Source organism: Leuciscus leuciscus (assembly GCF_965113295.1).
Source record: "Leuciscus leuciscus genome assembly, chromosome: 22".
NCBI lineage: Eukaryota > Metazoa > Chordata > Actinopteri > Cypriniformes > Leuciscidae > Leuciscus > Leuciscus leuciscus.
This window is the reverse complement of record NC_138746.1, coordinates 10,629,403-10,701,491: the sequence shown is the minus strand read 5'-3', so window position 1 is coordinate 10,701,491 and position 72,089 is coordinate 10,629,403. Positions and strand designations below refer to the sequence as shown.

General features: G+C 37.5%; 1 protein-coding gene and 1 long non-coding RNA gene across 2 annotated transcripts; one reads left to right on the top strand and one right to left on the bottom strand.

Moving 5' to 3' along the window:
• Positions 1-23,872: 23,872 nt before the first annotated feature.
• Positions 23,873-59,213, bottom strand: LOC309486798. Its single transcript, XR_014201688.1, has 3 exons — positions 59,186-59,213; positions 31,057-31,133; positions 23,873-24,327 (listed from the first exon to the last, which is right to left on the bottom strand). It is a non-coding gene; the product is annotated as an uncharacterized lncRNA (long non-coding RNA).
• Positions 59,214-60,056: 843 nt separating this feature from the next.
• On the top strand, positions 60,057-63,317 carry six2a (SIX homeobox 2a). Its single transcript, XM_082153532.1, has 2 exons — positions 60,057-60,916; positions 62,331-63,317. The coding sequence occupies exons 1-2, from the start codon at positions 60,357-60,359 to the stop codon at positions 62,638-62,640; spliced, it is 870 nt and encodes a 289-aa protein (XP_082009658.1). The 5' UTR covers positions 60,057-60,356; the 3' UTR covers positions 62,641-63,317.
• Positions 63,318-72,089: the final 8,772 nt, after the last annotated feature.

Below are 72,089 nucleotides of genomic sequence, written 5' to 3'. Positions count from 1 at the left end.
AGCAGAGACTATGATTTGGACTTTTGGTTACTAGTCAAAGGGTATTTAACATTTTGGAGATGTTATCTGACAGAAGATCCGCTCCGAATCTGCTTGGGTGTAAGCCATCAGCACGGAAAAGCCTAGGACGCTCCCAAAACAGATTCCAATTATTTACAAAGAGCAGTTTCTGCTCATTGCACCATGACATTAACCATTCATTTAGCGCAAATAATCTGCTGAACTTTTCATGCCCTAGTCGGTACGTGGGAAGCGGTCCTGACACAATGATCGTTGTTTCAGGCGATGTGCTGCGTACCGTATCGATTAGATTCCTGAAGTCTTTCTTCAGAATCTCCGTCTGGCGCAGCCTGATGTCGTTCACTCCCGCGTGCAGGACCACAGTTCCGACGCGCTCGTCACCGTTCAGGATCTCGGGAACGCGAGCAGCGATTTCAGAAACACGAGCACCAGGAAAGCAGTGACTTTGCACCTTACTTTTACCTAACGTAGCGTGTACATGCCGAACGATGGAATCGCCGATGATCACAGCATCGCGTTCTGTTTCGCGTAGAGGGGAGAAGCGGTTTTGTGTCGATAACTCGAAAACCGGGAGGGTCGGAGAAAGTCTTGGTCTAAACCTGACTCGCGTCTTCCGCTGCGGAACCACCCAGGCTTCGTGGTGGCGTGTTGGAGCCGGAGTGAACGAGACCATGGCTGATTTCGACCGATGCTGAGGAACGCACGGAGTAGACGCGGTCGGAGTCAGCGGGTTAGTAATGTTAAACACTGATTTGTGTGCATCGGCGCGTGATGTTTCAAGAGCCAAACACCGGTCTCTCAGCTCGGCCTGTCTCAATAAAAGGTTGTGGATCTGTTTCTCAACAGCTTCCAGCTCAGACTGCAGTGCGTGAAGCTCAAATGTGTCCTCACCTGCACCAAGCGGTAGACTACTTACATCTGATATATTCGCCATTTTAACAGATGGACAGTGAGTTAGCAACGAAGCTACCAGTGATGCTATCAATATTAATACTAATTTATATTATAAGTTTGTTTGTAAGTGAGTGTGGAGAAGACGCGTTCAGCCGTGATCCATGGACGTAACCTTTAAGAGTATGCAGCGTTGGATCACTAATAGGCTTGAGACGCGTCTGCTCAACAGTCCGCGTTGTAACTATGAGGTTTTTTAGGTTTTTTAGTGGTAGGGGTGTAGAGTAGACGCACGATAGGCGAAAAAAAATGTTTGTTTATAAGTGAGTGTGGAGAAGACGCGTTCAGCCGTGATCCACGGACGTAACCTTTAAGAGTATGCAGCGTTGGATCACTAATAGGCTTGAGCAGTCTGCTCAACAGTCCGCGTTGTAACAATGAGGTTTGAGCAGTAACATTAGTGCTTCTCAGTGAGGAAAAGTAGAAAATGTTCGTTGTAAGCGAGTTTAAAGAGAAAAATCAAGAATTATAAATCAAATCGATAGAGCTCCAAAAACAACAACGCATTCAGACGCAACGCATGATAATAACAGGACAAGACATTACTCACCGTGTTTGTTGAGTGTTTCTTACTCACCTGAGCTTTTCTGAACTCAAAGGCGCGAGCGCGCGAGAGAAAATAAATAAATAAAAATAGCTGAGCGCACACGGGTGGCGTGTTTACAGGCTAGCGAATTACTAGCGTGTTGTGCTAGTACTAACTACTGGATGGCATTCATAATACAGCGTTTTAAATCATTTTCGCGGATCCATGTGAACGGGGATCGTTTTGACAACGTTGTCGTGTGTATGCGAAAAACGCACAAGAAAAACATTTATGTTTTTAGTATATCGTTGTCGTGTAAACTTACCCAGCCATGAAATATGCACCCCCCTCCCCCTTAAAAAAAAGAGCATTCCATAAAAAACAGTGACACCCCCAGGTTGAGACATCATGGGACCCTTTCAACAGCGTGGTAGTAAGTAGGCTACTCTCATATTTTATCTGTTTTTATTGTGAAGCGTTGTGTAGACTGTATTTATCAAACCTGACGAGTCAATTCTGTTATCAAACTTTTTGCAAGAAAAAGGATCAAATAGTTATCAGTAAATCAAAACTAACATGTGGGCCAAACTCCAACTGGTTAAAAACTTATTGTAGGCTAAATCTGCAACCCTGTTACCCATTCTGCTGTGTTTTTCTAAATGTTATTAGAATATTTTAGACACACAAACAGACAAAAAAATCATTAATATGTTTTATTCAGCTTTCATGGTAATTTAATGTTTATTGTGAGAAACAATTAGATCACACACTGTTTTAATCTAGACATGTTGCTATATTTTTGTAACAGGGTTGTAAATATATCCTAAAATAAACTAAAATGGCTTATTTAGCTTGACCTCCAGAGGTGGACAAACACCATCTCAGTATCAGTGTTGGCTGTACCCCAAACCAAAAAACAAATAAAAACATAAAACACAGAAGATGAATTTTTACTTAATGAAATAGTGTATCACAAAGACCATTTAGTATTTTGTGTAAAAAAGAAAATTCTTTATGAGATATTTCAAACATGCTGTCATATATAAGTATGCCTGGAATGACATTGCATTGTGCGCTCAGTGTTTCTCAGACATTTAATGTAAATGTCTGATACACTGTTGTGTGGCTTTGTGCTGTTTACTGAGTGGTTTTATTAGAGTATTTTAGTCTAAAACACTGTTATTTAACATGTAGGCTATGCTATGTATGCTGTGTACCATGAGTTGGAGTAGAGTTTGTAGTGATCCTGGTTTAGGCTCTGGGCAGAGGAACGGAAGGGCAGAAATGAAGTGGTTTAACTGAACGTGTAACCTTGAGAGTTCGGGTAGAATTACAGGTGTACTTCCTTTCCCAGGCTCAAAAGAGGGAGTGTAAATCTTTGCGACTGAGGAGAGATGCAGCCAGGCCTGCTATTGTCATACACACATTCACACACAATGAGTCAGGCAGGTGAGCGAGTGGGTCTTGAGATTTGGCGCGAGTGAGGGAGAAAGAATGAGAAGTGAAACCAGAGGCGCCTTGCTGAGGACCTCACCTGGGGATGGAGCGGCGTTCAGGCTTATTCAGGTGTGAGGAGGGGTGTGTTGCCTCACCTTCACACACACACAGATACATGATACTTCCTCTGGTCCCACATCCCCACATGGCTCATTTCGCATGAACACCATCTTGCCAAAACATCAATGCACAGATTAGCTCTACTCAGACGCATGTATTTATAGTTAAAGATTTAATTTGGCACAGGTTTAAAGGGGAGAGTTCGCCCAAAAATTAAAATGCAGCCACGTCATTCCAAATGTGTGCGACTTTACTTATTCTGTGGAACACAAAAGATATTTTGAATAAAATGTCTCAGTGTACAGTTTTTTGATCCATGCAATGAAAGTCCATAAAGTAACGTAAGTCATGCAGGTTTGAAATCAATTATGGTAATTTTAATTTTTCAGAGGCAGTTTAGTATAACTTTTCTATAAAAATTTAACTTATACTGACAATATACTGTAACTAAGTTATTTTTTAAAGCTGAATTTACTTGAGCCTTTAATATTTATGTAATTGACTCTCAATGTCAGTAATTATGTTTTATTTAATTGTTATCTTTATTACATTTTAATTGAGAGACACAATGAGATCACAAACTCTTGCATATAATCAGGCAATCTTGATTTTATGTTTTTTTTTGTTTGTTTTTTTGCATAAAAAAAGCACATGATGATGCATTATACACATGCTCCACTAAGCTAAACCCTTTGTGATCATCTTCTGGCTGCTGTTTGCCGTCTTTATGTGGATTGATTTCAGAAGAAACGTGATTATCCTCATCACTTTAGCGTCCACAGCCTCTGCGAGGCAGTTTCCCTTTTCTCAGCGCTGCAACCCTACACCAATATAGCTAGAGTTTATTTCACCCGTTTATTTTTACTAGCAAATCTCTTCCTTCTCTATTCCTCCCACTCGTTAGACTTCCATTGTTGGAGAGGAAGAACGGAGAGGATGAGATTTTGCTAAACATGTGCGCTGTTGGAATAGTATTCTGGCTTCCCTTTCCCTCAAACTCTCAAACTTTTCTTTCTCGTCAAACATGTTGAACAAAACAATTCTTTTTTTTTAATATCATGTAAAGTAAATTGAGTGAAATGTAGTGTTTAAGTCACTATCTTCTTAGTTCACTTCGTACAGCTGGCCTATGTCTTTGAATTAACACTCAATCATAGCTGTTTTCAGTATGTTTCATTGTGTGGTAATGTCAATAACATCTGACTAATATTTTTCCCTGAAAAGTGTGCTTCAGCAGGCCCAGATGTGCGATCTGTGGATGTTTATCACATTTTATGTTGAATTGGGTAGAATGGATTTAAATACATTTTTCACATTTTAGTTCAAAAGTTTGTGGTCAGTAAGATTTTTTTTTCATGATTATTATTATTAATGTAATTTAATTGATCAAAATTGATAGTAAATACATGTATAATGTTACAAAGAGGTTATATTTTAAATAAATCCTGTTAATTAAAGAATCCATATCCAGACAGCAACATAGTGTCGACCCAGATCCGGCCCACATCTGGTACACGTGGACTGCACACTGCCCGGATGTGGGGCGGATCTGGGCCGACAGTCCCAACACTAAGTTGATGTCTGGGTAGTTGCATCATATTAAGCAGCACGACTGTTTTTCCAAATTTATATAATGTTTTTTGATCACCAAATCATCATATTAAAATGATTTCTGAAGGATCATGTGATATTGAAGACTGGAGTAATGATGCTGAAAATTCTGATTTGCCATCATGTGAATGAAAAAAAAAATTAAAATAGAAAACAGTTCTTTAAATTTTTTATAAATATCTACTATTTCTATTACTAGTTTTTTTATGTATTTTGTAACAAACAAAAGCAGCTTTGGTGAGCATAAGATACTTCTTTTAAAAACATTTGTAACATTTTAATTCCGCAGAATTCAGCAAATTTTCCCCTAGGAATGCAACCTATTACCGTGCAGTTTCTAGTGTGATGAACTGCTTGAGCTACAGAAATGCTTTTACTACATGCTTTACAATGCTATTCTGCACATTTTCCACCTGTATGAAGATGTTTGGGTTGGCCAGGAGATGATGTGTTAGATTTTTTGTTGGTTTGAATCTTACATTTGATATTTCTAGGCAGTGTAGATGATATTTAGCAACAAAAGAAAAAATACATGTGCTTCCAGTGGCTGTACAAATAGAACAATTTATTGGAGATGATTGTGTCAGTTCTTTGCTTTGTCACCAGTAGAGGGAGATGAAGAAATCAGTCTCTAGGGAGTTCAACAACACACTGTATGTGCTAAAGTGAGACGTGTTATTCAAAGGTCACTTGTTCTTCATTGAACTAGAGGCCTTTGAGAAAATAAGTTGCCGGAGGTCAGCGCTAACATGTGTTTGGGAACTAGATGTCCTGTTGGGCACCTGAAAGACTCCCTGAGCGGCATGAGAGAGGTGTGATGCTTCCTGCATCAGAGTTTGTTCAGACTTGACTCTTCTGGCAGCTTTTCTCATCGGCTTGGATGAACTCTTGCTGACATTAGTCTGAGTGTAACGTCTACCATGACTGCATCCGTATTCACACACACACAAGACCAGTGACCTACTGAATGCAGGTGAGAGGAGAGCCTGAAGGTGGATCGTTTTGAGTAAAGATGAACAAAAGGCAAACAATTTTTAAGAAGACAGACCCAGCAAAGCCTGCAAGACCTGTTCGACCTAACTGTCACCGATTAGAAACAAGGAAACGAGACAGAGTGTTTCCTTTTTGTCAAGCCAAATCATTTAAAGAGCGCATGTACGTCTGGAAACACATATTTGTACAATGAAGGTACTGTATATGAGTGTGTACATGCTCTTCTCAGGTTTCCCAGTCAAATTATTCAAACCCGGTGTCAGTTTCATAACAAGAGACAATGTCTACACGAGATGAATAATAATGTCTTTGTTTGGCTTGTATCGGAGTTTTCAAAAATGTTTGGCACAAATGATTGGCATATTAAATATATTCGTTGAACAATGGCAACATAAAGTTTCGAGAGTAGAAAAAACACGATAGGCTTATCTAATTACCTTGCCATATGTCTACAAAAGTTTCACTCGGGATTAGAAGCACTTGAGGATCTCAGAGTTTAAAGAGGCTAAGAGAGCTTTTAGGCTCCCGTATTAAGGGTGCTGACAGGCCGGAGCTCTGTCGTGTGTTGGAGTGATGGCGAGACATTAATGACTACCTGTTCAGGTGAGAACAGCACCTACTGTGAAACCAGTCTGAAGACTCTCACTGACAGCTTCTCATGGGAGGGTGGGCAGAGGCTGATATGCCAGAACTTCCTCTGAAAGACAAGGTAAACAGCAGGGTGAGGATGACAGCACAGGAATGTGAAAAATGCACTTTAATGGATCCTCTAGTGTTCTGCAGGGCAGGTCAGTGAGGGAGAATAGAGATGTAAAAGTGATGGGCTGAGTCTTTGGAAGAAGTAGAAAAAGGGAGGATGGAGGGGCGTGATGAGAGACTGGCAGATTGTCAAACGCATCTACAGATGTAGGTGAGAAAGGAGGGACCCGCTAGATGTACCAGAGATGGGACTCTCTACACAGTTACTTATTGTTCAAAGGGAAACGGCTTTCAGTAGACCTTTCGCACACAGTCATGCTCGCTTTGCACTGCTGACAGATTTATCTTGGAGGACGTTAGCGAAAGGCTTAAGCTTTTGAACTCTGCTCTTGTGCCAGAAATATTACTCAGCTATGGCATTACATCATTAGGACTTTGTATTTTTAGGTGGTTGCAATGACTATGTTGGCAACTTATTTAGGAACATATTACAAAAAAATATGCTTGAATTTAGCATGAACTTGCTTATATTTTTACTTGTTATGTAAAGACTTAATGTGATTTAAATTTGGCTCTTGAATAACAGCCTTATTCTGTGATTAACTATAAACATTTCAGTCTGAATTTCTGTTTAATTCTGATAAACAGAAAGACTTGTTGAAATGTAGTTAAAGGTGATTCATTAATTCATAAACAAGTTTAATAAAACATTTAGCTGAAATCTTTGAATTCCCGGTTCTAATCCAAGCAGATCTGCTATTGTTAGAAATGTGATTTCAGTTGTTGACAATTGTGCTTAACCGCCACAGGATATCCCGTGTGAATGGGGTGTTAATGGGTTTCTTTATTGCTAACGTAATACCATTGGTCTTTTTGTGTTCAGTGACACTTTAAAGAGACAAAGTGAAACTATTATGTACTAATTCTTAAATTACATAGATTCCTAGGTGGCATAGAGCAAGACTTGCAAGACCATTTGATGGGTTTACAGAGTAATTGGTGTAACTGGTTTTGGTTTCTCTGACCTTTGACCTTTGACCAAAGAGGGCTAAGATGCACCTGCAACTGTGTGTCACGACCCATGTAACCTCAGTCACATAGGCTTCCCTTCCACATGAGAATACTGGTCAAGACAGCAGATGGATCCTAAAACAAAAATAGCTTTTAATGGTTTACTCTTTCCTCTGTCTATAAGGCCATAAAATCAAAATCATCTGTTTTAAAGGGATACTTCACTTAAAAAAAAATACTGTCATCATTATTATGTCTTATGTCATTCTAAATAAAGTGTTTTCTTCTAAAAGAAGACATTTGAAAGAATGTTCATGCTGCTCACTTTCAGTGAAAGTGAATTGTGATCAAACTCTGAAATTGTCAAAAACAGTATCATCGATGTAGTCCATACAATTCATTAATTATATTCCAAGTGCACTTAATCTATATAATAGCTATGTGTGAGGAACAGAATACGATTACGAAATTCTTTTCTTATTTGAAAATTGGTATTGTCACTATTCACTTTCATTATATGGAAAAAGTGCTGTAATTTTGACATTCTGCTAAAGATTTTATTTTAAAATGAAACAATTGTGAATAAATTATTTCAGATTTTTAATATAAATATAAAAATATATAAATTCAATTCCTCACCTTGTTGATCTTCTAAAGCTTTATTATGGTCCTGCTCTGGCTTATCCATTTAATGGAAGAGAATAGTGACTTTAATCAAGTTTTTTTTTTTTTAAAGAGGATAAAAACATGTCATATAATAATTGTATATTTCAAGTGTTCTGAAGGCAAACGGTAGGATTTGGCGAGAAACAAACTTAAAAAGTAATTTATAATTGAGCGCAAATCTTAATCTCGGCCGTTGCACTCCTGTACGTTCATGTGAGTGTGCAGCAATTCCTCCCTGTGTGCCCAGGAAAAGAACACAAACACATCATTTTAAGGTATCAATTATAATTAATTTTCATAAAACACGAGACGAAACATGAGGCCTATTGTATAAACCAGTTGTGTCAGACAGTCAGAATGACAGTTCTTGTGAGAACGAGTTAGGGCAAATAATGTAGGCCCCTAGATATACATAACTGAACATTTTCTGTTTCTGTCTTTATTTTAAAAAACAACGAATTTAATCATTTATATCTTGATTCATTTAGGTATTTATGATTAATTCTTTAGTACTGACGTGTTTTAGTGTTTGTGTGATGGATCAGGGGATGTGAAGAGAGAGTGTGAGGTATTGGTTGATATTTCCATGGTGTGTGAGTGTTTGTGTGGAGTGAGAGAGAGAGAAGCGAGATGTGGAAGTTGATGTTTCCCTCAGGGATGTGACATCCCTGCAGAGGAACAAAACCAATGCAGTATTAGTAACAGGATACACCGCTAGCGCAAACTGGAAACTTGTACCTCCTTATCTAGAGGGCAAGTGAGTCGCTTTGTATCGCTTTCCCATACATACCTGATCCACCCAATAAGGTCCTGTTTGTGTCTGTGAGCTCTCAATTTACAGAAAATTCCCCAACGATCAGCCAGCACACAAGGAAACAATATGACTTTTAGTCTTACACAGACAATAACAACTGTTTGTGTAATTGAAATCATTATCAATACCAGGCAGATCGCTACTTTAATAATGTTTGCACAAATAACACAATGAAATTTTATGTGACTGTACTAATGTGAATATTTTTTCTCATTTCTCAGTTTTTTAAACTAGTGTATCTTGACATAGCAGGTTTAACCTGACAGTCAGCTGTGTGTGGACATGATCGTGTCTATCTGCGTTTACCATGGCTGTTTCATTGCTTTCATTTCCTGACTTCTAATTTCTATAGTGTGAACAGTTGCAATTTCTTGATTTCTATTCTTTTATTTGTAATATAAATAATGCCCACAGAATAATGGGTCAGTGATGTGTAAGAATGTCCATGAACATGTGCCAGTTCTCTTTGTATTAGTATTTTTCACTTTATACCATTTTCAAAAAGTTACAATTTAATGTCATGTGGTGTAACCATCAAATAAAAAGTAACATTTTATCTACACCTTAAATATAAGAGATCATTAATATATTTCTTAACTCATAATATTGGTTACAAATTAATTTAACTTTCAAATTTCATTGTTTTTGGGGATTCGCATCACATGTTTTCAACCTGAACAATTTATCTGACTTCAAACTTCTAATTTATTTAGACTTCTAATTTATTTAGACTTCAAACTTAATATATCATTTCCCATATAGATTTTTTTCTGCTTGTTGCCTGCACCATTACTTTTTTGTTACTTTTTTGTTTCCAAATAAAAGCAGTGAAGCAGTTTTGTGAAAAAAAAAAAAAATATATATATATATATATATATACTAAATTATATATATTAGTGCTGTCAGATCGATTAATTGCATCTGTGTGTGTGTGTAAATATACTGTACATATACACACATATATATTTATATGTGCATACATGGGTGTGTGTACACACACATATAGATATAATAAATATACACATATATTATATAAACAAAAACTTTTATGATAGATGCAATTAATCACGATTAATCGTTTTGACAGCACTTGTTAACTCTACAATAAGTAAATTCACTTCACCAGCTAATTACTCTTCGACTAACCCTAACCCTAACCCTAACCCTAACCCTAACCCGATGCCATTGAAATATACAGAGCTACCACAAAAATGGAAGTTCAAACAAAAAAATTCTACAAATGGCAGCAGGCTTGTTTCTCTGGGGCATGAGGTCTATAGAAGGGGTGTATTCAAATTATTGGATGTTTGACTTGGATTTAAATAGATCAACAAAAAAAAACTAAAAAAAAAGAGCATCATATCATTGACCCTAATTCTGTGCTACACTGAAATTACATCAGCTCAAGGTCTTCAGCGTTAAGCTTAAGGTGCATGTTGCTATAGATTATGATAATAGCAACCAGACGTTAGCAGGGAAGTTCTGTGGTGAGACACAAATTAAGACACAATTGAGAGCTCTATTTGTTACCTCGCCTGAGGTTATACTGCTCAACATGACATCTTTGTTCACCCTTTCTCATCAGCTCTCACTGCCTTCGTGTGTTTCTGTTTCACACCGAGTTCCGAAGGGTCTTTGGTTGCGTGTTTTTTCACCCTTTTTCCTGAAAAAGTAAGGCGATCTGATCCGGCTTTCCCTTTTTTTTCTCCCAGAACAATTGCAGAAGGTCTGTGCAAGTGCAGACGGTGGAAAGAGACAATGAAAGAGTTCAGGGCTCGCAGCCTCATCTGTAAAATCTCCCTCCTCTGGAGGATGTCCATCTGCCTAGTATCTGGTTGCAGAATGGAGACACACATTTTGTCAATTTTGACAGGGAATTTCACTTAAAGTTAATAGTAAATGTGTGTTCGGTCAACTAGAGCCTTGTGGTCCAACCTACCCCTGAATTCAAGACATGCTTCCTCAGAACTCAAACCCTGGGGTGCTCTCTATTCATGACTTTGTCATGGTTCAATTTAATTTCATGTATCATTCACAACTCTTCAGTTTGTCCGCTCCTGAGGATTTCAAGCTTTCGTACTTGCTTCAGTGGGAAAGGGAGGGTTTGTTGTTTGTGAAGTGATTTTTTTTATTGATAAGCGCCATGCTAAAGTTCCTGTATGAAGTGACTTGTACAATATAGATGTGTTTATGTAAATAGAGATTAGAATATCCATATAGTGCAGATTTAGCACTGTACACACACACACACACACACACACACACACACACACACACACACACACACACACACACACACACACACATTATCTATTAGTGCTGTCAATCAATTAAAATAAATATATAATCACATTTTTTTTTATCTTTCTTTCTTTGGCTACTCTAAATTGAAATGGATTAATATGTGTGTATCAAACAAGTCGTTATACCAGTTTTTTTTTTTTTTCTTGTCATATTTTAAGTAAATAAATGTGTTGGCAACCAATTATAAAATCTTCATCATCTTAAATTACGTTTTTCTGTCAGTACAAATCTCAACTGTTACATATCTTGTTTGACCTTTTTTTTTTTTCTTTGAGGAATGTTCTCCGTTTGATGAATGTTCATTTGACCCAGAGTGTTCTTTAAATCTGAGCACATTTAAAGGGAGCGTGTCAAAAGGAGATTGATTTCTGTGCGTTTGACTCCAGTCTGCTGTGTTTATATCCAGTACACCCAATTCCCTACACAGTGGCCGTGCGAGGACTTGGATACTAGATTTGGATACTGCCTAAATGGCAGTACTCTGTAAGTGAATGAAACAGTGGTTAGCATCATGATAAAATATAAGACCCTTTTGGCCAGCTTGCAGGCAACATAGACAGACGGCCATGACTCATTGCTACTGGAGCCAACCTGTCTGCAAAAGTACTCAGAACCTGGACCCTGGGTCAGACACCCCCCCCCCCCCCCCGCCTTCTCCTCTGTCCCCCAGCTGCTGGCCCTTGACAGGACCATAGGCGGCCCCGTACATGGGGGTGTTATATGGGCTGTTTGATCGCCCCAGTTTCATTTTTGTGTGTGAAACGGAAAGTGGGTGAGATAAAGATGTAATTTTTAATCTCCATAATCTCCTGTTTTCCCCTCCTTCTCCTGTTATTATAATGAAGGTCTAAAGATTTTTTGAAACCCTTTCCCCTGGGCATTTCTTCAGTGCAGTAGAAGAAGGGTGTTAGGTCACAAACCACCATGTCCAATGCAGTCATGAGTAATGTTTCTATTTTAAACCACAGCTATAAACAACATGCATATTTTCTTACAGTGAAAACAAATAGACCAAGTTGCTGAGAAGCCATTAGCTATCAATAAACAGTGAGCGGCAAATGTTTTTTTTTTTTTTTTTTTTTTTACTTTTAGCTGGAAGTACTTTGCAAGCAATATTTGGTTTTTTTCTCTGGAAAGCCATTGGGAGATAACTGCTATCATTTCATCAATCAATCCTCAAACCAATAAGAACCTGTTCCGCATCTAACATGATATTTGTCTGTTTGATTTGTCTACCAAAGTAATTTAGTTGGAAAAAGCTATATCTAAAAAATCAAGGAAGTATTTCTCACTGCATTTCACCCACGGAATTAGTGCTCACAGAATATTAGCATAATTATTCTTTATTCTGGTTTAATTTGGATGGCATTGTTTGAAAATAATTGGAAAAGAGAGAAAATTCACATTACTTAAGATAGTTTATTACTAAGAGTAGTAAATCAGAAATGTTGTGTAGACCCAGGCTAGTTGTCAAACTTTTTACGACTTTTTTAAAATATTTATCAGGGTACATCAATTTCAGTAATTATATAACTGATTGACTCCTGTCTGAATTTGTCAGATTGTCAGTGTGATTTTTGTGTTCACTTATAACAAGTCTCTGATGATACTGGAATTTTAGTTCTGAGAAAACAATTCAGAAAAAATCTAGCTTAAGAAGGGTTTAAAATAGATGTTTGAATTCAATATACAAAACCATTGCTAGAGAAATATTTTTGCCTCAAAACCATATTGTTTCTGAGATACAGCCCTTTGGACAACTTTTGTGACAACTAGCCCCGGTCACCCCAAATGTGTATATCCCATAAGTGTGGAGGATATTTGCTTACAAAAATACGACCAGACTTTTCTTCATTTGCTTCTGCTGCTCTGAACCAGTCGGGGAAACTAGTCACAGCATTTCTAGTTTATTTAAAAAAGACATTTAATAACTGTTAATTATCACAATGAAGCTATATGCGAGAGTGGTAAAAATATGCATTAGAGTAGCATCAGCTGCATACTTTGTTAAATTAAGGATTGTCAAGGCGGTAGTGAAAAGAGTGCTAAAATCTTTTTTTTCTCCTTTATTTTTTACCCTGCATTCGAAATTCCAGGCTGGAAAATCTGAACATAATCCGAAAACATGAAAAGGAAATGAGTGTGAAAGTGAGACGGTGAATAAACAGGCTTGGTATATTTCCATAGGGTTCTACATTGCTTGCTGTGTGGAGCAACTGGGTCCAGGCCACATATGTCAGGAATAATTAAGGCTCCGTCTCTCAGTCCACTGCGTCTGTCTACCCTTCTGTAACAGAGCTGATAAAGCCATGCCTCTCATGGTGTCCCTGATCATGACCTTTGGCCCATACCTGACCTCTACCTCCACATGCTACTATCAGCTATTCAATATCTAGCCTACCCTATGACTTCTGTTGGTCTCTGACCTTAGCTGGCACATAACCCTGATAAGCATCACTATTATGACAGCTTGATGATATAGATACAGCAGTACTTAGTACAACATTTATGCATACTGATGGTAAGAAATGCATCGTCTCGGAATAACCTGACTCTATACCTTGAAATACTCAATTATATGGGTCACTATAATTTAAAACAGACATAATAATAATAATAATAATAATATATATATATATGTGTGTGTGTATGTATGTATGTATGTATGTATATATTATGTACGTTATAGGTGCATTTCCGGTTGTGAATAATTATAGAGAAAAAAAAATAATTCTCATGTTCACCAAGGCTGAATTTATTTCATTAAAATACAACAAAAAGTAGTAATATTGTGAAATATTACTATTTAAAATGTAATTTACCACTGTGATGACAAAGCTGAATTTTCAGCATCATTACTTCAGTCTTCAGTGTCACATGATCCTTCAGAAATTATACTAACATGCTGATATGCTACTTAATTATTAATATTGGTTCTTATTATTATGTTGCTGCCTAATAACTTTGTTGAAATCCTGCTACTTTTTTTACGATTCTTTGACGAAAGAATCCTACGATTTATTTGAAATAGATCTTTTTGTCACATTATAAATGTCTTTACTGTCACTTTTGAGCAATTTAATGCAAACAAAAGTATTCATTAAAACAATAAATTCACCCAAACCTTTATAATAGTTGTGTATCACTGTTAAAACAATAAGCAGCAAACATTTTTCAACATTGATAATAATAAGGAATGGTCCTTGAACAGAAAACAGTTTGTTACAATTGTAACAGTATTTCAAATTATTCATGTTTTACTGTTATTACTGTATTATTTATCAAATAAATGCAGTGGTGAACATGACTTGTTTCGAGAACATAAAAAAAATCTTAATTGTTCCAAATCTTTGACCCATAGTTTATATATAAGTATTTTTGAAATTAATATCAAATTCATAAATATCATTGTTTTGGGTATTCAAACCTCATGACAGTTTACAACCTGTCATAAAAAGGTCAAATATTCAGATTTTTTAAGAGATTTATGAACAGTCATTGACTTGACCTTTTCTTTTCAAGAATTTTAAATAGGGATTTTTTGTTCATTATAATACCCTAAATTGATTCATCAAGACATTAAAATGCACTTTCTGAAGATAATTCAAGACAAAAAACGAGTGTCATCAACCCGGTTGTCACAGTTGCAACAATACGAAACGTTATGTGGACCTGTTTTTCACTTACGCACTGATGTCAGAAGACTGACTTGGACATTAGATTCTAAAGGCTTGTAACAGCCTCAGCTCTGGCAAATATTTTGCTTATAAGAAACACGCTGAAACATCATGTAGATGATGGGATCTCGTCAACAGTACATTGCCGTGCCCGCTCATTCCATGCAACCCGTCAGCGAGGTTATTGCATCACTGAGTCCTGGAAGACCCATCAGCCTCCTGGCTCTGGGAATAGTGGGGGCTTCCCTCTCACTGGCAACAAGCAACCTGATCAGCAGGCATTATCACCTCATAATTACAGTCCTTTTGGACATATTAGCGTAGGCGCTGTGATCCAGTTTCTACGTGGAACCCAATTCCTCAACACATTCCCCACCTCTCTAGTTTTTTACAGATGCCTTCTCAACAAACAAGCCTTGTATAAAAATATCCCCCGGCAGTAATGGTTCTCCGATGCGGTTGGCCAGAGCGTCAGGCATGTGATGTGATGCGGCCAATGGGGAAGATGGGGTGAAGCGTGTTTGGTTACCTGAGTGGGGCATGATGATTTTGCATGGCCATGGTATTTATATCAGCAGTGAAAGTGTCATGGCGAGAAGGTCAGAGGCTTGAGTAAACACATGGGTCTGCCGTATCAGAGAGAAATCTGCTTGTTAAATGTGCAAGGCCTGTGTGAACACATTTACACAGAGCACATATGCTCCTAGCGCTTGTGGTTTTCTCATATCAAGAGGCCTGTCTGACTCGATGAGATCACTCAAAGAGAAATCGAGAGTTACATTTCCCCACTTCTTTATAGCACAATTTATGTCGATTGAAATTGAGTGGAACCAAAATCAAATGTACTGAGTCTGACTGAGGTGATAAAGTGCATATTTCCCCAGTGTAGTAATATGGTAGAGTTTCTTTCACACTTTCTCACACACATACACACTTGTCTAACAAGTCACACATGCAAATATCTGACCTGCAGAGCGAGGATAAAATAAAAGCCATGAGAAATAGCAGGTTATCATCGTGCTCTCTATGGGGTTCGCATTTACTTTCTGTGTGCTTCCCTTGCGTATCAGTTTCAAATGACAACACTGGTGTAATTGCACCATTCCAATGTGTGATAGATGAAACCCTTATGTCTTCCCCCGGTTATATGATGAGAAGAAAGAACAACCTGTGTTTATTTTCTCCAGGCAGCTTCTTGCTGTCTCAAATGGAAACTATTACCTAAAGCTGTGTTGGGCCAAACAAATATCTATTAAAGCGGAATAATAAAACAAACTTACGTAGGCTGTGAACAAAATATTTGAGCCTTAAACACTAGTTTTGAACTCTAGATTTATGCCATGTTGGACTCAAAAACAGACTTTTGCTTCCAAAGCTGAGAAAGCATGAATCTCTGCAGTGTGTGAACAATCGCCTCCTTTTAAAACTAATTGCCACAATCTATATCCAAAAGCAGGAGATTTATTAATGTTATTACCTATATTTTCAGGCATAAATTTTGAGTGGGTTTTCAAGCTTTAACGAGTTAACCGTTTCAAGTTTCCTCGCCCTCCTCTCATATCATTCCATAGATGGCTTTCATATTTGTCGAGTTAAACGCGTCAATCCTCATTCAAGCTCTTGGACTCAAAGCAACTGTGGGCCTCCAGGACACCTGTGTTGACCATATCAAATGTGCCTCTCAGTCTGTCTAATACACATACTGTACACATATGCACACTCACTTACTAAGACAAGCTTCTATGTATGTGACTGAACTACATATACATATATATATATATATATATATATATATATATATATATATATATATATATATATATATATATATATATATATATATATATATATATATATAGTTCAGTCACATTCACTTTTTCTTAGTCAGCTTTTATTTATTTATTTGAATTCTCCGCAATTTTTTATTTTTTTTTACCAGTTTGTCATAGTTTGCTTTTTAGTGGTTGTATTGAGTTGCAGGTCTCTTGCCAGATTAACCACAGGCATAGATCATTACATGAACTATAAACATATTTCAGCATTTGACAAAATAATTATTTTGATTTTAGGGTTTGTGAAACATTTAGCATGAAAACAGTCTTTTGTGTTGTCTTTCAAATAAATGGCACTTGGATTGATATTTTGTAAATGAACGCACAGACGTTTTTTCCTTGCAGGATAATCAAAATGCATATGGATTATCCTAAATCAATTGTAAGTGGGTCTCTGTTTCAGTTTGCAAAAATAAATTTTGGTTTTATTTTATTTGAGAACTTGAAAACAGACTAGTGCCTTCGTAGCTTAAAGGCAGAGTAGAATGCTATATCAGTTGACATGCACCCCACTGTGCATGTGAATTGTTCTGTTAGTGTTTTGGTAGGTACCCAAATTTTGTAACCAGTCAAGAGTTTGTTAATGACTCTTCCTTCACTCAGGCAAAATTTGATGGTGCTAGTCTGTATATTTAGCAATTATACTGTAACGGATCTTTATTTGTGGTGGTAAAATATACCATTTAACATGTGCTTTGTAAAGTGTGCTAGAATTCTAACTCCTGAAGGAAAAAGCTTTCAAATCCAGAGAAATGGTTTTTCTTAGAGGTGGACAAATAAAGCTGTCTCCAGCCCACAGTAAAAGCTCCTGTTAAAGAGTGCGACTAACTCATCTTAATGGAGTGTTATTTTTCTGTTCCGTCTCTCTTGGTAACATCATAACATTTTCCTTTTCCTCCCACAAATGTGAGCCCTGCCGTTGACATGATATTAGTCAAGGCTCGCTGTCAGAGTCTAGCTGTGCAAATTCAGACGCAGGTCTTCGGCACCTGTCAATCAACGCTGCAGCACTGTCCCGTCCCAGTCCAGCCACAACAGTACGTGCACACCATCTCTGCAGCTGCTTTGGCCTCTTCCCACCTCACCAACCCCACCCTTCGCAAATGCTCGCTTTTTATTAGCAAAATAAGCACATTCAGCCAGTTCGCTGATATCTCTGTTACCTCAGAACAGCTGAAGTCAGGTGATAAGTTCATGTTAATGTGAAGTTTGAAGTTCATCTGTGGGATACGAAAGCGCTAAAGCTATTTTTGTTTTTTCTTTCAGTGCTGAGTGAGTGGACACAGGAGTATAATCGCTCCATAAGGTGGTATATATATTATGCCGACCTGCGTATTCCACATTGTGTAGTTGCTCCCCCGTCGCTCACCTCTGGGTTGCAAATGTTCTTTTACTACTTAAATAGTTCCATCTCCTCCCAAAAAACATCCCATATGGTCCCCCCATTGTTTCGACTGCCCTACTCCCTGGTGTCATGCCTTGTCACTGTTATTATAGGCTTACACTCACAAGACGCTGTGATTTGTTGTACTCCTCTGGCTTTGAAGATCTAAAGAGTTGTGCAGCGTGAGATGAAGATGAAGTCGACAGCCGTGGCCTTTCCCTGAAGCTCGTACGGCCGCACACATAAACACACGACGGAGCATGACTATACACAAACTTTGACAACCCCGAGTCAAGAGGCGTGGGTCAAGTTACGATTTCCCCTTTGTGTCTTTAAAAATCCGCAGATGACAATTACGGCAGATTTGATTAACTGAGAGGGCGGCGCAGATAGTCCGGCTTTTTTACTAAGGGCCGGCAGCTCTGGTTTCACTAGCTGTCATTTATACGGCCAGAGAAAGGCAGGGGGAGTCCCTTTACTGCTGAGCTGGGGCCTGGGCCCAGACTTCAAACACTACTCTCCATAGCTCTTCACTTTTATAATGCGCAGGGAATGAGAGAACGCGCATACACAGCACTTGAAAAGCTACATTAGGGGAGTTTTGAGGGATAGTTTCTGAACTACTGAAGCACTCGTGCTTTGCTTGAACCATTCTAAGTGTCATTTCTTAAAACCTGTCCATGTGACAGCTTTCGTCTCTGTCGTAATCTAGTATAGTATAGATGTTTATTTTTATTTTATTTTTTTTCAAATAATTTTTTTTCTTTCTTTTTTTCGACAGTCACGAGTTCCGCAAACAAACAGCAGCTGCCTTTTACAGTTTCTCCTGAACCAAAACAACGAGCTTATGCTGCTTTCACGCATGTTGTCACCGTAATTACGAGATGTAAACTTGCGACGTTCTACCTGGAGATGTTCGCGTCCTCAAACTCGGATATCAACAGCCAAATAAATCTACAGCAGTCAGGTGGTACAACTAGAGTAATGTTATGTGCTTTGAGACATGAGGTAATTTAACGCTGTCTCTCATGACACTTTGCAGACTCTGCTCTGGCTGTGCACGTTCATGTTTTAGAGGAGGCGTGGGTTTGGAGACGCTCTGAAGGGACGGTGGGATCTTGTGCTTTCAAAGCCAGCTTACTATTGCTAGCCCCTCTGAAATGGCCAACTCTACCTTTAAGATCAAATGATTTCCGTACTTCCCTCTAATCAGCAAACAGCAAATCCAATATCTTCTTAAAGCCCCTTTTTTCCTCTCTCTAAACCAAAACCCCCTTTTGCCAGACCGTCTGTGACAAAGGCGGCCTGTAGTCGTTTGCGTTCGGTCACGAATGGTTTGGGCCCACTTGTTTTTACAAGCACCCCGTGTCAATGGTCTAGTTTATTGAGACAGGTCTCCCCTTGGCCTGTGAGGCGCTCAGCCGATGGACGGCACGGATGAGTTACCCTTGTGTATAAATAGCTTCCTTCATTAAATCAGTTGTTCTCTTAATTGAACTTAAATAAAGAATGACTTATGCCGGCCAGCTGGTTTTAATAGAGCAGACCGGCTTGTGGTGTATAAGAGGAGCATTATTTCAGTGCACCGGGCCAATTGCAGGGTGTACTGGGTGTTATCAACATAGAAGGTGAAAACAGGAGAGGCCACCAGCCAGCCTAATGCATTCTGAGGTTTCATTGGTTTATTTTCCTAACAATGAAATAAATGGTTTGGTAATTAAATATTCGCCACTGGCTTTAGACCTAATGGGAATCTGTGACAAGTGTTAATGTATGGTGAAGAGGCTGAAGGGTTTGACACGAAACACGCCGTCTTCGTTTCATACTCTCACACTTTTCTCTATCGTCTTCTAAACCTGCAAGCAATTTCGCCATGGAAGGCCAATCAAACTCCTCTGCCAGGGCACAGTTTGCATAAATCTGCTAACCTAATGCACCGAGCTCACTCAGCTGCACTGTGATACTTTTCTCCAGCCATCTTTTTTTTCTCTCAGTCTTTCTCCTCCCTGAGACAAGAATTCTTGAAGTGAGCCGTTGTTTGAAAGCGTTTTGTGGTCTCTGGCAGCAGCAGCTGATGGAAATTTGCTGAGTTGGAGCCCTGAAATGTTGCAGCTGTCTCAGAAGAGCTCGGCCACAGCTCTGAGTCTCGCTGCTTGGCCGCTGGTCAAACGAAGGGAAAGCATTGATTGACTTTCTCCCACCCTCTCTTGATTATTCTTTCTTGGTATCCCTTTTACGCCCAATCCCACTTTATCATATAACACTCTCTGTGTCTTTTTAACTTTCACGTTTTCAGACCCCCAGTCTAGTCCAGCTTGTAAACCAAGTAAAGCTATTACCTCATCCGTGGGTCAAAAAATGATGAAGATTCCTTCCGCCCCCTCATATGGTGGAAATCGAATAAGGTTGCATTACTTTACCCCATGTTAACAGGACCTCCTGAACCACAGAAGGAAATGGAGAGCCATTTCTTGACCATAACTCACTCCAGAGAGATTTAGAGTTTAGGGGGAGATGCTCCAAAATAGTGTGAACTCATTTGTATGTGTGCTGCGCTCCACTAAGAGGAAAGCAGCCACTTGTCGTCTGGAGAGATTGAGTAATGCAATCCTTCACAGCCCAGCAGCACCACTGCCACATACCTCACTAATAGCAGGTTGATTATCAACAAGACTGTCCTTTAACACATTCCCGACATCTGCTTTCTGTCTGAGCGTGGAGGGTGGATACACATCGACGTTGCAGAACACTCGCACACACCACTTTCATTGTAAGTGAAAAAACACCTTCTGGTTCAGAAATGATATATATACACATTTAATGCATGGTTGTAAAATTGTGCACACATTTACACTCAAACACTTTCATGTGCTTAAATTGAAGTATTTAGACTTTCAAACGCTGCTTCTGCTGTAAAAGACACTCATACACACTCTCTATTAGATCCATCTATAGTATACACACTCTCAGTGATATATTGTAGACATTGTTTGACACCATTTTGATTGAGAGAGTTTTAGATGTGCAGATAACGTGCCATATCCTCTCACTGATGAGCTCTGAGTTTTGTTAGTGGTACTTAATGGGTAGAATTTATAAACTTCCGAACTGTCCTGGAAGACCCTTTGGTTTAAGAGCAGTTATTGCAATTGGTGGGATTGACCAACTTTGGTATTTTTGTGTGTGTGTGTCTTTTTGTTAAACAAATGTTTGGTCCAATGTCTCGGTGTAGGACTGCATCCAGTGTAACATAAATTCACTCAGGCTAAAACATGTATATAATAATGAACACACACACTTTTTACTTTTTACCAAATGGCTCAAAAATGTAAAAAAAAAAAAAAGTCAGGTTTTACTGTTTTTGTAAGGACATTTGGTCCTCACAGTGTAGATTAAACAAGCACAGGCGCACACACACTCTCTCTCTCTCACACACACACACACACACACACACACACACACACACACACACACACACACACACACACACACACACACACACACACACACACACACACACACTAACTGTATATACAATCTGTGTATATATAAATATACATATTAATGCATATAATTTGCTTTTTAAATACTAACATTATCAGTCCCCTCTTTTGTTGCTTCAGACTCAACAAAATGGCAAAGCAATTTGGATTGTTTATCTATACACATCAACAATGATATCAGACTATTCTTCCACTTTACCCTGCAGAAGTTCTATGTAGACCCCCCTCTTACCCATCATAATTTTGTCTAATGCATTAAGTGAGCCAAAACTGCCATTGGTGTCCCATCTAACAAACAAAAACAAATAGTGCAAGATGCCCCTGGTCTTATGGTATTATTGACATTCATATTAACATGTATAACATTAGTGCAGCAAAGCATCTCTCAGTTTTGCTTTAATGATGGCTTAAAAGCCTTACTACTGATTTACTGGTTCCCCACAAACCCACATCCGTTTGATTGACACATGCCTCCCTGGTTGTTGGGACATGTTGCTGATTGAGGCATGGCATGCGATTTCCCACTGAACCCCATCCCTGATTTTCACTCATTACAAAGCCCTCTGAAAGTCCACCGTGTCTCCTCTCAGAACTGATTTCTCCAGCTTCTCGGTTTTCCTCTCGTATGGCTCCTGCGGCCGAGGCCAGTTGCTTGGGCAGGCAACAAATGGAATCAATTTATACCCCTGGAGCAAGGTGGTTTTGATGACATTTAAAATGTTCACAACGTAAACTCTGGATATAAACATTTCAGGTCAGGAAGAGTTTAGAAATGTCTTTCATAAACATACACAAGGAAGATTTTTGACTTGTTTTTGATAGATGGCCAGTCGTGTGTTCAAAATGTAATTCAATTTGTCATCCTATGTCCTGACAGAGAGAGAGGAAAGGTATGGAAGATGCAGGAATAAATCGGGACTTATTAGATCTGACCAGAAGTGTGTGTATTTGGGATATTAAAGCAGATCAAAGTCAAAGTGAGCATATACATATGCTCAAATAGAGGTTGGAAAATACAGATCTTATACATGAAGGGAATAGTATTGTTCAGTAAACACAGAAGAGTGATATAAGCAATGAATCTTTCAGTGAAAACATGAATGTTTATTTAGCAATGTAGCCTCCTGCGACTCTGACTATTTAGAAACATTACATTGATTTATTTAAATGTATTTAATTTGTTGTCCAAGTTTTCTCTGATACAATGTTTAAAGTGTTTAATTTTATTTCAGTATAATGAAAATGGAAATGAAATAACTTTTATGTTAGATCATTTGTATTATTAAATAAAATGTAAATGTTTACATCTAAACTAACTCTTAGCCTATATAATGCAAGCTACTCTGTAATAAGTGGATATCATAAAATCATAATGTCTTTCAGGTAAACCCAACGTTATGGGGAAAACAGCTTATAAATCACACTGTGGTGTTTTTTGAAAATGTAAAAATGCAGAAAGTTTTCTCTGATGGGTAGGTTTAAGGGATAGAATATACAGTTTATACAGTATACAAATCATAATGTCAGTGGAAAGTCCCCATAAATCATGAAAACACAACAAACTGCGTGCGTGCGTGCGTGCGTGCGTGCGCGTGTGTGTGTGTGCATTTGGTTTATATTACATTGTGGGAACCAAATGTCCCCACAAGGATAGTAAAACCTGAGATCAGCCAGCGGTCCCCATGAGGGAAATGGGTTAATAAACATACTAAATTATATATTTTTTGAAAATGTAAAAATGCAGAAAGTTTTGTGTGATGGGTAGGTTTAGGGGTAGGGTTAGTGTAAGGGGACAGAATATATAGTTTGTACAGTATAAAAACCATTAAGTCTATGGAGAGTCCCCACAAAGATAATGAACCAGACGTGTGTGTGTGTGTGTGTGTGTGTGTGTGTGTGTGTGTGTGTGTGTGTGTGTGTGTGTGTGTGTGTGTGTGTGTGTGTGTGTGTGTGTGTGTGTGTGTGTGTGTGTGTGTGTGTGTGTGTGTGTGTGTGTGTGTGTGTACACACAAACATAACTCCCAAAACAAACAATAAAAATGGCATAGGTATAAAATAAATACAGTTTTTATTTACATTGTAAAAATGCAGAAAGTTTTCTATTAGGGTGTATACAGTTAGGGAATAGAATACTGTATACAGTTTGTACAGTATAAAAGACCATTGTCTATGGAAAGTCCCATAAAACATGGAAACGTGTGTGTGTGTGTGTGTGTGTGTGTGTGTGTGTGTGTGTGTGTGTGTGTGTGTGTGTGTGTAAAAGCAGCATATTGTATCATTTTTATTCTATACTAAAGCAGGTAGGACTTCTCCTTCGCCGCTCGCTTTTATACTCTTATACAAACAAATATACTATATCTTATAAATATCTTATCAATTATCTTATACTTTTTTTTTTACTGTTTCAGATCATAAGATATTGGTGATGCATTGGAATTACAACTAGGCTTAATTTCCCAGCCTTGTGGTTTTAGCGTTAGTGTTAAAGGACAAGGTTAGTGTTAAAACCCTACACTGTAAAAGTCTCTTTCTGCAGCTTGACCATCTTAATTGATCCTCCATTAGTGCTTTATAGACACTGTGTCCTTCGTCCTGTGCCTCTTTTATAGATACTAATAAAATGTTCAAAGTCCCTGTGCAGCTCCTTATCATGCAGCAGTGTTTTTATGCCCTGCTTACACCGGGAGTGTGACTCTGTCTCTCTACTGTACAGTCTGATGATGAGGGTACGGTTTCACGGCCCTTGCCTTCATGCCGCAGCCTGGCACCATTTTATGACTGGAAAAAGAGAAAAAGGAAAAGAGAGAGGCATTAAAAAAGAGATATATAAAGACGGGATGGGGTGGGGTGGGGTGGGGGGGGGGGGGGTGTATGCATGGAAAAATAAGCAAACTTTATTTTCTAATTTGTACAAATATGTTTATGCTAAATGATTTTATTAAATACACACATTTCACAAATGCATTTACCGTTTTCCCAAAGTTATATAAATAAAGCCTATTTCATATATGGCTGACTCTGGTTCCTTGGCCAAGGGGGAAATAGTGATTATAATGACAGGCCTCAGATTTCAGTCTGTGCGCATTGAGTTACTTGTTGTTATTGGTTTGAATCATATATTTCCGTTTCTAGTTAAAAACGGTTGGATTTAGGAATGTGAAATATGGTGTAATTAATAACTCTAGAAGGATATGATGTGAGCAATTCCTGTATGTACACGACTGTAAATGATAAAAGCGGACCTTGTCCTATGTATCAACAAGTGTAGTATCTCCAGTGCTGCTGCAGGGAATGATGAAGTTTTGTGGCTCAGTTATGACAGACTAAGAATAAGAACATAGAACATCATCATATCACATTTATTTATTTATATATTTTCAATGCGCAGCTGCATGATGACAATGTTCACAATGAAGCAAACTGATTATACCATTTTGCTTGAATGTTTTTGCAGATGTTATAGTAGGTCAGTCACTAAAGGTTTTGAACTGACTTTTAGATTTTTAAGAAGTTTCTTCACAATGAGAGATGCGCTGTATATCACTGAAAGTTATGCATTTGTTATTATTTTTTTATTATTCATTTATTTATTCATTGTGAGAATGCACTAGCAGTGGCTGGTTGCATAAACTGCTTAGAATGGTTTTACAAGAGAGTCATCTAATATTTTTCTATAAGACTGGTCACAAATTTTAAAACTCAATAACATTTAAAGGTAGATTGGTCTAATTTGAATCAGAAAAGTTAGACTCATTATCCCTAACCAACTGCTAGTTTGTCTGACTAGTTCTTAAGTCACAGTCTTAACATAGTATGTTTGTGCAACTGGCCCCAGAACAGCAAATTGTGTGGAAGCAACAATGTGTTAACAGTTTTCTAACTTATGAATGGTGAAGATGCCTGTAAAAAAAAAAAAAAAAAAAGCTTGTAGACCTTTTTACAGTTTAATTTGTGTTTGGTATGTGTTTGGTTTCTGTGTTTTTTTTTGTTTTGTTTTGTTTTTTTTGTAGAAAAGTTACAATGTTTATCTATTTTTGTTTAGAAATAATATTTATGCATTGTTCATGCATGGGGGAAAGAAGGGATGAGAAAGTGTTTGTCTGTGTTTGCATGCAACTGTGTGAGTGTGTAAATATGGTGCATTGGGTGGAATATTTAGAATTTTTATTTATTAAACCAATCTCCTTTGTTATATTAACTCGAATTTTTTATTTCAATGAACTCCAAATTTTAAGGCAACTTACTTTAAGTTAAACCAACAATAATTTTTTTAAGTGTAGTTTTCTGATTTGGTCCACAATCCAACAACCTAGTGGCAGCCCTATAGCACATATAGTATATTAGAGTATATTATCTTGACGTAGTCTTGCTTTCCAAGAAGAGATGCAAGAACAACTAAACCTAAGTGAATAATTTGCTGAAACACCTTAAGCCCCTTTCAAACTAAATTACAAAATCAAAGTAGCACTTACAAATAATTATGCTTGTGTTTTTGAATCAGGGTACGAAGGAAAACAACAATTAACAGTGAAAGTTCCCTCATTCACTAACTTTGTCGATTCGCTCTGATAGGAGAGGAAGTATCTGTTTACATTGTGATTACGACAATTTTGCTGTCGCGAGGCAGCAAATTCAAACCAGTCGCGAGGCTAGATTACTCCAGACAACATGAAGCCCGTACGGCCGCGCACATCCAGTCCTCCGCCATCGGCTGCGATTTCTTCAAAGTAAAATAAACCTTTATACATAATTACAGAGAATTCTGTATATTTTTCTGTCCGTTCCCCTCTAACAAAAAGGGTATATTTTAAGGGCCAAGCATGTCACGCTTAACCACCGGCCTACAAAGTAGATCACACATCGGAGGACCTGACCCGAGTCTCTTGTTTATTCAGAGCAAATTCTAGAGAGAGGGTAAAAGGAGCCTTATTCAGTGCACATTCCAAATCGCATGGACTGTCATATTTAGACAGTTCATATATCCCCGCTTCAGAGTTGCCATGTCGTGAAAACATTATCAAAGTAAATATTATGACTGTAGACAGGTTCTTTTATGCAAAGAGCGCTATAGTGTGAAGTTGGGTCCAATCTTCGGGCCTTGGGCCGGAGAAGGTGAGACGGCCGTGAACAACTTAAGCACTGAGGTCGCTTAAAAGCATAACTGAGTAATCAGCCGGGTCTTGATTGCGTTATTATTCTGTGCTACTGTTTTTCTTATCAGTCAGTCAACATTTTATGTCAGGAAACAAGCTGGAGAGACGCGTTTGGCTGTGTGCCATGTAGAGCTGTAAGCATGCACCTCAGAAACCCCACACGTGTGCGTACGGTGAGATCTGGACAGTGTCCCCGTGACCAGAGAAGGATGTGAACAATTACCAATTCTCAAAACACTACTTTACCGTAGTTAAATATATTACACGCCTTACACCCGCGGCTGCGGCCCTCTCTCGCTGCAGCCTGGGATACGTGGACCTTACAGAAATCCAGCCACCTTCAACAGGCACAGTCTACTGCAATTAACCAATCATCATAATCATCATCATCATTACCATCATCATCATCATAATCATAAACTCACTGAACGTGCTTTGTACAAGGTGCTTCGCACTAATTTGCACAAGCCAATGTTAGTTTTTGTTTTATTTTCACTTCTCTTATTGGGAGAGAATTTTTATATATGAAAATATCCAAACACCGTTTTGGCTTTACAGACATGGTGTGACAAGGTACAAAAAATATATATCTTGCTTATAGTTTTATTTGACCTATTAATGGATGTTCAATTATAACATCATCCTTTATATTTAAAGGTAAAAAATATATATAAAAAACTAGAAATATCATGGCTGAGCAGACGGAGAGGGTTTATAACATTACTTTATGTAAATTTACTGGACACACTGAGATTTCACAAAATGTGTTTGTGCATAAACTACATTTGACAGAGCTGTGAGAGTGACTAATACATACACACACATTGGCTGTAATGCACCCCTATATTTTAGAGTTGTTAGCCTGTTTATGTATTTGCATGTATTTTATTATTTAATTTTTGCTGATTTGGGATAGTTGAACCAAAAATTCAGTTTGTATTATTTACTCACCCTCGTGTTGTTCCAAACCCCTATGTCTTTCTACTAGGCTATATGGAACACAAAAGAAGATATTTTGAAGAATGATTTTTGTCCAATGAAAGTCAGTGATTTCCAAAACAGCATTAGACCCTCTTTGACTTTAAGGTCAAGAAAAGACATCTTTTATGTTCCACAAAAGAAAGAAAACGTTGAGAAAAGTTGTAAATCATGACAGAATTGTCATTTTTGGGTGAACTCCTTTACTTTATGGGGATGGGGAGGACATAAAAAGTAAGTGATTACCACAATAAATGAAAGCACAAAATGTATTTGTCTATCATTTCCAGTTCGTGTTAACAACCAGGTTGTAACACAGCACTCAACTTGATGCCAATTTACACAGTTTAGAAATATGCAGTATGGATTTCTAAAATAGGCTTTGTTTAATTTGTAACAAGCAAATAGCCTATTGGAAAACTACATTAAAGTTTGACGCATAAAAACAGAGCACCAAACATTGAAACACCACCCTTAAACCCCGCTCTCCACGCAAAACGGGCTAATAATTAATTGTTGATAATAAGGCTATCCCATGCACAGCACTGAGAGTTTTATATAACTTAATCTTGTTCGGGGGGAAATATCCACAATATTCTATATTTTTCGGAACTGCATCTGCGTGTGGTAGACATTCCCCTGCACATAAAACCTCTGCAATAAGTCCGCATGAAATAAATACAGACACAATCCCTCCGGCCATGTGGGTGTCCAACTGTAATCCCAACAGACTGATCCACTCCGTATTCAATATAGGGAGTAATTGGCCCTCAATGCGAGGAAATGCGCGGCGCACTGGGCGCAGCACACAGGCCCCAGTGACACTCGGTGCTGTAGCACTGGAAAAGGCGGAACTAGCTCATTTCGATCCTGGATTTAAGAGATGAAACTAATCCTGATTGCCACAAATCAAAACCTGGACTGTAGCCTAATTAGTGAACGCGGATATGGCTCCATGCATCAGAGACAAGTTAAACAAACAATTATATCTGTACTACAGAACCGCTTCTCGGAAGCTCAAGTTAAACCGTCGGTCGTCTGACACACGCACATTAATAAAGCTAATTTACTGAAGCTGTCAGACGCAATAAGAAACGAAACGCAGCAGTGTTCATTGCAATTTTTTGGTGGTGAATATTGGCGCATTTGGGAATAGAATGCACATTTAAATGACAACAAACAAACACTGAAAATAAATGGTTTTAATATGGTAAATGCTCTAAAAAAAATTAAAATAGCAAATTGTTTAATAATAGGCCTACTAGTAGTAGGCTAACAATAATTAAATAGCAATAATTAAAAATAATAGCTCATTATAATGTCTATATAATTATTAGGCTATTCAGCATTTATCCTATAGAAAATGTTTTTAAAATTACGTCCAACCTACGTAGACAAAAATTCAATAGGCTAATAATAATAATAACAACAATAGCCTATTAAAAAACAGGCTATTGTTGTTATTTTTATTGTCATTATTGCATTTTTGTTTACGTAGGTTGGACGTAATTTTAGAAACATTTTCTATCTAACAGATCTCTCAGGTTTAAATGTGGCCATTTTAAATGGTCGTTTCTGATTTATGGACAGTCGACGGGATTGCGGGCGCCGTTTACACTCAATCACTAGTTGAAGCTCCTCCGACAGCACGCTAAACTGAGGGCATAATGTGTCCACTTGGGCTAAAAGCCGGTGTACGGTTGCATCGCAGTAGCATCTGCCTAATAGATATTGCAGAGACTGAACACAAATGGGCTTCGTATATCACTTCACACCGCTCACAGGTAGAGTCTGTCTGTATAAATGCTTTATCTTAAGTTATCTCTAAATGGCCCGCTTTAACCGTCCTGATGAAAACAATCACTGAGAGTAATGTGTTTAGCTTTAGCTTATTTTACAATTTAACATCCGCTTATACCGAAATAAGGATCCACGCTGTAGTCTAAACATTGCACGTTTTATTCGAGATTCTTGAAAGATAAAGGCGAAATCTACATAGTAGCCTAGCAAATATAAGAAATCCGCTTTATTTGTCGTTCGGCTGTTAATATCTAAACTCACTCATTCAGTCAGACGCTTTCCAGAGCGCAGCTTTAATGATTGTTGTCAAATCATATGATTAATGACTCCACAACTGCAGCATTAGCTGGAACAGTGAGTTATTATTATTATTATTTTTTTGTTCATGACCAAACAGACATATGACAGAGTAAGAAAGTATTTGCTTATAATATAGGCTAATATAATATGCCTGATTCTTTCAAATACGTTAAAACAAAACCAGCAAAAATATATAATTACATTGAAAAGATTGGAATAACAAAATGATTAATTTTGAGGTATTGTATGTGTGTGTGCAATAGTTTGATTTAATTAATCATCCTCAAATCACTAAACCTCTAAATTAGAGTAATTCAGGAGATAATTAGTCATGCATTAAGTCCTTTGCTGAGACCAATATAATCTGGTTTTATTGCTTTACATCTGTGGTACAGAGTTGCAAATAATTCTCATTTGAATATTATGCAAATTCCCAGCAGGCATCACACACATCCTCAGGGTAGCTTTGAGAAATAATTAAAACGAATGAATACATATAAACACTCATTGCACAATACATTTAAACAATATTATCAAAAACACAATTCATGATGATAATTTGCATTGCTGCAGGCAGCAATGGTTTGTAAATAAAGGTGTTTATGTGCAGGTGTAGAGGGGGAGTGTTAGTGTGAGTGTGTGTGTGTGTGTGTGAGAGAGAGAGAGAGAGAGAGAGAGAGAGAGATGCTTCACTTGTGGTATCCATGGTCATGTACAGCATGGATGAAGGTTACTGTCTCTCTTGTGTCAGTGTGCAGGTTACTGTTTCTGTGGTCACTTTGGCCTCTATCTAGGTTTAAGTGTGTGTGTGTGTGTGTGTGTGTGTGTGTGTGTGTGTGTGTGTGTGTGTGTGTGTGTGTGTGTGTGTGTGTGTGTGTGTGTGTGTGTGTGTGTGTGTGTGTGTGTGTGTGTGTGTGTGTGTGTGTGTGTGTGTGTGTGTGCGTGCGTGTGCGTTTGTGTGGCCTGGTAAATCCTATATTATAGGGACAAAAAATGCACAAAGATGGCAATATCCAAAATCCTTGTCCTTGTGGGGAAATTTGTTGGTCCCCGTGAGGAAAACGGCTTATGAATCATATAGGCTAAAGTGATGTTTTTTTGAAAATGTAAAATGGGTATGGGTCTGTGACGGGTAGGGTTAGTGTAAGGGGATAGAATATACAGTTTGTACAGTATAACAATTATTGTCTATGGAAAGTCCCCATAAAACATGAAAACACAACGTGTGTGTGTGTGTGAGTGCAGACTTTGGCTCAGTCTTATTCTGATATATTACCATTTGATCCTTCAGTTTCCTGCCATTGATCAAGCCCCACCTATTCAGCTGATGGGCCAGAGGAGAAACCCGATCACCTAACAAGAAAGAAGCAGAGGAGAGAGGAAGGAGAAAATGAGAGAAATGGTACAAGCCTTCACCACAGCCGCTTTTTCCCTTCTTACCTAAAATACATCCTACTCTGTGCATCTCAGTTTTTCTGTACCTACTTTAGATTTACACATAATTCATCAGCGGCAGCTTGTCACCATAAGCTGCCTGTGATTCACATTCAGAAATGCTACCAGGCGACTAACAATATTATCCTTATTTAGCATCTTCACAAACTGTACGAAGTGTTGCAGTGATCACACACAGCAAAACTGTCTTGTATATATGTCGCTAAACCACAGACAGGCAGTACAGTATCATATTAACTCGATGATTATTAGCTGACACATCTGTCATTAAGGCACATATCAGGAGAGTGGCAATTATAGTCTGTGGATTCCTTTTACACTGACATACATCATCCTCATCTTCTCTTTTACACATACACACACACACAAACACTGAGAGACTGAGTGACAGTAGATCAACTAGCCTGGCCCCGTGGAGGTCATAACCCACACCATCTGGATCTGATCGAGCTGTGCACAGAAAGGTGCTGCGTTTGCAAGGTATAGCCCCTTTAGCAGTGGGAACCTGCTACGCTGTTGCTCTCATATTCGACTGTTGAAGCTGGGCATCTGAATGCATATTCATACTTCGGTACTGCTGAAAGACGAGTGTAATGTTTGGAACTACTAGTGTATGGAAAATTCAGATGCTGGCAGGTTTAATGTGATGGTTTAGCCATCCAATGTAAATGTTCAAAACATTATATTCTCCCATGTGAGGGGGTAAGAAAACAATGACAGACTTTTAGGTCTTTTTTGTGTAAAAGAAAACGTTAACGTGTGTCTGTCGGGAAGCTGTTCAAGTCTATGCTTGGCCTGAGAGAGCTCAAGTCATTCACTCCAGCGGTGTAGCTGTCAATTACTGTCCTTATCGGCTTACAACTGGGGAAGGTGAGCGAGCGACAAACCTCTCTTTGAGGTTTTAGGTTACACAATATGGTAACAACAAACTGTCACTGGGCTTTAGAGGCCTCATCGAAGAACCTGGGGAAATTCCGCCCCGGGTCAATGCACATAGTGTCTGATTCCAGGAGTTTTGGGTGAGATTATCTCTTTGCAATGAACTTAAACTTCAAAATCTGCGCTAGTCGACCAATATCCACAGTGTTGGATTGAGCTAAAGTCTTTTTTTTCCTCTTGTTGACTTGGTTTTTTTCTAGACTGATTGAGCACCACTGAAAATCTGTGGCACTTAAAATGCTGACGGATACGTCTCACACCCGATGATATATAAAGTTGGGTCTCAGTGGACCATGTCCTTCTGTGGAGTCTCGTGGTGCCCTTGTCACAACGCCACTGACAAATGATCAGGCTCAAATAACGGCACACTGCCGCTGTCAGTTCCACAGAGACATCTAAACAATATTTTGATGAAACTAAATTAAGCGTGTAAACGTTTCTCTAAAGAATCACAGCAGACCAACACACCATTCTACCTGTCACTGCTGTTGCATTTCACATTTCTTTCTCTTTGTATATTACTTCTGAATTACTTAGCCTGAGAGTAAGCGAACAGAATCAGGCTCACCGGAGGGACATAATGCATGTAGATGGGAAAACTGTGCCAATTTGAATCTTAATTTTTTTTCTAGATAGCTATTTTTAAGATAAATATTTTTACTATAATATGCTGATGTTTATGCTTTTTGTAGCATTTTTGTACAATTACATTCTTATTAAATCTTAAAGACTTATAGGATATAGTCCACACTAAAATGAAAAATTCTGTCATCATTTACCCTTTCTAATACTGTTCCAAACCTGTTTGACTTTATTTCTTATGCAGAACACATAAGAAGATATTTTGAATAATGTTGAGCAAACAAACAAGATTGGAGCCCATTGACTTCGACTGTATGGAAGAAAAACCACTGAGACTGTTTTTAAAAAAGAAAATATATATATATATATTATTTTATGTTTCACAACAGAAAGAAAGTAATACAGTTTTGAATCAACAGCAGGGTGAATAAATTATGACAATAAGGTTTGTTTGGGGTTGGAGGAACAGCTTAACTGGCATGATGAAGGGCATACATTATTATTTAGATAATGAAACACAATAAATCACATAAAACTATGATAAAGTCAGAGACTGGTGTTTAATTATGTATTGTTTAGCAAAGAAACCTCTTAATTGTGCAGTATTGTTGTCATATCAGATTATTTCCTATTATGTAAAGACGTAAGATATAATTTTGCCAGTATGTTTTTGGTATTTAAAGTTCAAAATATGAATTCTTGGACAAAATAAAGCATTTAACATGAGGAGAATGAAGCTAACAAAAATCACAGAAAGCGGTAAGTTAAAATGTTTTTCACTAACACGCTATAAAGTATATCAACTTTTATGTTTGCTAAATTTATTCACTAGTGATTCCTGCCAAGCAATGTCAATTTATCAAGTTATATGGAAGATATTAAGGTTCTGCAAAATTTTTATTACCAGATACAAACCATCTCAATTGTATATTTAGTTTAAAACAAAACATTGCAGAAAATGATCTGTCTGCAAAGGTCTGTTAATAACCTGTTTCTAATTGGTTAAAAAAATGTCGCTGTTGACCAAAGATCACTCTAAAGCATCAATGGTTGCCATTGTTGGTGAGGAAAAGCTGAGAGCGCATGAAAGACATGGGAAGCAATAAAACCACCCAAGGGCTCAGATTTCTTCCTCTTTATTCATATCTCCCTCCAAAGCAATTATCCATTTAGTTTGCTAATTTAGCTTTTCCTTTAAGTCTAGCATGAAGCAGGGTTGAAATTAAGACCTCAAACGGAGAAAATACATCTTATCAGAATACACCAGCCTGCCCTCACAATGATAAGTGATGGTTATTACTCCAAGGGTCATTTCGCTGTTTATGCTATTTCACAATATTGTTAAGCGGCTCGTATTTTACATGTGACAAAACATGAGTCTGTATCTTTTCAGCAGAATCTTAAAGTAAATAAACGGGGCCCTACCATAGCACTCCCCTACTGAGAGCAGCTAAGATTGCCCCATCACTCTTTATAATTTTTTTCTACTTCACTCCTTGCTTTTATGCATTTTATTAAGAGCTGTAAAGCTAAGCGTCTTTTGTATAAAATATATACAAACTTCATTTTATTAGACCACAAGCCACAATTTCACTGTTTAACAAGAAAATAAGTTGAAGTGAAAAAAGTCACATCGCTCAGCTCCATCTAGAAGGCATTTAAAATGTCACTGCATCTGACCAAAGATATCTTTAACAGCATCGATGCATCAACAAAGGCCGGATAGTCGGGCTAATGTAAGACTAATGCAGCAAGCGGGAGCTTGTTTTTATTACCGCGCAGCCCAGTGTTTGTGCAATTTCTCGATTTTCTAAAGCCCACGTTGACAGGCCCACTCTTTGAGCCAAGCCCCAGCAGATGTCCAAACATCGGTTAAAGTAACCAGCAGGACCCGTGCACCCAGTGCACAGAAGAAAAAAAACATGGTGGCCAAAGCGGAATAACTCAAATGGAATAGCCGATAAGTTCACACATCCAGGAAACAGAGAGTTTAATGTAATGTTGTGGTTTAACAGTTATAAACAAAGCAGACATCTTCAGCTCAGCGTAATCCTGAGAGGACTCCTTTATGTGACTTTCTTTGCAGGAAACGTTGTGATGAATCACTTGACCTTTGATCCATAGGCAGCGAGGGAAGTGTGTGTGTATGGGTTTCTGAGCCATTCAACCAAAGTAAGTGTATTGCAGTATGTAGAGTGTGAACAAACATTTTTCTTGTTCCATGAACAATGTTTATGTATACACTCAAAATACCATTCAAAAAGTTCTGTTTAATATTTTTTTGTGAAAACTGATACTTTTTTGATTGATCTAATTGGTTAGTTCTATCATTCAAAAAAATTATATCATTTTAACTCACCCTTATGTCGTTCCATGTAATGCTGTCGTTCATAAAATTGAGGTTAAACCACTGGAGTCACATGGAATATTTTAACGATGTCTTTCCTACCGTTCTGGGCCTTGCGTTGGATCTCTATGGAGGGAGAAACCTCTCAGATTTCATTAAAAATATCTTCATTTGAACAAATGGTCTTACTGGTCTTAATGGTCAAAGATGAACAAAGGCCTTACCGGTTTGGATCGACATAAGGGTGAGTAATTGATGACGGAATTTTCAATTTTGGGTTAACTAAACCTTTGCTGAATCATAAATGTTACTGACCCCAAATGGTAGAGTGTGTGTATGTACTTCTATCTGAGATGCTTTAAATTATCTATAATGTGCCTTAGACTTTATTTTGAGCTTTTTGTAGTTTGTGTCATAATACAGCACAGAAAAACTTTTAAAAAATGACAACAAACCTAAGGTCTGAATAATGAGAAGTTATATTTTTGTCTAATTGCTAAACATTACTTTTTTTGTGTTCCCTTTTTTAATGAAAATAAATAAATAAACAAGAAATCATTAGAGTGACCTTTCTTGGTGTTTGCTTTTGATCCTGTCTGCCTCCTAATGTAGAGTTTGAGGAAATGATCCAATAAAACAGGATCGTCTGTCTAAGAGCAAGACAGCTATGAGCAAATCAATATGATACTGTATACTTCAGTGTTGACTCACCTCAGAGCAGTTCTTCTGCCTGTGCTCCTATCTGAGGGATTAATAAATGTTATACTTATACTTACATATCTATCTATCCTTACGAAAACCCTGGGTTGACGTATAACAAATATATTTGATGGGTATGTATAATGTCATACAATGCCTTTTGCTTTCTGCTCCCTTGCTGTGAAAATAATAGTAATAATCAAAACAAGACTGTAAAATATAACAGTATGGTTTTAAGTTTTATGTAGTCTAGTCCAGCAGGTCTAGTCATCCTATGGTCAACAGTTTTTAACATTTTGTTTATGAGAAACCGTAAATAATGATATAGTTCAGACAAACAATCTGATTTTCAAACTCCCTTTGCAAGTTATCATCATCATCATCTTTTTTGATGAAGTCCTAGTCAGACTTAATTATGGCATAAATATACTGATTGTTCCATACAGCAGAATTTTCCGTTGAGGAGGGAATATATATATCAAAAGCAGAAATTTTCACTCTTCATAACCAATTTATGGTAATTGACATATTGATGAAAAGGCAGTTATGAAATCTGTTTTTGTAAATATCAGGTTTTCATTTCAGAGCAACCCATTGCACAGACTTTCATGTCATGGTTCTCTATTATTTGTTTTTCCACTGCCTGTTGGGTATCTCGGCACAGGACAGTGATGCTTTCGTTTGTTTGGGCCTCCACTGAGGATGAGAAGCTCGTCTGAATCAGTCATTGTTTGTTTAGTCGCTATCTACCCTCCATATTTAGTTTACAACTAAACTTTGCAACGTGAACTCTCTGCATCAAAATGATGGTTCACTTGAGCAAACCAAAAACAGATCTGAAACAAATTTATATGATGTTAGTTTTCAAACTTGCTCTCTTAAAAAGCACAAAAACATGTAATTGTAAAAGCCCCAAGTTAGGATGTTAACCAAAAATACTCTATAATAATCTAGCCTTACTTCAAATATCTTCACATTTTATTTGCTATAGCATTGGAGAATGAAATAAACGCAGAGAGAAGTGTAACTGTAATCTTGGCTGTAGGGACCCGAGGCCGTGCCGTTGTATCCCCAACAAGTCATCAGGATCAAGTTGCTATCCACTGAGGGGATTCAGAGAGGATTGAGTGTTAACAATCATGGCTTCCCTATAAACATGCAATCACACTGACACAGAGCCTATTGTGCAAAGGAGCAAGTATGGACAATAGGGAAATGCTGGATGGAGAGAGAGATTGCAAGAAAGTGAGAGTTGAAAAAAGCTAAAAAAGACGATAGGGAGAAAGTGAGAGAGTGACTAAGACAGAAAGGGAAAGGGAGCTCTGTGTGGATGGATGGGCCTGCAGGCCGTAGGGACTGGTGTAACAGCCTCTCGCTCTCAGGTGTCCAGTCGATAACTGATGCATTAGTCTAGAGCTCTTTGCCGGTTTTGGGTTTAAACACACATTTTCTTAATACAACATGACCCCATTTCCCTCTCTCATTAATCATGAAACACAGTTAGACTGGCCCATTTGGTCTCTGACAAAGGGGGCAAACCTACTGTTGAACCCCTTTCACACAGCTCACATTGACTCTTATGTGCCTGTTGACTGATGAGAACTACTGGATGTTCTTCTAATACACAGAGTAACCCAAAGTTAAACTATGCATTAATTTATGTGCTGATTTGTGACCTCAATATACAGGTTTTCATTTATTTCCTGTTAAGCCCAAACCTGGACATCCATGAAGGGATAATACATGATTTCCGGAGCAACTGGCTACAGCATCTCTTAAGGTACAGAAAAAGTACACAAGTACACATACACAAATTCCTGTGGTTTGTAAAAGTTTCATGAAGTTTTGTCTACAGACATCCGTGACACATGCACATAGCTATAAGACACAAGTGAGCGAGGATTTCAGGTCAGACTTTGTCATCAGCTCATGGATTCTAGTTGTTTGCTGTTTGCCATTGGTGTATTTCCAGCCACCCACACAAGCTTTTCCGGTCTCTTACCCATCAGCCTTCAGTCCTTCGGTATAGTCACATGTGTCAGATGTTCCACTGTGACTAAACATTTCTGCTCCCATTGGTGTACACAGTTTGAATTCCTCAATTCATCTTATAAACTTGTTTATGAAAGTAAACACTGTGCCTTACGGACACAGGTCATGATCATTATCCATAATTTCAACAAAATGGTGCAGGCAGGACTTCAGAACAGAGAGTAAAATGAATTCTGCTAATTCATAAAGAAAAATACAGTTATTTTCCAGCATGTGTCGAGTTGTAGGTAAATCCCCATGTTGCCAATGACAAAAGTCTGTTGTTGTTCATTTGTATATATTTTATCAAAAGAACACAAAAAATGCCAAAAACATCAAAAGAAAGTGAACATACTATACCATTCAAATGTCTGGACAACTGTCTGGATATAATTTTAAAATAATGATAAATAAATTGCATTGTTATTATTATTATCAATTATTAATCATTTATATAAAATGTTTTTTTTAATTGTTTTTTTTTTAAGTATATCAGGTTACACCTCATAAAATTGAGTGTGCAATTTTTTTGTCAAGGCGAAGGTTGGTTTCTTTGCAGAGTTCAAATGTTTTGGTCATTGCATAATGTCTATACTTCCATATGTGTAGTTTCATAGCTTTGTTGATTTAATAGCAAAAGTAATAAGTCTACATTTTTTATCTAACTTTTTTTGGTAACTAATCAACTTTTTGTGTATGTTTTTATGTATTGCACTTGCATTTGTAATATACCTTATTTTTAATATTTAAATTATATATATATATATATATATATATTTTATTATAAAAAAATATATTTAAAAATATTCATAATTTATGTATATATATATATATATATACATATATATATATATATATTATAATTCAATATATATATTTAAAAATATTCATAATTTTTTATACATTTTTCAGTAATACCTATTGGTAGTGTGCTGTTGAAAAAGACATGTAAACACATCAGTCTAATGAGCTGTCATTATTCCCACAGTATAGACTGATGAGAGACTGTGACCAGTACATTCATCTTGTGTTCTCAAAGACTACAGAGCTGAACCTGGGTGAGGTCAATACTGCCATACTCTCTGTGGGTTAAAGCTGCATGTGTGAGTGACTAGCGGCAGCTCTATAAAGGCTTGTGAGATTGTGCAGGAAATAGAGGAAACTGGAGTCTGAGGGAGACTGGGAGACGGAGGCCACAGCAGAGCAAGGAGGAACAGGTCAGATTGGGTTTACTGGCCTGTCAGTCTGTCAGTGATACCCCCACTGCATCAGTCTGTCAGCACTGCGTACAACACACAGACACACACACACACACACACACACACACACACACACAGACAGACACGGGACACGCGCGCAAAACTTAAAAATACCCTTTTCATAACAAATTTGCGGAGTGCTGCAAAATGTCATTTTCCAGCTAGCCTTATTGAGATATAATATACAACAGAGCTTGCTGATTAACACCAATTCTGAGTAGTTGCAAATATTGTGGATTTTAAATTTGTTTTGGAAAGCTGTGTGTGTCATCATCAGTGGCAAAAACTTTGGAGAAATTCAATCCAAAACTGTGGCCGTATCGACGAGAGACAGGATGTTGCGGGAGAAGCAACACCATGTACACAGATACCTTTCGTGATACTGTGAATGTCTTCCAATATACACACTCATACACACACCCCCACAACACACTCTCAGAGATGGTATTTCAATACACAGACTGGGCAGTATGGAGCGCTTTCTGTCTGTGTGGTTTCCTGTGAAAGTTTAGCAGCTGATTTTACCATCGACCACAACAATAGGCCTGACACCAAATACTCCTAAACATACACACAAACACACACACACAGAAAGATTAGACCGAGAGAGAGCTCAGTGGATGTGTGTTGTTTTACAAGGTCAATAAGATCAGAATGTTATCTTGATATGTAGCCGACCCTTCTTTCAAAACATTAAATTGCTTATTACCTATTAAGGCATTAAGTTAAATAGTTCATAATTGTCTGATAATCTCTCCTCTGCCACCATATTCAATATCATGATTTGTGAAGTTCCATCAATGTTGTCTTCTGTCTACTCAGGGACACTATCTGGCTGTGAACCTGATGGACAGATCAATTTAGACCTTGAGATTCTATCGATACCAATCCCCATGTAGCCTCTTACCCAGTAAAGGCCACTTAAGCACAAGAGGTCCCATCAAGTTAACATTGATTCCATCATCAATCACCTTCTGGATGGATGGACAATGGGCTATTTTAAAAGTTGCAAAGCCCATGTGTAATGTCGGATGGCCAGACACTGAGGTAACAGTATTTTAAGCATGGTGTTGTGTCAATAGTTGTAATGTTAGCTACATGCTACGTACGTGTACATGTACATGCACTTTACACGTTAGATTTCTGTCAGACTAAAGCGATCAGAAATGTAAATAATTTAAAAAGCACTTTAGTACAGTATATATTACAGATATTAGGGGTGTAAGAGTACATGTTTTCGTCCTGAACCGCCACGGTATGGACATCATGGTTCGGTGCATACAGTCAGACGACGAGTACAGTCAGTCATAGGCGATCCACACTCCACTCCAGAAGGGAGCGCCAGTAATGCAACACTGTTTGCTAACCACTACAACAGGAAAAAGAGCAGAAGAAGAAGAAGAAGAAGAGACGATCTACGCATAGACATGTATAGAAAGGCTAGATGGCTCAAGGCGGAGTCAGCTGTGTCGTCACTTGGCGGCCATCTTAGGTCAGGAGACTGCGCTGCTGCTCCCTGCTGCTGTGGACGGAAGGTGAGTGACATACGCCAACTAAAATGCTCGTAACTTGCTGAATTCTTGACGGATTTACAAACGGTTTGGTTTATTACAAACCTTATTAACGTGGCTATGATTTGTGCTGATGCCGTTTGTGGCTATAATTTTTCACAAGTATGCAGTTAAATAGCCGCATCCCTGACGTTTATGACACACCAAGCCGTTTGAAAATCGGTTGAAAATTGAGCAAAATATAGTTATTTCAGCACTACATGCACAATAGACTTTAATGTTATAACTGGACGAGCGGTCCTGTCCTAAGATGGCCGCCGTGTGACGTCGTCGGGTCCCATTGGCTCTCAGCGCCGGTAAGCTATCTAGCCTTTCTATACATGTCTATGGATCTACGGACCAACCCAAAACCAGCGTTCAGGTGGAAAGCAAGAGCTTGACAGTAGCCTATACATTGAATTTTGATTCATTTTTGTGACGCGCTCCACAAACTTCACAGAAAGAAAACCACAAATAAACGAGTATACACAAATAAAAATAGACCCTTTACAGTTTCAAATGATGTTTATCTGTATGACCATAAATTACTGAGTATTTTAAGTTGTTTCCGCTGTCATAATGAGACAAAATCATTTGGCATTGTGCCGAATTACTACTGTCCAGTGATGAAATATGCTTGTCCTGGAAATGGGAAGCTTCATTTGCCGCTTCATTCGCTGTCTCCTCATGGGAATGTGAAGTAGACTCAGATGTAGATGGCACTTTTTCTTCTCCTCACTCATCTTTCCGTGATTTCTTGAAAAAGTATAATATTGAACTGTGTGTAACTACCATTGTCACCGCATGTTAATAAACTCTCACATGCAAAGAAAGCCAATCCTTACACAAGTTACTGTACTGTACTGTATCAACTACCTCAGGGGGGACTAAATGCCACTAGGTGTAAAAAACTGTAATATTATGCACTACTGTCTATTCAAAATAACTACTAGCATTGGGGATTTGTTTCTTTTTCCTGTTGTACCTGCTGTACCATTGTACGTACATACCTCAGGCTTCAGTGTTGTGTTTGCTTGCTCTTGAAGACAGAGGTCCTGCGACTGTCCGAAAGATAATCCTTTCAATATTTGTTTATACATTTATGTCATGTACACTTGGACAGACAGGTAGTAGCTTGACAATGCAAAAACCCACTGTAGCTTGAATGTATCTGTGCATATTAATGTATTTATTATAATGGTGGATGACAGATGTTGTTGCCGCTTTGAATGGCGATCTTTTAAATCAATTGCCTGATCATTAGAATAGTGAACAACTAGCGTTACCGCCTAATTCATCATTCTCTCTCACAAGTTATGCTTTCACCCCACATCTTCACGGAAGTCTCTGTTTTCTCTCTCTTCTGGAACTGGGACTATCCTTCTCGACCCCCATCCATTTCCCTTATACAAACTGTACCACTGCTTCATTTCTCTTTTTCCCCTTGCTCTTTCTCTCTCTCACTCTCCCTCTCTGCGTCCTCCCTTGGCGCTCACTTGGGCGGGCAGCCGAATTCCTGTGGGGTATCCGGTTACCAGTTGCCGTGGAAACCAGTGGGAAGGCAGCTCCATTAATCATTTAGAGCGCGCTCGAAGTGGAGGTCAGCCTGATTGCAGCGGATAGGGTATCATCCCTGTGTCCCACCAGGGACCTCCTTGATTTGAATTAAAAAAGATTAAGCTCGCCCCCCCATGCACCCCTACCACCGTGGCCCACCATCATCATCGGCCCAGCCGTATCATGTGACCATGCTCCACGGAGCCACGCGGATTAAGAGATCGGAGCTGTGCGTTTGTTTTTCAGAGACTCGCTGAAACATTAGACGCGCACAGGTGTCTACAACAAGGAGTCCAGGAGCTTGTGTAAGAAACGGACAAAGACCGCGCGCACCCCTCCTGGGCTTTCTCGTCTTATCCTCCTATATTGTCTTTCTTCTTATCCTTCTTTTCTTATATTCTATCAGTTACTTGTTGGAAACTGGAAGCAATAACTCAGTTTTACTCTGCCACTGACATTTCCCTCTCTTTCAAGCCTATGAAATGGTGCATTTGTTGCAAAACCTTTTTATAACTTAATAGGAATATGATTTTTACGAGCGTGTAGGACAGCTGCCGCTGGCCAGAGAGAACCGAGGCAAGACGTGTGCGTGGGCGAAGTCAGTATGACAGCTCTAGGGTCACAGTCTACCAAAGCCTGAAGCCTGTCTGGTTGGGGTTGGATCACCTTGATGAAATGTAAAGAGCAGTGAAATGACCGAAAGCGTTAGTCCATGTGAAGTGGCCCTTGGGCCTCTGCTCGCTAGCCCCATTCCCCAATGACGGCAGCATGAGTTTAGATTTACAGGGCCTCTGTGGGAACGACACGGAGAGCCATGAATCATCCAGGCTATGAAATAGTGGCACAGCCAGCTCCGCTGCAGTGGCTCCCAAAGGTGCCCGCCAAATTTACAGGCGCCTGTAGCACTTCAAAAACGTACCATAACTTAAATCCAGACGATTTTATCGTTCCGTAGAAGCAGAAAGGGAGATACGAGGAAGGTGAGGGGGGAAGATAGATGGGTTGGGGGAAAAGAACAACCTCCTTCATGTTAGTCAATTAAAATTCCAATGACAGCCACTTTCAGGAGTTTGGGATTCTGCATTCTGTAATAGAGCTTAAACTAATACTCATATGTAATGAGTACAAGCTGTGTTGCCTTGATAAGCTGAGGGATTTATCCTTGTATATCCAGTCATATGGGGCTAGCCCAGGAGAGTCATGTCAGTAAAATAAGATCTCCAATGAGATTATTATCGGCTCTCCTTATTAAAATTAATGATCTCGACACCTTGCTCGTCCAAGTTACAAGGAGTTTGGCTGGTACACCGCCTTGTTAATGTCCACTTTAATAAGTGTTTCGGTAGCACCAGCCTCACAGGGCTTGAACAGATGCTGGCCAGCAGGTCAAGCTGCTATGAAGAGACAGAAATCAGACAGGCAATGTGAAATAATGTCTGTGACTTAAGACCTGTGTGAGAATTGTTCAATTTTCAGATTTATGCATTTATTTAAGCGAACATTAGTAAGATTGCAGATGCGATGTAACAGAAGTAGCGACATATTTTTCTTCCATATTGTGAAGTACATCCGAGTGAAACAGATTATCGAAAAAGAAAAAATGAAAGGAGGAGACTTGGTTTAATCCATCTGTTGTTGATTGGTTGAAGGCTGATCTGAATGTGAGCTTGCATCCGATGTATTTGAGAGGACTAAATGATTGAAAAAAGTTTGGCACACATCACCACAGAGAAGTCTGAATGCATGAATGAATTGTTCAGAATGTGATCAATTACAGTGCAATTAGAAGAATAAATATGGCTAATTTTCATTTCATGCCGACTTGATTTGCATACACTAAAACTCTCTTTTTGTTTCAATCAAGTTGTAAATCTGTTAAACCTTTCCCCCCAAAAACGTTAAAAAAAAATCAGCATAGCATATATGCATGTAAAAAATACCATTCAGAAACCATCATAATGTCTTCACGACCTGGGCACAGAGTTAACACCATGTGTTTCAAAATTGTTCACACTCCATTCAGAACCTCAGGATGTATAAAAATAGCCACATTTGGTTAATTGGTTTTGCATCCTAACGATGTTCAAATTACATGAAGAGTACAAGTACTATAAATTAGAGGAGGAAGATAAAGGCCAATGAGAATGTTCCCTGCTGAGATCTGAGTTACTGTAGTCGACATGTACTTTGCTTTGGAACGTTGAAGATATATGACAAATATCCATATGAGCAGGAAAATCTTCTCCAGCCAGTGAAGGTGCCTTTTGAGAAGAGTGGAGCTTTCCTGAAGTTCATAAGGCATACAGAGGCTACTTCTGAAGTCTAGGCAGATAGCTGCTGCTGTCTATAGTAACATTGCATGTGATGGAAATAATTTTACAGAATTTTGTTTTTGTTGTTTGTTTTTACAATTGTCATTCAGAGTGAAATACACTACAGTGCATTCAGGATGTTTTGATGTGCTTATTCACATCCTTTTTCTTTTTCTTTTTTTTTCAGTAGTAAAAATACATTTCCTCAATTGATTCTTCATTGTCCCAGAACAATATTAATATTGTGTTCAATTGATGTATTTGTTACCAGCATCCTACTGTAATTTATGTTGATTAATTGTAAAATGTTTTGGGCTATGTGATTAATTAAGACTTTGTGTTGAACTTGAATCAAGCCAGACACAGATGTCTTTTCTCAAACTATGGCAGTAGTTCGCTCCAGTATTTTGTTCCGTTATAAGTCGAAAAATATTCTGTTGGTAATAAGGTTTACAGTTGCATTTTTATTTTTTTTATTTTTTTGGTTATATTTTTCGAGAAATGTCCCTCTCAGTTGAGAAAAACTAACTAATATTTACTGATGTGTGCTACACATGGAGTCATCACACCTGTCTGAGCCAGGCATGTTTGATACCTTGTTAAGCTGTTCTTTGTTGTGGATGGGACAGGTAGTGTCAAAGTGTTAGCTGACATTGGATGAGCAGCAGATGGCCTGTTATCTCTGTGAACTAGAACTCTGTTGCTCTGATCACTTTACAAATACTTCAGTCCACCCACTGAGTTGGTCACTCAAACTGAACATGAGCTGATAAGATAACATTTACCGCCAGACAAGCTGTAGGTTGACCCTTGTGTTGAATGAACTAGAGCAGCAATGGTAAAAAGAGATAGAGGGGGACCAAAAAGAGATTGAGAGTGTAGATGCAGTGGACATTTTTTTTTATAATTCGAACATCGAGATGATCTGAATACTGTGAGCCATAATTCATATTCTATTTTACGTTTGTCATTTATTTTTGTTGAGTAGTATGGGTTAGTTTATTTCAATAGTCCTCTTTAGACATTCTACTAACTATACAGTAAGTAACTTCACAACTGTCAAAGAACTCATAATTTGCACCTACATGTCAACTTACTCTCATTAGAGTATTAGTAGACTGTTAGGTTACAGTTAGGGTTAGTAGAATAAGTTGAGATGTAGGTGCAAATTAATGAGATAGTTGACATAGTTGCGTAACTGTAGTAACTTTTTACATAAGTAACTTTTCAAGTAGCCTACATGTCAACTAACACTCACTAGAGTTACAGTTAGGGCTAGTAGAATAAGTTGACATGTAGGCTTCTTGAAAAGTTACTTATAGTCAGTACTAGAAAGTCTGTTGAGGAGCTTAGAAATAAAGGGCCTATTTTAACGATCTGAAAGGCAAGTATCAAACGCGAAACGCAAGTAACTTTGTGGGTGGATCTTGGGTGCTGTTGCTATTATACCAGCGGGATAAATTACTCTTGTGCCCGACGCAAATCTGAAATGGGTTGGTCTGAAGTAGCTTCATTACTCATATATTAGGTGTGGTTTGGGCGTAGCGTGAAATAAACCAATCAGAGTGACATCTCACATTCCCTTTAAGAGCAGGCGCGCTTGTTCCATGGCGGATTGCTATTATAACGGCGGATTTGCCAGGCGCATGCCAGGAGCGGTTCACAGCCGAGGAGACCGACGTTCTCGTCAGGGCCGTAAAACACAGAGAAGTGACATTGGTGATGGGAGAAACCCACCCAAATCAGCTTCGGTTAAACAGGGATATAAAAATTTGGGTAAATGTGTAAGCTAGATTTATGCCTATTTTTTTCACATCTTCATGGACACAACAATGATTTCCCTCGTGTGTTAATATTTTTCCTTGTAATAGTGTATGGTTTTCTAAAAATGAGAACTGCTGCGTCTGTGTGTAGATGAGAGAATCAAAGTGCATGCGTGTTGTGCACACGCTACATTGATTATGGCCAAGCATGCACCCTTAAAATAGCATATGAAAAACATGTGCAACGCGCCACTGACTTTAGGCTAGGTTTTTCCTGGTCATTGGCGGAATTGTTTTCTGGAACTGCAAAATAGCATCAGGGAACGTTTGCGCCGGAACACGCCTCCTCTTTGCGCTGAACCGACCCCGAGAGCGCAAGTTAATTTCCTATTTTACCGACGTGCGTCTGTGGAGGGAAAAGTCCGCTGTGTGTCGGGTGCAAAATAGGAATGATACATGCGTCGGTGTACAAAGTCAATTGCGCTGGGTGCCAGATAGGGCCCAAAGTGTTAGCAGATATTAAGCACACTCTACTAATACTCTAATGACTGCTAATGGGCATGTAGTTTCAAAATTACTTATAGTTAGAATGAATGAAAGTGCTAACTTAGTTTATATTGTAAAAAGTCGTGAGGACATCAGGCTGTGTTTCTGAAAACGTGATGTATATATGTTCTGGTCTTCATCTCCAATTTATTTGTTGAGTGCTATTAAAGAATAAGTAGAAGGGGAGGCTTGATTTTCTGAACAGGTTGATAAAAGACAGAGACCAGCTGAGCTGAAGGGAGAAGAGTGCTTTTTCTCAGCATTGTGGGGACATTCCCGCAGTTCAGCTTTAATTAAGAAAACCGCACGAGCGACTAAGGAACAATGAGACATCTGTGTGTGTGTGTGCTTGTGTGTGCTTTTGTGATTCTGCGGTTAAAAACCACAACCAGGAGCAGGTCTGCTTCAGTGATCGCAGGTTGCTGTTACATAGATTCTAAAGCCATGTAGGTGTTGCCATACTTGTTTAACTGAGTCATTGAGACGTGATTCACAATCACAGGCCGAGACAGTCTGAGAAAGAATGTGACGATAATGGCCAGCGGTTCCTGTGCTTGTGAAGTCTGTAGAGTAGATACGCTGTGTAAAAGATGGGTGGATGGGTAAAATCCAACTTGTTTTATGTCTTTGTGGTGGTCAAAACTAACTCCTAGAGACCAGACTGAACGCTGATGACAGGCCCTAAAGCTACGACTGCTATTTATTACCGCTGTAGCATTTCAGCACTCTGGTAAAGTGAATGTGAGCAGGTAGAGCTCAAAAATGTATCATCCTTTCACTGATAAAACAACAGAGAGCAGAAACAGGGCGGCTATAAATCGCAGATTGATTCCAGACCTGGATTTTATAGTCCAACGGTTATAGAATATCTGGTCAGCGTGATTCTGCCGTGCCCCGTCTATTATCCAGATGACCAAGTCCCATAAACCGACTTTTCACGTAATACTTCATTCTTTCTTTCATGACAGAAATTTTTTTTTTTTTCAGGGTTTATCCTCTTTTTCCTTTGCTGTCCCTCTAGTGGGATCAATGTTCTGTATTGACTTAGGATTTTAAAATCCTGCCTTTTGTTGCATGGACTTTGCTTTTATTACAGGATGGGTCTCATTTTACCTATCAATCACTGAGATGTCACAACAGCTCTGAGCTCTTTAGCCTTCTCAGAGAGAGGGCAGGAGGAGGAACTCCTTTAGGCCAGGATCAAGACCAGACACAGAACATCGCTTTAGCTCTCTCTCACTTTTCCCTCTGCTCTCAGTTCATGTGAAATGTGCATTGCAATGGCATTCGTATTGGTTGTCCGTTCCTATATTAGATGCTTACTAAGTAAAATAATTGTTTTGTTATAAATTTGCATCATTCAGGTATTTTACGTGTGAAAGTTGTAAGTTGCAATAGTGAGTATTATGTGTCATAGAGTGTATAACTTCATCTCAATACATGTTTTTGGAATGAGATCCTATGAATTAAGTTGAACAGCTTTCATAAATTGAACTTGACTCGCCAATAAACCCCCCCTATTCTGCCGTCAGGTCGACTGCAGGACAAGCCCCTCTTGCCAATCAGGAGAGACTGATCTGACTTAGTGTTTTGCAAAAAACACAAACGGTGAAATTCATACTTCAACAATGTCAGCTTTCCTCCGCTTGCCTGTCACTCAACGGAAAAGGCCGCAAAGCTTCGGTTGCAGCCACTGAAAAAAATACAGATGCTCGAAAAGAAGATCCTGTGTCATTTCCTGTTCCTTCATTCACTTCCTGACCTTTTCTGTGATCGGCTCTATGTTACTCGCCTTCCCACCCTGCACCATCTGGTACTTCCTGTGCCCGGTGCTGGCTTGTTTGGTGTGGCGGTCGCCTCTGATAACCTGACGGAGCGAGTCGCTTGAGCTTTTCGCTGGGCAAGGTGCCAGCCTCCTCTCCACTGAACCTATGTTTGACCGAAAGCATGAGGAGCGGGTGTTTTTTTTATTTCTCTTGAAGGCCTCACTCAAAGGCCGGTTCTCACTCTGTCTAACCTGCACCGAGGCCTTTCGCAGCTCACAGAACAAGCCCTGACAGAACAAGCCCTTCTGTATGCAGAGAGTCTTGCAAAATGTTGTCTTTTTAAAATGTGCAAATCAAAGAAACAAAATAGATCCTGTCTTTAATAAATGCAGCATTGAAAGCTGTGGTGAATTTAAAAGGTGAAAAACAGGTGAAGGCCTGTCTTCATTAAATTAGTATTGACACACATAACCCTCCATTTACGCTTTTCTCAACTAAGTCAATGTCTTCCTTTCCTGTTCCAAGCAGTCCTGAATGATTGAATTAGTGACTAGATTAGACCGGACAAAAACTACAAATCTGCTGATCCAAAAGCACTCTGAAAGCTTATTTCCAGAAAGGACACTTCAAAGAAACCACTATTTACTACTCAATTCTTTATTCTTTAAACAACAACAATAATAATGAATGTGCATTATTGTTGATTAAATTAAAAATGCTATTTGATTTGCCTTTTGACTTTTTTGGCTGTAATTTAACAATCCACATTGATTTGGTATTATTTTTTTGATAATGGCTCAGTACTTGAGTCTAAAAATCTATTGTATAATTGGTGGTACTTACACTGTAAGCAGTGCAGGATAATTATTCTTTTTAGACATATTTACATAATTGATAGTCCTATCTTGCTGCAATCAAATTGGTATTTTAAAGATGTAATCTCAAGGAAAATAAATGTAAGGCATATTAATGTTGTTTTAAATAAAGCACAAATTAGTACCCTTGTATCTATAGGCATTTACAAGCTCACGAAAACAGCACCAGGCCACGCAAATAACACCCTTGATGCTACAAATGCCCACGACTGCAATAAACACTCTTACGCCCCTTGAAAAGAACCAAGCATTAATGAGTTTGCCAAAGCGTCAAACCCCAGTGTTGTGTTTGCTTTTCCGCTCCATCAGGGAATATAAAGTTTAAGGGCCTTTCGCTATCAGTGACCCAAGAAGAGGAGGCATTTGTTGAAGAAGTGGCTGTTTAATTGCGGAACTGCAAGGCTGTGCAGAAGGTTGCTAATGCGCCTCTGAACAATGACACCTTTGGAAGTACAGTTACAGGAGAACAAGGCCCCTAATTTATGTCAGCACTTTTGCAGGGTTGAATTTATTGATGGTAATGCAAGCTGGTGAGATCTGCTTAAAAAGCCCCAAGGCCTCCTATTATACAACTTGTCTGTCTTTCACACTAACCTGAACTGTAACTGTAGAATCTTAGCTGACGTGAAGGACATATGGCATCCAAAGAAACCATTAGAAGGACAGTACCCCTCTCGCTCAGAGGAACGTTAATGAACGCCCCCCCCCCCCCCCTTCCACTCTCATACTGTTGAAGTGTTGCTAAAGTTAGACTGTGCATTTTTATTAAGGGAACTGTGGAAGTCATTTGATGGAAAGTGAATGCTAATTTTCTGGTCGCTTAAGGATTATTATTCAAACACGGGGAGAGGAAATATCAGGATGGAACTGGAGAACAGGACGAATGCAGAAAGCATCTGGCCTGTAACCGAGAGGTCAGCTGGGAAAGCCACAGTCCCACATACACGGCTGGGTGTATATATATTGTTTTAATGTGCAGGCCTGCACTCTGTCTGCATACACTTTTTTTTCTTTTTTTTTTTGGAAAAGTGATTTTTGTCAAGGGTTAAGATGAAGACGTGTTCTATAGGCATGTTGACTCTGAACCCCTTTGACCCTCTAAAAGACGCAAGAATGTACTAACTCTCAATAATTTCACCTTTGTGTTTTACTGCAGTGGTGGGAGAGGAACATCCAGCTTTATTGGCCATTAGAGGCCCTAAAATTTACCCAGCACCAGTCACTTCGCTCTTTGAATATTAAAGTTCCTCTCAGAACCTAATCAGAAGGCACTGGGCATCCATTTCATGTATTCGTATCACATTAGAGGTCAAACTCATCGTGACTGTGAGGTTATCGCAACAAATACAGACATGTCGATACCAGTATTGGTTATAGCTTGTAATCTGCCGACTCAACCGTTCTGTGAGGTGTAACTTACTACAGGCACTGCAATCAAAGCCATAGTGTCTCTAGAGGACAATATTGATATTTTGTATATAGTATCCACACAAGTGTAAAAGCCATATACCGTTAAAGGGATAGATCACCCAAAAATGAAAATTCATTCATCATTTACTCACCCTTGTGTTGTTCAGTACATCCTTGGAAAATAAAATAAGATATTTTAAGGAACATTTTAACTGTTTTTGTCCATACAATAAAAGTCAATGGGGTTTAAAACAACACTGGACCCCACTGAGTTTCATTCACTGAGTTTCATTCACTGAGAAAGTCACTGAAGTACAGTTTTGGAATGACATGAGAGTGAGTAAAGGATGACCGAATTTAGATTTTTGGGTGAACTATCCCTTTGGCCTAGGTTTCTGAACTCTGTGCTGTAACTGTACATCTCCTCTAGTGCAGACCAAACCTTCCCCCATTCTTCACAGGACGCCAGGAAGCCTCTGAACAGCTGCTTAGACACTTGTCTGAACTGAGTTACTGCAAGGTGCCTTTCTTTCTGCTTTTATTGATAATATTACTGTAGTTGATGTAAATATGGCTTTGGCGTAGTGTCTTTATATCAGCATGGGCCACGGCTGGCCGGCAGACCAAAATCATGACCCCCGTTCCTCTCTCCCTCAGGTGAGGCTCAGGCAGGGGTCTGCAGGAAGCCATAAGCATGCTGGGCAACAATAAATATCCAAATGCTCCCCTTTCATTTTTTTATATGCTTGTAGTTGATACTCGGTCATAGCTTCATAGAAGAACATAAATAACTCCACAGGCTTTATCTTGAAGGGCTAGTTCACCCCAAAATGAAATAAGTCATAATTTACCCACCCTCAAGTTGTTCCAAACTTGTATGAATTTCTTTCTTCGGCTGAACATAAAAGAAAAATGTTTTGTTGATGGGACCCATTGACTTCCATAGTATTTTTTCAGCAACTGTTTGGTTACCAACATTCTTCAAAATATCATATTTTGTGTTCTGCAGAAGAAAGAAAGTTTACATTCAGGTTTTGAATACAGGTACTTTTTAAATACAGGTTTTACATTTACATACAGGTTTGGAACAACTTGAGGGTGAGTAAAAGATGACCGATTTCAATTTCATTTTCGGTGAACTATCCTTTTAATTTATCATTTAGGAATTTCACACAGTGAGGATTTTTATGTGTGGGAGATAAATAATACAGATAAATTAAATAATTTTACTGGAGATAAATTGTACAGGCATTATTAAATCTTACTTGAAATTAATTTGGAATGTCATATATTTAAATGAGACATTTGTTGCTCTTTTTCACAACTTTCTCAAATGCCTCTCTTTAGTGGAGGATCACAAAATTATTACAATTATGTTAAATGATCAAAATGGTTTCACTTTATTTTCATGGTCCCTTTGACACATAGCCTACTGTTAAGTAACGTTACACCTACATGTCTAATAACTCTCATTAGATAGAGTAGGGTTAGAATAAGTTGACGTGTACTTGCAAAGTTCCTTAAAGTCATTCGAATAAATTCTAATGGGGTAATTAAAGAATTATATTATGTGTAAGGCCAGCTGTTCACTCTCTCTTCATCATCTGTAACAAATAAAGACACTTCTTTCTTGCAGTGCACCATCTTACAACCATCAAGCCTTTTATCTGCCCTGACCTGTGGGTGTAAAGTCCTCTTTAATGCGTGACTGCTGAGGACACTTGTCCAAACGTCTGCTTCAGCTGCCACTTACACACTCATGAATTATGATGGCATAATAAAGTTGTTGTTGTCCTGCACAGTATCTGTGCTACTGTGCTTAGTAATGCACGACTGCATTGTACAATGAACAATGTAGCTGCTTCCTCTTTATGATATTAACAGTTTGAATTGGTTGGATTAAGTTGCCATCTGATCAAAGTGGAGGAAAACAGGCATTTTATGAAATCTGTCACCATCGTTTGACATTTTTCTGTGCCTTTTTGTCATGGAACACAGTTGTGTAGTCTGCTTGGTCTTGATAGAAATCAAATAGAAATCAATACAAATCATAAGTGAAATCAGTGATTTTTTTTCCAGGTTGTGCTTGCAAAATAACTAACAAAGAGGGCAGTATAGTTACACAATCTGTGTACCAACCACTAGCAAATGTCTTAATTTCAACACATGGATGAAATTAACAGTTACCATATAAACCATGGTAATATTTATCACATTAACAATATAAACGATCCAACAAGACATTGTGTCTATCGTGTACCAGTTTTGCTTTATTATGGAGATTAAAAAGACTGTAAAAGACTAAGGCTATGTATTTGGTTACAGTTTTGTGAAATATAGTCTTTAAAACAGATTAAAAACAATTACAATTTAAAATGAAAAAATAAAATAAAACTTTTGATAAAGATAAAACCTTTTCACAAGAAAATATTTTGTAAAGTGGTAATCATATGATTCCAGAAGGTTCCAGTTAGGTCTAGTTTGGGGGAAATTATAACTGTAAGTGACTGAAACATTACAGACTGACTTTCTCCTCTGGAATGGACACATGTAGCCATCCATCAGCTCTGTGTATGTGAGGGTATATGTGCATGAGTCTGTGGGTGGCCTGGACTGATGGTAATATTGCAATTTGTAATCAGTTGACAGTAATTCTACTGTCCCCAAGGAGACGCTTCTCCAGCACATCCACACACACACACACACACACACACACACACACACACACACACACACACACACACACACATCCACACACACATTGGGTTTCCATGTTTTATGGGGATTTTCCATAGACATAATGGTTTTATACTGTACAAACTGTATATTGTTTCCCATAACCCTACACCTAAACACAACCCTCACAGAGAACTTTCTGCATTTTTACATTTTCAGAAAACATCATTCTGTAAGATTTATAAGTGGTTTTCCTCAAGGGGACCAAAAAAATATTTCCACACAAGGTCAAAAATGTCTGGTATTACTGTACTTGTGGGGACATTTCACACAACCCAGAACGTAGGGTTTACTAGGACCACACACACACCTACAGCCAAAAGACATACTTGTGAAAACTACACCTGATTGATATTATTATAAGCAAATGCAAACTCTGAAGTAGGCTTGTATGTTTTGTATATTTAGACAGGCTGGATGTATCCTTTTTAAAATATACTGTATATTTAGTAGGCGTAAAATAGTAGGTGTGTTCTATTTAATATTTTCTTAGGAATAAATACGTGCATACATGTTGTTGCATATAATGTTATGGTGTGTTTAAAAATATTATCAGACTTTTTTCATTATATTAGATTAAGTTGTCTTTCATGCAATGTAATCAGAGAGATTTAATTGATTTAACTATAAGTGTGCTTATTCTGACACACTTTACTTTAACATTGGCATATTTTTTTAAAAAGCATAGAGTATTTCAACAGTTTATTTAGTTCTATATTCAGAAACTGAGGTGGTTTTAATAAACAAATGGTGTTATATTTAATTTTTATTTAAACAATTTAATTTAAACTCTAAATTATTTTCTGAGAGATAACTAACAAGTTTTTTTTTCTTTTTTTCTTGCTGACGTCATGGAAAATAAAAACGCACATTAAGAATGTTTAAGAAAGTTTGTCATTATAATAGTCTCATATGCTTTATTGCCTCGGAGAGCTTTATTGTGCTCTTGTCTCTCTTATATTTTCATTTATATTTATTATATTAATTAACAACCAGGTTGTGGTAAGTGATAAAAGATGTCGGCATAGGTTAAAGTAATGCCATAACTTGCATAATACTTGCATATCCTGTTTTGCACCTATTTTGTCTACAAGTGCAAAACAGCAGCCATCAGACCTTTCTTTCAGTGACCTTGGTGTTGATAGAAACCTGGAGAAGTGCGAAACATGGAAAAACTGAGGCAAGTAATATGTTCATACTCTTCAAAAGCAGTTATATTCAAAATGGGCAAAACAAATCTCTGGAAAAAGCCTCCTCTCTCAGCATCAACCAACAGCCATTTTTCAAAGGTCAAGTTCTGTCAAAACTCAGTTTAATGCATCTCCCTGATCACACTTAGTTTACCATTTTATTAAATATATTTTCCAGTCATTTGTTATATCACATTTTCCAAGACAGAGATATATATTTAAAGTTAAAAATAACTATCAGTTCAATTCTATGACCATTCATTTAAATGGTGTATATGCTGAATCTGTGATTATATTCTTGCTACTGTGCAATAGTGAGGCAGTAGTAAAATGCAAATAACATCAATCACATTGTAAATGTTCTATCATAGACACAGATTAGCATTTTACAGGCGTTTCCTTAACCTGAAAGTCTGTTAAATCGTAGTCATGTACCGAGAGCCAACAATATGTAAACGTTTGTACACACATCTAACCAAAATGCAAACAGTTGCCATGTAATCTTTACAATGTGTGATTTCATATTGCCACCTTAGAGTTATTCTACAAATACAGCAGTTTGTATCCTAAACAGGCAAAAATATTTTATTACAGTTACAGAAAATGTATATCTAATTGTTTTTTAAAATGCCATGTCTGGGTAATTTCATCAAGCATAAGCCATAATTGAATTAAATGCATTTGGGAAAATAGCCAACATTAGAAAAACATGATACACCTTCACATAAGGTGTAAGGATCACACCATCCAGCACAACATTAATGTGTCACCTTCTGTCTTACCTCTACAATTCATGAGACAACTTACTTTTATATGCATTCAGCTGTTTGTTTTTTTATATATATAAATTCAGTCATGTAGTCCATTGTAAATCACAGAATGTATCTGCACAACTTTCTGATTGTTTTATAGTAATCACAGTAATGTTACAGTAAGCATGGTCCTTAGGGACCTCTGTAACCAATGCACACTTCTAACACTTCATAACAGCAATATTATGACTGGTATCAGGTAGCCTAACATATGATGTATTAAATATTATCATACTTCATACCACAATGTTTAAAAAAAAAAGCTTCAGAAAATTTATGTTTTTGCACGCACACAGCCCAAGCAGTGAGATTCCTCAAATACTTTTCTATTCATTTTCTGTAATTCATCTTTATAAAACTATAAATTACAAATTATTGACTAAAGGGTCATTTTTTTATTTCTTAAATACTGTCCTACAATATCGATTGAAATGTCAGCATTGAATTGACCTGTTTTGACCTGATTTGTTGTTTTTGTTCCATCTAAAGATTAGCTACCTTGCTATTTATTTCACTTGTATGCTCCAGTAATTAAATAATTTACATTCAGAGGATTTTAATATGATTAAAAACTTTTATGCATAAATGCTTATGCTAATTACTCCGCTGCCGTGCTCATTATTTTATCATGTATGATTTCTGCTATTTTCATAACGAATTAAGCTTGATACTATTTTGAGCTAATCTTTCATTTGTATCTCTGAATTCTTGAGTTGAGAGACTGGCGCAACTGGCGTTTCAAACTAACCAGAGAGACAACCAATGCCTCCGCTCAGACGCGCGCACGACACAGTCTCCTGGGAGAACACAATCACAAGAAGTTGTGCATCGATAAACCAGACAAATTTCTAATAGTTCCAAGTCAAGACAAAAGCTAGTTAAGTGTATAGGAACAGCCAAAAATGGTCAAATATGTTGCATTCATCACCAATAATCCGTTACGCCTCCAAGCCCGCATTTGAAGAAACGCACTTGTTGCATAGATGGCAACATCATCGTTCTTATTAATAAGGATCTCATCGGTCTACAATAGAAAATTATCGTGAGCATATACTAAATTTCGTTACCAACCGAATCAAATGTACATTAATTGTGAGAGTTTTAATATGTTTAGGAGGTAATACATTTATGTTTCGATTTATGTTTTGGGCTTTGTCTCGGACTTTGATAAAATACTAATATTTATTTATTTTCGAAATCTAGTAATCATGTCCAAACTGAAATTTACTGGCAAGTAAAATGTGCTGTAGTAGGCTACTGATAGGTCTTAACAGTATAGTTACGCAATCGTTTTTTTTGTGCATTAATGCATTGTGGTCATCAAATGCAAGTTCAAAATGATTATGTTCCATACACACAACCTTAAGCATTATAATTTAAAAGGGTAAACAAAGAAAATATCTTTCTTTACAAACAGCAAAAAAATGGATCAGAGGTATAAAACAAGTAGCCTACATACAATTCTGAAAACATAATAGACATTGTGTGTGCACTTGTTTTAGTCACTCACTATATTGTATCAAATAGGCCTATAAATTCTCTCGTTATGTTTAGTCTTTGTGTGTTTAGAAGTAGGCTACATTGGAAAGTGTTACATGGGCTTCCTGTCTCGTGATTGATTGCATTATGCACACTTAGCCTATATCGACTATATAGCCTATTTTATTATTATTATTATTTTATTTTATTATTAGGCTATTATTAAATGCAACTAATGTATCTATTCGCGCTGAGACGTTATTACAATATTTAATTACGACGGGTGTCTTGTTTTTCTTCCACCGAACCGCACATTGACACCACAAGTCTGGGTTTAATTCTTTCTATTCCCGCTTAACATGACATGTCTGAAAGAATGTAACTCATCAGGTCTTGTGGTGCAAGCCACGGAGCAGCCGCGCACTGCCGCCACCCTGAGCTTTCCAGAGAGGAAAAAACATCTTGCAATAATCAGTCCAATTAGTGGAGGTCGCGGCTGCGCGCTCTCCGGTTAGCTGTGGGAGGTTGTCAAAACAGGGGGCGGCTATTAGACGAAACGCGATCCCCATTCATCAGCATTGTAATAATCACCATGCAGACGAGCAGCGCAGGTCCTTCGAAGTTCTGATCAAAATGATCCGTGGAAACAAGCCGTTTACAAACAGTGTCAAGGCGAGACGAGTACCTTGATTTGGCCTGTCAGTGACATCCCCCCACACTCACACACACAGAAAGCATCCAAAATCCTTTCAATGTGTGTTTTCCATTGCTTCACTGTACTGTTTTAGTTTAATCACAAATGTCACAAATAGAAAAGATTGGTAAAATGCCTATTTGTGACTATCACTGACTAAGTTCTCTAGAGCCTTGGGTGTTAAAGTGTATTTTATAGATGATCATTTTATGTAAATCAGCATTAATTGGTGGAAATAGTCTTAAATTCGCCGTCATCAACAATCATCAACAATATATTGGTAATAGTTTCAGTGTCCAGGGAATGATCCACATAGATCAGATAAGGATATCAAAGTAAGTAACATAAGAAATGTTTCCTCATAGCAAAGTGCAACTTAGGCGCTTTGCGTTCATATCAATTTCCAAGGGCAGTGGCTGCCTCCGAGGTTGGCATTAATAGCTTTGCTTTTATTTATTTATTTACTTATCAGAAGATCAACAACAGTAATTTACACTAATTGCGTAAAATTCAACATTAAACATTTTAGCTGTAATCTGAGCGTAGATTTTAGGATTGTTGTCGTTTATGTTAATTATATGGTTAATTCTATATTGTATATGTTGTGTAATAATAACAATAATAATTGTTGTTGTCAAAAAAATTTAAACAACTGAATTCAAAAGATTCTAGTTTTCTTGATTTAGGGCCTATCAGATCACAAGAATGTATTCAAAGTGCGTCACAAACATTGATTACTTGTTTATCATTTATTCGTCAGAGCTTGCATAGAACGTGCAGTATAGATATTTAGAACCAGTGTAGCTTGTGATTGTATTACGCAAAATTGCCAGTTAAAAGGGTGGATGGGAACTTTAGCATTGTAATCTTTCCACGATATAACGTTAAAGCGTTGACGTGTTTTGAAGTCTTTTTCACTCACAAGCCACATCACAGGCCTTCAATGCACCAGTGCAGTATAAAACTGCAAAGACAGTAGACCTTAAACGAAGCAATTTTCTCTCTCTCTTATAACAAGACTGGCATGTCTCAACAGTGTCAGCTTTTTTATTTCATGTAATATATGATTTTGCTTAACTTTCTTGTGGCCTCAAGAAGCTTTGAGTTGAAATCAGAGTGTTCCTGATGAAAGCAGAACTTTGTTTCTGTGCCACGGTACACGGTGAGTTAAAGTTCAGTCAACAGACATGGACTGATGATATGCCAATAATGGTGTGCGTAACAGGCATCATTAAAAGATGCGCCTCTCCCTCTCGGAGCTATGACACATTCGCTAAATATGGTTTAAGAAAAACTATGTTCTAGCCTTGGTTCATAATAAGTATGCATATAATGTACATGAACATCTTATACTTCGATTAACTTTAGTCAACAGCATTTTCAATAAATCTAAATTGTCTTACCGGCACAATCGTCCCTCGCAGTGTTTCCTATCCCTATGATCGTAGTTCATTCGAACGTGTATCCTTGAAACCCGCTCTATGCTTAAAAACGCCCTCCAACCCTGTTCAACTCTAGTCCATAATGCCTGGCATCCACGCGTGTGCACATGGAGAAACATACCCCCCTGTTTATCTTCAACAACTGCTAAATAATGCATAACACGGGACAAGCTACTGAATTGAACAGAAAGCTAAACTAAATAGATAAATGTAGGCCGGACGTGCTTGCAAAACTATTGTCATATTGTGATTTTCTTTTATTACATTTGATAGCATAATAATGTCCTGCAAATGAATTAGAGAAATTTGTGAATGATTTCTGAGAGTTCCCCAAACGTTTAAATAGTTTTGGTGTGATCGACCAGTTACAAAGTAAAAGGTTTGCATAGGCAGGGTAAATTGTCTGCTTATGGTCACTCACTTATGGACTCCGGGTCCTTGGTTTGGAAAGCGTCTGGAGCGCAATCCTGCTCTGACACTCTCATCTCAACTGCTCACTGCCTCACTACCTCACAGATCAGCGCTCTTTGGTTGCTAGAAGTGTCTGTCAAACCCCCGGGTAAAAAAAAATGTAATATACAGGGAAAGTCGAGGCTATATTTCGATGTCGGTGGGCGGGCTCAAAATGAAGGGAATAATCTGTCAGCCAGCCCAAGGAGCCACCTCAAAGCATATCAGGTTACCTTGAATGACAGCGTAACCATGGCAAATAATTTGACTAAAACTATTGTCTTATCCTCATCATCCCCGGGTCAGATAACCAACCAATCACAGTTCACATAATCGCTTTTCTTGCCAGCTTAGAATAATATTATTAAAACAAGAGAGCGAGGTCTTTCTTCGGGAGTGCGTTATGCTGAAACGACATAGAAGAGGTGTCGAGAGACTCGCGCAGGAGGAACAACTTTCTTTCGTGTGCTTTAGATGGATATACGGTGTATTATGCTTGCTTGAACGGATCTAAAGTTTTGTGCCTCTCTTCGCCTGGAGTGGGATTTGATTTCGTCTACTCGAGAAGTCGTCCGAAAATTTTTGCCTCCAAAGGGTTTACTTTAAATCTGTTGAAGAACTGTCGCTGTCATCGGTAAAATAGACATAAGTAGAAAAAGTGGACGTTTATTCGTGACAAACCATGTCTATGCTTCCAACATTCGGCTTTACGCAAGAGCAAGTGGCGTGCGTCTGCGAGGTCCTTCAGCAGGGTGGAAACATTGAACGTCTCGGGCGCTTTTTGTGGTCTCTGCCGGCTTGCGAACATCTCCACAAGAACGAGAGTGTGCTCAAAGCGAAAGCTGTGGTCGCTTTTCATAGGGGAAATTTCAGAGAGCTTTATAAGATTCTCGAGAGCCACCAGTTCTCTCCACACAACCACCCGAAGTTGCAGCAGCTTTGGCTCAAAGCGCATTATGTCGAGGCTGAGAAGCTCCGGGGCCGCCCTCTTGGGGCTGTTGGGAAATACCGCGTCCGAAGAAAGTTTCCGCTCCCTCGCTCCATTTGGGACGGCGAGGAGACAAGTTACTGCTTTAAAGAAAAGAGCAGGAGTGTGCTCCGGGAATGGTACACTCATAACCCCTACCCTTCCCCGCGGGAGAAGAGGGAACTAGCAGAGGCAACGGGGCTAACAACAACACAAGTCAGTAACTGGTTTAAAAACAGACGTCAACGCGACCGAGCAGCGGAAGCTAAAGAACGGTACGGGTCTATAGTCTGCAGCTAAATAACTGTTTATTATTATTATGTGTTTAAACGTAATTAGAACGCATTATTTACATGGAATGCATTCATTCATGCCGTGAAATTAAGCCAGAGGTGAGTAGCTATAATATAAGAAACTTGCATAAAAGAAAATTCCCTTAGATAGATAGCCACACAGTGAAATGTAATTTGTTCTCTAGTTCTGTTAATGTCACTTTATATAGTAATAATCAATAGCCTACTATTTTTTTGACAATATAAGGCCTACTTTTCTTAAACGACATTTTTAGGCTATATCCTTTTCTAAAAAAAAATCCACAAAACCCGTAGTGTGTGTATTATGGTGTAATTAACTTTAGGGGAAATCGTCCATTTTTAATTAATTGGAATGTTCTTCGAATTGTAAGAGTTATCTGTACGTATTCTTGTTTAGAATGTGTGCAGTTGCAATCTCCTTCTTAACGGGTGTCCAGTTTCACCCGCAGGCGATGCAGTCAAGCTGTAACCACATTGTAAACCATTAAAAAATATCTCGTACGTTTCCCGATTCTTTATCCTTAATTAATATTTTATGAAATAACTTATTTGACAAGTCGTGATTGAAAACCAGTAGCGGACACGGTTCTTAACCATAAGATTTATTTCCTAACCATATTAATAAATGATTAGGGCCTATCCTGCATTAGCTCGCTAATATGCTTGAACGTTTTTTTATTGTAAATTATTAATATCGACACGAATTAGAACAAATGATTGATAAAGACACATACACAAATGTACACAAATCGTTTATGCCCTATATTTGTGTCAATGGGTAGGCTATATTTTGTATTGTATAGCCTAATTCCTGGGCACATACTTTTTAAAAATGTCCTTTTATTTTATTTTATTGATTTTAAGATGCTTTTTCCTAACACAGTATTTAAACAATATTTCACACCTACATAACCAACCCGCTGTCTTCAACTTATAATAATATTAATTGTTGTTTTAGATAACAATTAAATTTTTAATATTATTATTATAAAAATAAAAATATGTTAACCACATATGTTAATATTTGTTTGTTTGTTTGTTTGTTTGTTAGTTGCTCCTGCAATGTCAGAGATATACATTTTAATTAGTCTCATACACTAAAAAAAAAAAGAAAGAAAGTTGCTGCCTTAAATTAAGTAAAATGAACTGGGATGTTTAAGTCATTTCAACTTAAATTAGATTAAACTGACTTTAAAAAAATTAGCTGAATCTTGTATAACTTGTAAAAAAAAAGTTGAACATTGCTTAACTTATTTTGATGTATTAAAGCAATGTAAAAACACGTTGTCATAACTTATTGATCATTTACTTTTTTACAGTGTATAGTTTTGAATACTAAAGCTCTAACCCTAACTCTACATTTTCATTTTCACAGAGAGAATAATGAGAACTCGAACACAAACAGTCACAACCCATTAACGTCTTCCATGAATGGAAATAAGACTATTTTAGGAAGCTCGGACGACGATAAAACGCCGTCTGGTACCCCAGATCACACCTCGTCAAGCCCGGCCTTGCTCCTCACGTCAAACTCCGGACTTCAGTCCCTCCACGGCCTCGCACCTCCACCTGGTCCCAGCGCCATCCCAGTGCCTAGTGCTGATTCCGTGCATCACCACCACCATTCATTACACGACACTATACTGAACCCTATGTCATCAAACTTGGTCGACCTTGGCTCTTAAACATGTGGACCCTTTCAAAAGGACGCTTGTACGTGAACGTTTAGCGTAAACATCTCAAGACACGTATAAAACAAAAACAAAAGAGACAAGCAATGGACAAAGAGAGTTATGGATGTTTGTCGGCTGACCTACTTGCAAAGCTGATATGGAGGGCCTTGATAGAGGTATTTTTCTAGAATGTAATGCCATGATCTATTGTTAATAAACATGATAAAAACGTCTTAATTGTTGATATCAACATTATTTGATATCGTTATTAATTTAGATTGCAATTGACCCAGGAATCCTCAGTCGCATATTCCGTTTGTTTACATTTTAAAAATGTTTTAAAGGCCATTCATAGTTTCATTTGAATGGGATTTCGTTTAATGCAATATACCAACGACTATGGGGCATCTCTTCGTTTTTATTTGTATTTTACTTTTGGAAAGCGACTGCATGTAACCTTTGGGATCAATAAACAATAAACTCCAAACTCATCATATAGTTTCATTCATATACCCTTAACAATAAAATCAGATGCATTTACCGAGCAAAGTAAATGTTTGAATTGTTTTGTTTTGGCCTACATGCTGTGCAATGGTTTGTTTAGCAGGTGTCCAGATTTGATCGTGAAACCCTGTTTACTTTGACATGCATTTGGTCACTTGGTGGTATTGAAAGTTAAACTAGTTTTAAATTGTGATCTTGATTCAATCTTATAATTAGACTTTTGGAAGTTATAGTTTTTTGACGTTAACAGTTTATGCGATGATGGTAAACAAATATAAAGACAACGTATATGACCACTGCACTGATAGTAGGCCTATAGCTTACTAGCTTTCAAACTTTGAAGTATATATTGGCCTATATCCATTATGCTTAGTTTGTTATGCCCAATTTTTGACAGACCACAAATACAAACGCAGCCTGAATGATTTTTTTTATACTTTTTCAATGTTCAGAAACTTCAGTGTGTTTCTTTAGCTTATCTGATTTTCAGATATTATTTCATTGTAGGCTACTCCATAGTATCCATATTACAAATACATAAATACTCCAATGCCGCATATTTACACAGAATGTTCCTTCTTTTAATAATAATTTTATTCCTACACTGTAAAAAAAATAAAAAAAATCTAAAGATAGATCAGATAGATAGATTATATACTTTCTTGCTTTTATTATTATTATTAATATTATTTAGTCAGTGAAAGATTTAGTGGGTCATTCAGTTGCAGTTTGTGAAAGTGAAACAGTCATTCAATTGAATGTGAATCTAAATTATCTTAAAGTTTAATGACTTTTATCGACGTACTTTCACAACATCAAAATGTTTTGCAAAAACTTGGATTCAGGAAACTTCTTTTTTATTAACAATGCCATAACACGAACTGCTCAACATTTAGTAGATGTAATATCAATCAATATTAACACTCTAACCAGTTCTTCTGAGGTCGACAAGTACGCAATAGGTAATATAACCAAACAGTTATAGACAAATCTGTTGACACTCATCCAAAACTGAGTTGATGTGATATTTCATAGGCTATCGCTTTGCTGCATTCTTTATTTCCCACAGGGTTAGGGTGTAATTCGCTTTGGACAAAAGGATCTAAATGCATACATGTTAAAGTTAGTCTTTTACTCTCATAAATCTACATGTTTACAGTTTTTGATCTGGTATTAATTAATACCTTAGTGTCCACGGGATCACAAGTTTTAAACTCTGTTCACTTGCAAAGTAGGCTATTTCTTTCTTTCAAACAAGATGGTAGCAATTATTTTGAGCAGCCCCATGAACCTAGGAGACATCAAGTTTGTTGCATTATAGCATTCTCAAAAAACAAGGTTTGTATCCCCAGAGAATAGCTAAATTAGCCTACAATAGGCTAATATTGTCCATGTCCTTTTTAGAATGCTACATATAGGCTACAGTATGTTGTATGCATGCTTTGGGAGAGGCGGACAGGTCGTAAAAAATTCGGGCATAAGATGTAAAGCAAAGCTCTCTCAGTAGTGAGGCTAATACGCTATAAATGCAATCTTATACGCTGAGTTAATGCTGGAAAGCTTGTTTATGAGGAGATGGCGTTTAACAGTCTTGCAATTTTGGGTTAGTTGCATTCCATCACCAGTCTCCTTCACTACCTCTCTCAGTGCTGTTATCTCTTTCTTTCTTTCTTTCTTTCTTTCTTTCTTTCTTTCTTTCTTTCTTTCTTTCTTTCTTTCTTTCTTTTTTTGGGAATGTTTGCTCCTAAAAGCGGCAGTTTTTAACTTTGACTTTCCACAGAGCTGCATTTTTTATTTTAGCTTGTTCTGTCAAAATAGTTCGGTCTCATGGAAAACTAAAATAAGATAGCCTATAGATGAATAAAGAAGAAAATGTTACACTGAACATGCACAATAAATAATGCAATTGGTCACATAGCCTACTATACCTGGCTTTAATGTTGCAAGACTGAAAAACGACTTTCCTTGGTCGTTTTTAACCTTTAAAACTATTTTATTTTAGAAAGCTTAAAAACGTGTTTTTTTTCTAATCTCATTTTATTAATTCTACAAATTACACTGTTTAGAATTGACTCAAGACAATTTACCAATTAGCCTAGAATTCTGTAGATTTCACTACACCGAATTTATTTATATTATCAGTTAATATAATTCGGCCCACGTTTTTTATTTTGGCCTTCAGGTGCAATACCAGAGCTGGGTTATTCTTTATGTTGTTCTACGGGATTTATACTTTTTTTATAGGCTAGCATTAATCCAGATTCATCTCGCTATAGCATTGCAAATAGGCTATGATGTTTGTAATAACGTCCTTAAAAAAAAAAAATAAAAAAAAACATAATAAAAAATAAAAAAATCACCTTGGTGTAATCGTTACTTAATGGAACTTTATGCATAGTGATTAAACTACTTATGTCAGATTGCTAATTTAAATAAAAGCGAATGAGCTTATTGTTTGATGTTTACAGTCTGACTAAGAGTTAACACATTATTAATTCCATATGCAATCCTAGAATATTAATCGGAAATACATAGGCTTAACTTTCTTTGCGTTATGTATCCCTTAATAAAATGTTCGAGAGAAGGAGTTCCTCTAATGGCAAAGTACTTTTTATATTTTTTATTATATATATTTTTTATATAGGCTATACTCTATACAGGACAGGTATAGGTTTCTTCAATGACTCATTCCTGGTTGACAAGGTTTCTTCAATGACAAATCAGGTCGCAACCAGGGCGTCGTGTCAGTTGCCTTGTGCACGCAGAGCAGAGACATTTTCACAAATAAGACATGGGACACTGTTACTTTTATCCATGAGGAATGTGTTCGTTAAGTAGCCTTCTTTTAAAACTTAGGAAGCTGAGCACAATTTTAACCAAACTCTTGCATAACTCATTATAGCCTACTCCACATGACGCATAAATGTAGTAGCTAAAAGGTGAACTGAGCTTCTAACGCAGAAATTGCACGCATTCATTCCCCAGCCCTGGTCGCTGGTAAGTTTGCCGCAAGAACTGAAGTGAAGGTTTCAAGCCCAGGTTGTTCAGGAATCAATGTAGGCTATGCTAAAAGACACAAGGTGGCCTTGCGACGCGTTTGGAAAGATGTAGGCCTATGTGTGTAATACCCCCATATTTTGGGGGGACAAAAGTACCCAGAATTTAGGTAGGCTAAATCTGACAAAACCTCCTTTTGGGGACGTCATCATTTGTAAAAACGATACACAAAATAAATAAAGTAAACAAATTTGTAAAACTGCAGAACGTTTTCTGTTATGGTGAGTATAAGGATGATGTTATAGTCTATATAACCAGGTTACTTATAAATAGCCTAAGGTATTATAAACTAGCTAAAGTTCTAAATATAAAAGTAATAGAGTTTTTACAGTAGCCATAGTTAGTCTAGCTACTGTATAAAATCTATTACTTTTATATTTAGCTAGCTATAAAAAAAAACTTAGAGGTCTATGTCTCCATTTAGATGTAGTAAACGCGCGCGCGTGTGTGGTCCGGCTAGGCTAGTATTCCCTATAGGCCTACGTTGTGGGGACTAACCCAGAATAATAAAACCTGAAATTTTGGATGTTATGGTTTTTTTGTGTGTTCTGGTTGGTTGGCTTGCTACAACCTAAACAACATCGAAAATAATAGCGACTGTGTGAGAGCATGAATGAAACTCTTCAATTGCACACAACTCTTAGTGTAGTGTAGTGGACTCAATAGTCATTGACGCCATCTAGTGAACGAAAGAGTAGTTGTAGAGAGGCTGCTTGACTGAAACATAGGCTAATTGTTTTAGGCTTAGGTTACAGCAAAACGAGTAATTGCTAATAAAAACGAAAAGACTGTTGAGAATATGTGAGAATTTCCCATGTGAGAGTATAATGACACATACAACAGAAGAGTGGATATATAAGTAAAATATATATAAAAAGGATTCTTCTACAACCACAAAGTGCCAAGCAAACATTGTGAGGGAAAGGGGAATATAAGATGGTAATTTCCATTCACTCGAATAAGTGTTGGGCATCTAGAGAGGGACTGACTGACCAACACAAGCCTTGTCTGAATATGAGCAGTCTAAAACCTTTGGGGAGTGTGAGTGTGTGGAGACACAAGAGAGTGTGTTTGAGCTAATTTCACATTATAAGAAGACTTATAATATCAGGCTATTGAAATATGGCTGCTCAACAAAAAGTGATTGTCAACCTGCCCTCGTTGGAGATTATGACCTGGAACACACTGAATAATTATGATTTTCAAACATAAATATTACAAATTATTATAATTACAAAGGACAACAAATATTTTGATTAGATACAGATATTAGATATAAATTTAAGACATTTACTTAAACCTACAAGAGAAAATGGACACATATTAACCTTTCATTACCAGCATCTTGACACTTTGATGAGATAATAGTAGAGACTTGTCATAAGGATCCCTTGGCCTAGTTATAGCTTCTTTCCTCTATAGCGTAAGGAGCTTTTTGCCACAAATACATGTCATTATCCTCCCTGCACTTCAGTTGATGGAAAGGGAAAAGTATTTATTCTTTCATGTCAAAAGTACATTTTATATACAGACTTTTTTTCAAAGCAGATTTACCCAGAGAAATGCCATATGCCACATATTTTATACTGTACATGGCACTTTTTTCCAAATTAGTGTCTATTAACAGACACATCGAACTCAGACCAGTTCATTGTTGGCCCTGTCATTGTAAACTAGGCCACCGAATGCAGAAGCATTAACATTTGTAACATTTACTGGATGCACTCTCAATTTGACTTGTATTGTTCATCCTTCAAAGGGGTAGTTCACCCCAGAATTAAAATTCTGGGTAACACTTTATTTTACAGTGTCCTTGTTTACATAGGCTAATGCTACTTAGTAATGACAGTAAATTATGCATAATTACATGCAACTAACCAAATCCTAATCCTACCCTAATTCTATAGTAAGTACAAGTAGTTGCTTAATATTACTTAATTATATAATTACACTGTAACAATGACACCTTAAAATAAAGTGTAACCAAATTCTGTCATCATTTAATCACCCTCAAGTTGATCCAAACCTGTATGAAATTCTTTCTTCTGCTGAACACAAAGGTAGGTATTTTGAAGAATATGGGTAACCAAACAGTTGATGGACCCCATTGTATGAAAAAAAAATAAAAAAAAATAATACTATGGAAGTCAATTGGGTCCATCAACTGTTTGATTACTGACATTCTTCACAATAACTTATTTTGTGTTCAGCAGAAAAAAAGAAATTCATACAGGTTTGGAACAACTTGAGGGTTTGTAAATTTTTGGCTGAACTATCCCTTTAATGATTCTCAGGGAGGCCTGGGAGACCCAGGCAGAGGTTTTAACGGGGTGTTGGCGACACCTAGAGATTCAGCGGCAGTACTACAAGGGGTTCACCAATTTATATTTACAGTTTAAATATGCTATATATATAATAAAATGCGATATAAATATAAAAAGCAATAATAAGGTAAAGTATATGACTGATTTGATGACTATTATAATGAACTTTCACAAAGAGTTCTGTTGTTAAAACCTACCCTACTGGTTGTAACAACGAGGTGGGTTTTTAACACTGATAGAAAACGTCATGGATATTATGCTATTTTAAATTTTGTATGATTTTTTTTTTTTTTAATAAATAAATTGTAAGAAATAATAAAAATGTAATTCATAAATAATCATTAATCATGAAAAAAATAACTAATTCATAAATACAATCTGTTAAAATATCTATTTGAACCATTCCCCATGTATTCTATGGGAAGTTTTTTTTTTTTTTTTTTTTTTTTACATTTACCATTTTGACAGAAAAAAAAAACGCACTGGATTCACTATTTTTGAAAAAGATTCTGAAACAGTCAGGTGGTTCTCATGCCAATGGTTCTGACATCATATAACTGTTTTTTCCCCCTGTTTTTTTCTTACATTAATATTGTAGGGTGTATGGGGGAAGATGTCCCCCTGGGAACAATGTACATTTATATTTAAATAGTAACATATTTAGATATACAGTAGATATATGTGCTGAGGAGATGTGTCAGCCAATGTGTCATGGGAAATACAGCGCATATAGAAACATTTGCTAATTTTATTGTCACATACACAATATCACTATGGGTTAAGATGGCTCCCTACCTGGGGCATCTTACCCTAATACATAAATGCATAAAAAGATAATAATATATATGGGCAACTGACTGAGAACCTCCCGAAACAGATTTTGGACAGGTTTGATCTACAACATGGTAGTAATGATCATCTACAACAAAATAGAGAGAGCTTTGGTATAGGCTAAGCAGATATTTACTTACTACAATAATCTTTAGAAATAAAATCCAAAGTTTAAAAAGTTGTAATTTTTTTTTTTTTTGATATACACATAAACTGACCACTAACTTCAACTTTTAGATGGCATTTTATTTTTATATCAACTGTCATGAACTCACTGGATGTCATAGGTCAGGGATGGGCAACTTCAGTCCTGGAGGGAGAATCTGAATCAGAATGAGCTTTATTGTCAAGTGCTTCTACAAGGATTTTGTCTTGGTGACAGAAGCTTCCAGTGAAAAATAAATATATAAAAAATACACAATATACAAATATATATAATATGTACAGGTATGCTTTATACAATGCAAGGGAATGTGAATATGAGGTATGGTATTCTAAATAAATATGTGTATAAATAGTCTTTATTTATTTATTATTTATTTATAATCCTGAAGACCTTGACTGATCAGCTTGTTCAGGTGTGTTTTAGGATTGGAGCTAAAAAAAAGGCAGTGAAGGATATCCGTGCTGCCTTCAAAAATCAATCAGATGAAGGTATCTCAGTAGACAGGAATCAGATGTGACACAATCATAGGATTCAGATGTGCTGTTCTCAGATGCAGCCATTTATCACTTTGGGGAGCGAAGAGCAGGCCATCGTTTGAATGGCTATTCATATTAGCCATTTATAGATATTGAATTAGGACTGACTCAAGTATAAATAAACATATATACATACATAAGAATAAATAAATAATTCTGGCATGTAAGTCCCATTCTAACCCATCTGAGCGTTTAGAATTTTTGAATAAAAATCTTATTCATGAGCATTTACATGTATAATAACATAATAGGCCTATTATATCTACAATATAAACATTTATATATATATATTTACATTTGTTTAAGCTGATCACCAGCATCATCTTTACAGCCTCCCTACTTTGCTTGATGTGGATTTCTTAGCAAATGTGTAAAAAAGAAAAAAAAAGAAATAGGTTTTCATACTAAATATTTGATTTGCACATTTGGCCAGTAGGTGGCCTAGGTGACTACTGAAAGTTACCTGATCTGGTGGCGGCCTTGGCTTAAAGTTATGGCACTGACACACTCTCACACATTTTGTATTTTGCAAAGTTTGCTGCCTCATTTGTTGTGGTGTTGATTTACATTGTTTCTAGATTTGCCCAAAAAGGCACAAAATCACTTTCCCAGACCTTTACCTGGACTCTTCCAAGCTGTAGAATGAGCTGCCTAACTCAAGCCAAGCTGCCAAATCTTTAGCCATTTTCAAGAAACTGCTTAAATATGCATCTATTTCGTCATTAATACTAACACTTACTATTATATATATTTACATAGAAAACTAAATAAAAAATAAACCTGTACTGTACTTTGCTAGACTGTAGTTACAGCACTTGCATATTGTTGCCCTATTCTTGGTTTGATTGCTTCTATTTCTCTCCTCATTTGTAAGTCGCTTGGGATAAACGATTAAATGTGCTAAACGATTAAATGTAGATTCATTTTAAATAAGGGCTTCATTTTTCGAAGAAATTAACTTTATCCGAAAAACTCATATTTCACAGGTTTTTTTGTTTGTTTGTTTGTTTGGCCCTGGCATAAAATTACCAGCTAACATCATTTCACTAATCATTTCATCAGCACGGAAGTGTGAACAAGTCACATAAAATCACTCTATCATTCTGATTGGATTATAAGAGCAGTCTGATTGCTATAAAAAGAGGGAAGAAGTGCATCTCCAAAGAAACACATGCAGCCATCATCACTTTGCATCAAAATGGCCTCACATGCAAGGAAATTGCAGCAAAGAATATTGCGTCTGAAAGTGTCTAAGGGCTGCGAGTGCGGAAATTATTTTCTCCGATGAAAGCACTTTTCCGACTGTTTGGGACATCTGGAAAATTGATTGTCCAAAGAAGAAAAGGTGAATGCCACCATGAGTCCTGTGTCGTGCCAACAGTGAAGCATCCTGAGACCATCCATGTGTGGGGTTTCTTTTCAAGGGAGTGGGCTCTCTAACAATTCTGCCCAAAATCACTGCCAGGAATAAAGATTGGTATCAAAACGTCCTGCAAGAGCAACTTCTCCCAATCATCCAGCAACAATTTGGTGATAATTTGTGCATTTCCAGCATGATGGAGCACCATGTCACAAGGCAATAGTGATAGTGATAGTGACTTGGCTTGGAGATCATTACATTGAAATTTTGGATATGTGGCAACTCAGATCTCAAAGCGAGTGGACATGCAGTCCACAAATTGTGATTAACTCTAAGTACTAATTAGGCAAAAATGGATCTCCATCAGTCAGGATTTTGCCCAGAATCTGAAGGTTATGAAGAAGAAGGGTCAACATTGTAAATATTGACTCTTTGTATATATTGAATGGTAATAAAAGCCTATAAACTTCAAAATGTTTATCATTGTCCAGTACACCATGAAACATGTGGAAAAATATACAAATACTGAAGCACTGCCAATAGCTAATAGAAGTTAGCACTTAGACTATATAGGAAATGAATGTGTTAATATTATATAATATTAATATTAATTATAATATTAATACTACAAAATTAAATGGATATATATCTAAAGAATACTACTGATTGATAAATGTTTTAAC

What these genes read in the sequence shown, in the direction of transcription:
- six2a (XM_082153532.1), top strand. Translation starts at nt 60,357, where the DNA reads ATGTCTATGCTTCCAACATTCGGCTTTACGCAAGAGCAAGTGGCGTGC. An exon ending in GCAGCGGAAGCTAAAGAACG is followed by an intron (nt 60,917 to 62,330) that starts GTACGGGTCTAT and finishes TCATTTTCACAG; the next exon opens with AGAGAATAATGAGAACTCGA.